We start from the raw sequence: 67037 nt of genomic DNA on the forward strand, positions 1-67037 counted from the left end.
AGCTGTGTGTGCATATTGCGGAGGTGAACAGAAACCATAAAATAAATATCAAACAGTGTTGCAGAGAAGCTTAATTAACTATCAGTCTGTAAGTGGCTTTTAGCATTATTTTTGGATTATCAATTATTAATTGTAACCTAAAAATATGGTAACAGTTTACACATTAAATTAAATAAAAAGAAAACTAAAATTAATCAACTTTTGAAAAGATTTTTATTTATTTATTTATTTTTTATCTTTTGAAAAAAAAAATTGGTGAGGAGCATTTTGAGGGTGGTCGCTTGGTCAGAGTCTCTCTCTCCCTCTGTTTTGAGAAGGCCGCAAATGTCGTCTAGTGGACAAAATCCACGCTCCTCCTTCCGCTCACTCTCACTAGCCTCAGATGAGTCTCTTCTCCCTCTCCATCTATTTTTAGATAAAACAAATTACTCAAAGACTTGAATCAAACAAACAAACAAACACCCAATCACAACTACTCCCATCTCTCTCTCTCTCTCTCTCTCTCTCTCTGCTTCTTCTTTCACTTTTCCTCCATTTGAAAATAAACAAACGAAAGAAAGATTATTGCTTGAACAAAATACTCACCAATCCCCACTTGCCCATTTCCTGTAATCGCGGAGACTTTTAAACCTCTATCTTTCTTCATGTATCCTATTCTTATTATATAACCTTTTTGGCTCTTCCCTCTTGCTTCTTCTTTTCAATTTTTAATATTTCCTCAATCGTGAATTAAAGAAATATGAAAACAAATACGACTTGAAAACACCCTTTTTCGTTATTACTGTTCTGAGGTTGTATTTGAGGTAATACTGCACTGGGGGAGTCAGAAAGATAGAGGTAGAGATAGAGAGAGAGCCTTGGTTGAGATTTTCTTATCAGGTAATAAAAAGCTCTGTCCTTTTAGAAGCCTTTTCTTTCTGTAGAGAAATACAAGTTGCCCATCTGCAGCTGCTGCTGCTGCTGAGTACACTAATCTACATGTTTCCAGTGGGTTTCTCTGCGGATTTATTTGGTTTTAGGCTGTTTCTTTCTGTGTTTTTATGCCAATAAACTTTGGGGGGCAAAAACAAGCAAAGAATAAAAAAGGGAAAAAGAAAGATTCAGACTTCAGTGGAGTTCTCTTTAAGTAGGGTGCTGAGTACCTTATTTTGTTTCTAGCTTCAACTTCTGTTGCTGGAAATAGGTACATTTCTGATTGCATATTCTTCTTTTTTCCTTTCATTTCTTTGATTTTGTTGTTTATGTTTTCGTTATGTACACCATTATGCTCTGATCTTGTAGCTTTGCCTTTCCAGTGTTTGGATCTTGGACTTGCTCTGTGAAATTTGCCTTTTCCTTCTTTCTTTCTGTTTTCACATAATATATTTAAGTTTTATTAAGTGGGGGTGAGGTGGGGTAATGATTATACGTGGGGTTTATGATTTATGAATAAAGATTGAATCTTTACATATTTGACTGATAGAGTGTGATCTTTGATGTTTCGAATAAATTATGAAGTTTTAATTTATGTGGGTTGGGAACTTTTTCCTTTTATTTTTAGATGATTTAAGATAGTTATGAGTGGGACCTGTGATTTGTGAACAAGGCCTGAATTCTTGGCATTTTAATTGATGATAGAGTGTGATCTGAATGCTTTCTTTGAATTAAAACTTTTGCAGAAAGAATAAAATGGCCAGGGACTATACTGGTGGATCACCAAAGCACCACCACCTAGAATCCAAGAAGAAGAGGCTTACTTGGATTTTCGGGGTTAGTGCACTCTGCGTAGTATGCTACATGTTAGGAGCTTGGCAAACCACTTCTTCTCCTGTCAATCGATCTGAGCTCTACCAAAGGGTTGGTTGTGATGAAACGTCTCAAAATCAAGGAGGGAACAATGTTTCCTCCTCTCCCTCAGCAACATCAGCATCATCATCATCACTTCACTTGGACTTTGAAAGTCATCATCAAGTGGAAATCAACAAATCCGACGCAGTCCAAAAGTTCCCAGCATGCGACATGGCCTACAGTGAATACACTCCCTGCCAAGATACGCAAAGGGGGAGGAAATTTGACAGAAAAATGTTGAAATACAGAGAGCGGCATTGCCCCACCAAGGAAGAACAATTGCTTTGCCTTATACCTGCTCCACCGAAGTATAAGACCCCTTTCAAGTGGCCTCAGAGCCGAGATTTTGCTTGGTATGACAACATCCCCCATAGAGAGCTCAGCATTGAGAAAGCTGTTCAGAATTGGATTCAAGTTGAGGGTGACAGGTTTAGATTCCCTGGTGGAGGCACCATGTTTCCACGGGGAGCTGGTGCATATATAGATGACATTGATGCTCTCATTCCTCTTAGTAAGGGCAACATCAGAACTGCAATTGATACTGGCTGTGGTGTAAGTATTATAGATACTGCATAATAGCATTATGTCTCACTATTTAAAATTCCATATTTGAACATATAATTGAATCCACACACCTATGTATGGTGCCAGTAAATGCTAATACACTTTTCTGTTGGGGTATGAAGGTGGCAAGTTGGGGTGCTTACCTGTTGAGGAATGACATCTTGGCGATGTCTTTCGCGCCCAGAGATACACATGCAGCACAGGTCCAGTTTGCATTGGAGCGTGGAGTTCCAGCTATGATTGGTGTATTGGCTTCGAAGAGGCTTCCCTACCCGGCGAGGGCTTTTGATATGGCTCACTGTTCCCGCTGCTTGATCCCTTGGCAGAATTATGGTAATATGTCCATGTATCTCTGTTAGTTTGCTTCGACATGTTAGTGTCTCACATTAGTTGAGTTAAAGTGTTTTTGGGTTGAATACTTCAGTATGGTATTAGGTGTGAGCAATGGTCGTACATTGGTTGGGATATTACTAGGTGATTAATAATTTAACCCAGACATATACCTATTCAACCAACTTTTGGGTTTGATTTGATACTATTGAGGCTGTTGCCAAGCGTTTGTGCCCAACAAAATGTACAAGTTGAAGCGTTCTTAGGCTTAAAATGCAAGTTGCCCAAAAAAAAAAGAAGTAAAATTCACCATTAATTTCATATGATCTGGTTTTGAATACATGTGGATTTTCCTTTGCACTTTTGGCCAGATGGTTTGTATCTAATTGAAGTGGACAGAGTTCTAAGGCCTGGTGGTTATTGGATTCTTTCTGGGCCCCCTATTCACTGGAAAAAACACTGGAGGGGATGGGAGAGAACCCAAGAGGATTTGAAGCAAGAGCAAGATTCTATTGAGGCTGTTGCCAAGCGTCTGTGCTGGAAGAAAGTGATTGAGAAGAATGACCTTGCAATCTGGCAAAAGCCCATCAATCACATTGAATGCATTAAAAGCAGGAGGGTATATAAGACACCACATATATGCAAATCAGACAATCCAGATATGGCTTGGTACTCCCTGAGCTTCATTCATAATATCATTTATTTGATTTGGAACACAAGTTCTCCTACTGTTAACTCTGTTTGTTGTGACATTTTTTGTGCTTAAAAGGGAAAGAGACATGGAAAATTGCATTACTCCTCTACCAGAGACAAGCAATCCCGATGATGTTGCTGGTGGGGCATTGGAGAAATGGCCTGACCGTGCATTTGCCGTCCCACCTAGAATTAGCAGTGGTTCAATACCAGGCGTCACCGCTGAGATACTCCGAGCGGATGATCAACTGTGGAAGGAAAGGGTGGAACATTACAAGCGGATTATACCAATCTCTAAAGGACGATATCGGAATGTAATGGACATGAATGCTTACCTTGGTGGATTTGCTGCAGCAATATCAAAATATCCTGTGTGGGTTATGAATACTGTCCCTGCCAATTCAAACCAGGATACTCTTGGTGTGATTTATGAACGGGGCTTCATCGGTACATACCAGGATTGGTGTGAGGCATTCTCAACTTATCCTAGAACATATGATCTCATCCATGCTGGCGGTGTCTTCAGTATATATCAGGACAGGTAAATCTCATTCCATGATAATTTTCCTTTGGTATTTTAATTTGTGATTTGGAGACCTCATGTGCTTTGTATATTGTTGCAGGTGTGACATAACATACATTTTGCTGGAGATGGATAGAATTCTGAGACCAGAAGGAACAGTTGTATTTAGGGATACTGTAGAGCTCCTTGTGAAAATAAAGGGCATTACAGACGGCATGAAGTGGAAAAGCCAAATTATGGACCATGAAAGCGGACCCTTTAATCCAGAGAAAATTCTTGTTGCTGTCAAAACTTACTGGACTGGTGAAGCCAAAAAAGAAAGCTAGTAGTAGTGTATTCTTTTCTCTTTGCTTGCAATTCTCTTTTTCTTTTTTTCTTTTTTTCTTTTTCCCCCCTTTTCCTTTTATCCTTTCTTCTCTTGGTGCATCGTCATGTTATGCTCTGGGATTTTGTAAAAGAATATATCTGCGTCTAAGTGGCAAATTGGGTAGTTTTGCTCTGTGATATTGCTTCATTGAGATAGTGAACTGGAAAATCTCCTTTCATGATTGACCCCTTGCTGATGATAGGAATGGTTAGGAGAGTGCTGATGCTCTAATTTTTTTTTTTTTTATGGATGGCAATATGTTACAAGAAGCATTGTTATACACATGATGCGAATCTGATGATGAATTTCACCCGAGAAATGTACGGATTTAGTTTTTGGCAAGGTATCTCAAGTGGTTGAGAGAAGTTACTTCACATGCTTAATTCTTCCATCTCTCAATATCACCTGTATAGAAAATTGACAGGAAAAAACCGGTAAGCTAAGGGGTTAGCCCGTTAGGTCATCCACACTCTTGAAAATTTCATAGACCAAATTAATTTGGTTAATAGAAGGCATTCCTAATATTTGTGAAGATTGACTTTTGGTTCTTGGTTTATTATCAAAAATATAATTATGATGGCCGAGTAGGTAGAATTGGGAGAGTTGGACAGGATAATTAGGCATAGTGAATGGTAGTTCCTGCAGCCGCAGTATTAACTTATGGGACCTAAGGAAACTCTTAAGTAAAGCTGAAGTCGGCGATTAGTGGCCCCATTGATTGTATTTGTCCCTAATACCTGGATTAAGACCCTTATCCGTAACCTCAAATTGTTGCTTAGGAGGCTAGAGGCCATCAGCAAAAGCCCCAACCAAACAAAGAGAAAAGAATCAAATTGAACAGAAATTCAAAAGTTTTTTACCCTGAATTTTAAAAAAAAAGGAACAGAAATTCAAAAGGGTGGTGGAGTGGAGGCCCAGGTTGTGAAAGGCCTTTGGTCAGCCTGATTTTGTTTTGTTTTGGTCCTACTGGAACCACCGGGGAGGCCACTTGAATATGACAGTGACACTTCATGTCACTAGGATTAAAATTCCAGCAACCTAAACCTAATAAAAGAGGATAAAGAAATCAAGCAAATAATCCAATCACAAAATGATGAGTATGAATCAAGCAAATAGGAGCGGAATAAAAAAAAGAAAAAGAAAATTGAAAACTGAAAACACTTCAAGTTATTTTCATAATTAAGGATGATTTTGAAAACTAGATTTCACTTTTTTTGAAAAATGAAAACGAAATATGTTACCAAATATGTTTTCAATTTTCAGTTTTCAGTTTTCAAAAAAAGTGAAAAGTGAAAATGAAAACTAAAAACGAAATGGTTATCAAACAGCTCATAAAAAAATCTTAAATTTGAAACTCTTATCAAGATAAGCCCACTCCGAATTATTTTACGTATGATTTACGAATAATTACATATAAATACATTCAGTTAACAAGATAATAAGTAAGAACGTGAATTCACAATTTATTCCGTACTTTCGAGTTTTATCTTGAGACCTTTTACCAAAGAATATTTTTTATTTTTTATTTTGGGTCTCTCATTGCTTGAATAGGAGAGGAAGAAAGTGAAAATAAGAATAAGAACAATATGGTTAAGAAAAAGAATATAAAAGTAGGACCTTTGAGTGCAAAAACTAACTGGGCTACGCTACTAGTTGTTCGCTACCAGTCAGTTTGTGAGAGGGGGCTTGTCTTCGAGGGTTATGTATGCTTCCCAAAAACAAAAACCAAAACACAAAAAATATAAAGGCATTTTGGGTGGACCGTGGAAGCTAGAGCTTTGAATCCTCGAGATTGAAACAATCCAACCAAACAAATAAGCGAGCTTTGAGGGACGAAAGCAATCAAACAATCGATTGAGCAAAAGATAGGATGGGAGAAGCGAAGAGGAACTCTTCTTCTTCTTCTTCGAACAGTGACGAGGACATACAAGCACAAGTGGCCAAAGCGGTGGAGGGTGTGAAGGAGCTTCAGGAGTCAGCTGCTTCCTTCATCTCCAAAACCTCCACTGATGAGCAAGCCCTTCGCCAGAGATCCCAATCTCTCGATTCCTCCATTCGCCTCCTAAGGTCCCAGCTTTATTCTCTGCTCTCCAGCAAGGCCTTGGATCCCAAGTTAGCAGAAAAGGCGAGTTCTTTCATCCCCTTTCTCGTTTTCATTTGCTCCTGCTGCTTGTGCATGTCTATGCATGCAAACCCAACATCAGAATTTGCTCAATTAGCTTCTTTCATGGATCCACTGATCACCCTTTTTGTAATTTATTTTCTGGGATTCTAATTACGCATGAAGTTGAAATTGGATTGAAATTGATTGGTGTTTTTGGTGAATATGTTAATGGCAGCTGGAAGAAGATTTGCAGAGGGCTACATGTGTGTTGGCGGATGGTGATGCCGCTTCATTTCTTCCTGGCAAAGCTCAGGGTACCCTTTTTATTAATTACCTCATTGATCATTAATTTTGAGATTTTTGCTTTAATTTTGTGTTGATTAAAAAGATTGGGGTCCGTTAGATGTATGTTAACGGGTTAACATTTATGCAGGAGGGAGGTTTCTGAGGATGTTTCTTGGTCCTATAACCGTGCGTTCCTCCAGCAAAGACATCCAACTCAAGGTTAAAGAGGAATACAATGCTTACAGAGTACGTGATATGTTCTTAATTGCTTTATGCTTTTGCCCATTTTTAATTTTGGCTTAAGGTATATTTCCTTTTGGGTAAGCTTCATATACACTGAAGTTTTTGGAAACTGAAGGAATATGCTCACTTCACATTGGAGGTACCAGTAATATATTTGACTTTAAATATGTGAAGTAAAGAATCAGCGCTTAGGATCATGCCTATAGTTATGAACTAATTAGAATCATTGAAGACTAAAAAGATAATTCAAAACTTATCCTAAGGTCGTTTAAATACAAAAACTTCACTTATTCAGGCCACTTGATCTCTTGTTTGGATCATTTTTCAGCGAAAGCTTCTGTTTTTTTTTCCTTTTCCTTCTCTTTTTATAGCCCTTTGCATGACACAACTGACACCTAGAGGTTCAAACTTTCTCCTCTGCACAGACAAGTGATCTCTATGAATTTGGAATAAGTGGGATTTATTCCTTCTTTGAATTTTTCTTTTCTTCTTTTTAGTCTCTTTTCTTACCAAGCTATCTTGAATTACGAAGGTAGGTGTAATGTTCCGATACAAATATAAGGCCCTTGAGATTGAATTGACTAGTAATTCTTCTAGTTGATTGAGCAGATGCTTCCATCCCAGATAAAGTAGGTTAGCTTGTAAATTCTCATTTTTCGTGTTAGTGGGTCATCCTAGTCTTTGGGTCCAGCATGACAACTCAACATATCCCCAACAGGAAGCATATCTCATAAATGTTTTATTTCCCCCTTATTTTAATTATTCCGTTTGATTTTCATTAAAATCTGATCCCTTCTAGTATAATTTACCTATATAGTATGCTTTCCCTCATGCTGCTTGGTTACTGTTTGTTTTGTATAGTTACCTTGTCCATCTTCTGTTACTACAAAGAATGTCAAGTGAAAATAGCTTGAGCAGCTTTACTTACAATGATATATTACTTTGGAGCAGGATAGAACTGCCCTGCTATTCCTTCTTTTTCCAGCAACACTACTTATTCTGAGATCTTGGCTTTGGGATGGATGCTTGCCAACATTCCCAGTTCAGGCTTACCAGGTACATGATAATGACTTGTCCCATCTGATTTGAAGAATGTACTGATATTTCTTTCTAAATGCGTGATTTCATAATAGATTTGGCTTTTGAATTTATGCTTATTAGGCATGGCTGTTATTCCTCTACACTGGTTTGGCATTGCGAGAAAACATACTAAGAGTAAATGGAAGTGATATTCGTCCATGGTAAATGCGCACCTTCCCTACATCTTTTTTTCCTTTGTATTGGCTGTTATTCCTCTGCACTGCTTTACAAGATAAAAGGACCAAGTGTGATTGACCTTTTATGCTCAACTTGGTTGATCACAACCATAGTTTATTTTCAATAATGAAGCTGAATTAAGTTTAGCTCTGTGTGTGTTTATTTTTAACCAGAAAAAATTTTCATGGCATGCGGGTTTGTTTCATTTATCTTGGTTAGTTAATTGGCATTGTGATGACTGAACATACAAATTTCTGCAGAAAGATACTGATATGCTTTTGCAGGTGGATATACCATCATTATTGTGCTATGTTTATGGCCCTTGTTAGTCTCACATGGGAGATTAAAGGACAACCAGATTGTTCCCAAAAGCAGGTAAATTTTTGTTTTATTGTGTGTTAAATTTTAATGGCTTTGGAACCATTAATGATTCATTAAATCTTGTGCAGAGAGGCGTCCAACTTTTCCTACAATGGGCTATGATGCAAGGAGTTGCTATGCTTTTACAGAATAGATATCAACGCCAGAGACTCTATACTCGAATTGCATTGGGAAAGGTGCCATTATAAAGATTAATTGTTTACTTAAAAAATTTAAGCCTGCTTCTTTCACTGTTTATATATTTGTTTTGCAATTTTCAGGCCAAAAGAATGGATGTTGTCTGGGGAGAAACAGCTGGTGTAGATGGTCAACTGTGGCTTCTATGTCCAATACTGTTTATATTGCAGGTGATTAGGCAACATGTTGCCATCTTTCCTAAAAGAGATTAGTGGACATGATTATGTTTACATACAGCAGAATTGAACTACCCCAATGCCGCTTGAGCTAGAGCTCACGGACAAGTAGATATATGAGTTAACTCGTGCTAAATGCAACCTGATTAACTGATGGTTTGTCTGCATCAAATTCATTTTATGCCTTTTAGAAGTTTTGAGAGACATCCAGCTGAATGAATTGGTGAAGAAAAATCTTAGGCCATAGAAATTCTTGTGAGAATTTTCTTTTAAGGTAATACAAAATGATAGGTTGCATGACCTATCCATGCCTTCATACAAGGTTGGGGTTGGACTGCTACAACTCAGATAAACTGAAATAGGCTGACCTGTGTTGCAAGTGCATCTATGTATGTTTTAAAAGTGGGTGGGTGGGAAGCAGTGATTCTTTCTTGCATTGAAATGCAATCCAGACCAAGCTTGGTCTGCTCCAGATCTTTATTCTATATCAAACCCAATGACTTGAATGCAATTATAGCTGAATAATTGTTTGTGCTTACGTTGTTTTAGGGTTTTGAGGCATATGTCGGACTACAATTGCTTAAGACTGCTTTGGTTGGCGTTGCTTCTGAATGGCAGGTAATTTGTGCTAGAAGGTTTCTCTGATTTATGTGAACAAGAATAAAAATGAAAGATTACACATAGCCCCTTCATTCTACTTTTGATGATTCTCTGCCAACTGTCCTGTTTCTGTTCTACCTGATTTTTTTTTAAACCAAAACATAAGTGATTTTTTAAAGAACTGGGTTTTGAAAGATTATCAGATGCTTCAATATTTTATTTTTTTTTTTCTTCTCTCCCGTTGCTGTGACTGCCGAAGTTTAACCAAATGAAAATGTAACTTTGTTCCTAATCTGAAAAATATTATAAAGCTTTTCTTGGACTTAACAACGAGCAGACGTGCAATATAAAAGGTTTTCCTGAAATCCACTAAAAGTGGGGAGCTCTGTGATTTCCGGGAGGGCTAATATGACATTTTCACTAAAGATCAAGAGAACTTGGTGTAGTTTACTTAGAAGGAGAATCATATCTATCATTGCATATGTAATGGGAAATATATTTTATGCAGGTAAGTTTTTGCGGCGTACTGCTAGTTTTGATGGCAGTTGGGAACTTTGTAAATACGGTACAGACGCTTATGGTGAAGTCAAGGTTTAAGGCAAAGATGAAAAGAACTAAGAGCAAGCAGGATTTGTAGTTGGAAAGGGCGACCCTGAATACTAGGATTAATCTCCCTGAAGCTTCATAGGAACTCATTTTTGTAACGTTGTTTCTGTTTATCAAAAGAAGATGTTTTAACACTGAGGCAGTGGAAATTGCCTTTCATTTTGAGCTTTTTATGAATGTAGAATTGGTCTTTTTTTATTTATCAATTTATGAGTCTGGCCGTGAATCATTTGGAAGAGAAGCATGAAACTTTGATACGTTTTTGACTTAGTTTGATACTTCTCCTGCATTCCCTTGTACAAATAAATTTTCATCTGTTGGCTGCAGACGGATATAGATTGTAAAGCACCCCTCCATTTAAAGAGACAATCACCATTGTGGGATCAAGATGCATCTACAGTTGAAAGTCATTACGATCATCAACTATCGATGCATATGGAATGCATCTGGCTTCTAGCCATGTATGTGGGATTTGCATGTCCACACTGAGACTCACATGCATCTTCGCATTAAAGTCATTAGCATAGTCCATAATTCATAATCCTAATCCCTATAGGGTTGCTAACACCTATGGTGATATTGAGAGGAGACCCGAGACATATATGCGTATGATAAATCATTGTACATAAGAGTAAAGTTACATAAATGAATTAAGATTTCTTATATTTTTATTATTTTTTTAATCAAAGTATTTCTTATAACATTTTTGTGCTGAATAAACGTATGAATATAATACAAACAAGCATGTATCACCATGTTTCCATAAAAGGTTCTTTCTGTTTTTGGTTTCCTTCAATAGTTCTTGGTTACCAATCGGCAGCTATGACACTTACCCTGCAAGCTAGTAATTTTAGCCCTGAATAATAATAAAAAAAACGAATTGGAGCAGTAAAAAGGAAAATAAAGTGACTGAAAAAACAGGGTACAAATCTTTTGTTACCGATGACGACGTTGATGAGTTTGATGAAAGCTGAAAAGTGATAGGGCAGACAGACAGACAGTACACGTGCGTGGTGCAAAAGGAAGGAATCTCATCACACCGCTTTCACTTCATTCATAGACTTCATCTTCAAATTGGAACTTAGAAAGGACGCCATGCCATCATCAAATATTGAATAAAATAACCTATTATTTATGAACTTTTTCGATACAAGTTTTATTTTTTAAATTTAATCAAATTTATGTAGAGACGGATTCGAAAATTTACAGAAAGTGGGATTTGAATTCAGACGTAAGGAATGTAAATTCATTATCGTAACTAATTGGTACAACTCACTCACGTATCTAATTATTTATTTATTAAAGCATCATTTTGATCCAACAATGTAGTGTGTAGAATGACTTACCATGTAATCAACTTGGAAAAGAAGAAAGAATCAATTCAGTTCTTATTTTTATTTTTGGATACGAGAATCAATTCAATTTATACACTGCTCTGTCATGTTAAATTGTTTATTTATTTGTTATAATAATAATGTATACACCTAAATTAAGATGCATGTATTCTTCAAACTTTATTACATCCTTGTTCCCTGGTTCCTTCAACCTTTATTACTTGATGGATGCAGAACGAGAAAAGAATACAGCCTGTGGACCTTCATTAATTCAGTGTTAATAATTCATCCTTCCACCCACACCAACCAAGCACACCTCTTTGCCCCCATGTGCTGTGTATGTATTTAGTGAACTTCTTTTATGTATTTATACTTTGAGATTATGAGGTATGTTCTTATATAATTATTTATTTAGCGTAGCTCCGTATAAATAAACACTCATTACTACAAACGATATTATACTTTAATCTAATATAAATTATCGAGAGAAGAATTCGAACTCAAATGTAGAGTGAGAAATACATCCATTTTAACCAACGTGACTAAGCTCATATCAACAAACACACGAGTCAATTATTAATGTTGAGTCCGATGCAATGAATGACTTATTTTGTGAAGAGGTTGCTGTATGATTTCAAACTCATTATTACCCGAACACTTGAAAAGTGAAAGAGAAATGGCATGTGGCATGTGGGATACAATGAATCATGAGATTTGAAAACTGTAGCAGGTGGTGCAAGTTGTTTAAGAATAATTATGAGATAAATTAGTTTTGTTAAAGAAGAGAAGGTGATTAAGAAGTTGATGAGAACAAGTAATCAAAATGATGGCCTCAAGTCATCCTTGCATTCAGATAATTAACAATAACAAGAAGCAAAACTAATCAAAGATTTACAAATATTAAACAAGATTGTTATCAAATTACAGGTAATTAAGTGATTATATTAAGATAAGCAAGTCAACCCTTTGGAATACAACAACAGCATCAAAACAACTGGGCTATAATGGGAGATTGAGAGTGCAGACAAAGCTATGTGTAAATCCTGTTATCAGCTGACGTGGCGATCAGCAGCCAAATGCCTAACACTCCCACCACCACATGTTCGGCCAAAGCAGAAAGCTGAAAGCTGAAAGCTGAAAGCCCCATATTTCTCAAAAAGTCCTGCTTGAAAGTGAAAAACCTCTCTCTCTCTCTCTCTCTCTCTCTCACCGTTTAGCTGGCATCAGTGACGCAAGTTGTCGATAAAAATAAATAAGCCCATTTGTCTGTCTACCATAAATGAATTATCTGGTTGTTTTTATCACCATGCTCATCTTTATCTGCAACTTTTTTCAGTTTCACATCACACCAGAGAATAGATAAAAGATAAAGATAAAAGATAAAAGATAATATACATTTTATGGAAAGTTTATGAAAAATAGGAAGATTACAAAAAGAAAATATAAATAAAGGGGTTTTTGCAGAATTTGAATAGGGAAGATGAATTCTAGAGAGCCCAGCTTGTTCATTCATTCATTCAAATAAACCAAGCAAGTTACAGAAGAAGTAAAACGAAAGCTTAATTAACAAGAACAAAAATAAATAAATAAAAGTAAAAAAAGAATACTGCTGAATCATCTGCTTCTGCTTCTGATGAGACTGTCACTTCTTCTCCCTCTCTTTTCCGGGCTTTGTTTTGTTTTTCTTATGAAGATGCTGCTGCTTGAAATTTTAGAGCAAGCAGCTTATTTTGCTTGTGTCTTAATCCAATCCCCCTTCCGTTTTTTTTTCCCTTGAAACGGTTCTTTATTCACCAATAAATCAATAAATTGGAAGAAAACTGATCCAAGATATTAATTCATCTCAGAAAAGCTATCCTACCCAAGAAGTAGAAAAAGAAGAAGAAGAAGAAGAAGATCAAGAGGAACAACAAAAATCAGAAGAAGATGATGAATTGGGTGATGAGCAAAGGAGAATGAAAGAAATTTAAGAAAACAAATTATAAAAAGAAAAGAAATTGGAAGAAATATATGCTATCAGGATTTCCAACTGCTCAGGTAGATGTGATCATGTGAGGTATAATCTTACTTGAGCTGCTTCTGATTTTTCTGAACAGGAAGTAGATACGTACATATGGTACAGTAAATTTTGGCCATGCAATGCATATTCTTTTCTCTTTCTCATGCACTCATTGAACCATGGCCAAGAATGAGGCAGCCCCATTGCCTCCCCCATTAGAGGACGGGCCTGTTGTGTTCGGTTTCTGAAACTCTATCTTATAAGCCATCTTCCTCTCTTCTTCCATTTCCTCATCGTCTTCTTCATCGATATCATCGTCTTCCATGTCCTCCTCTTGATCCATAATATTGTCGCTATTGGCTTCCTCAATCCTATCATAGTCATCTACCGCTAATTGTTGAAGATGATCATGCACCTCCTGCTGCATCAACTCCTTCACAATGTCTTCTGGCTTCAAATATAAACACAATAATCAGCATATATAAGAGCTAAGTGATAAATATAAACCCATCAAAATTGTTTATAAATTTCTGTTCGCCAAAATAATGTGCACCCAGTTTAATTAAATCTCATTTATTTCTAACAAAGAAAATGAATACATCATTTTGTCACATCAAATTTTGTTCAACAAATTTGGTGCTTCCTATAACAAATTAATGTTCTTGGCTAAGCATTATATGGAATAACTTTACCTTCTTGGCTGCCTCATCTGTTGCCTCTCCAAAGAGATTTTCCACATTTGCGCTTTGATCTCCGTTCTTGTTTTCTGACTGATCAGTAGCTACCACTGCCTCTTGTGTTTGTGGCATTACAGGCACACTTGGTTGGGCCTCTAAGCTCCTATCTTGCGGCTGCGTTGCCGAATCTGATTTCGGGTTCTCCAGCTGCAGTTGATGTTGCTGTGGTTGTTCCAGCCTGTTCTGGTTACCCAATGAGCTGCTGCTGCCGCCTCCACCGCCGCCGCCGAGTATCCTTTTCCGGTAAAGAGCATCAAGTTCATGAAAATATGGACATGTTTTCGCGTCCTCGGGCCGCTTCTTATTGCTCTCCTTCACCTTCTTGAAGTACTTGTTGATGTTCTCCCATTTCTCTTTGCATCTCTTGGAACTCCTCTTGTACCCCATCCGCCCCATCCCAGCCGAAATCTCCTCCCAAAGTGGACCCTTCGGCCCCGCCTCTTGGTACCTCGACTCGAGCCCACTTCTCAACTTTATCAGTGCAAGCACCTCCGCCTTGGGCCATCTCGAAGACGACGCAGGTTCTAAGCTCCCTCCTGCTCCTCCTCCGCTAGCAATATTCTCTTGCGGAGGCTGCACCTGCTGCTCCGGTACAGCCATCACCACCTGAAGATTCTGCGACTGCTGCTGATGGTGACGAACCTGTTGCCCGTGTTGTTGCTGCGGAGGCTGTTGCTGCTGCGGCGTCGTTTGATGATACGATGTCTGTATCGGCGGCTGTACCGATTGCTGAGCCAACGGCGTGACAACCGGCACCGACGGAGGGACAGGTGGCGGCGGAGCGGAGTGGACGTTGACGGGCGGAGGTAGTTGGATGGTCTGACCAGTAATTTTCTGCAGAAAAGAGATGATGGCGGCGTCTCTGGACGCGGAGATGGCTCGCTCTTGGCTCATGAGCTCGTGCTCCCGAGTCAGCCGAGCCATCTCCTGACGCTTCCACGCCTCTTCCCTTATGGTCCTGTCCTGCTCCCTCTTCTCTATTACTTCTAGAAACCTCTGCTGCATGGTCTCTTGCTTCTGCATCACCTGCTTCATCAGGACCTCGAAAAACTCCATCATTTTTCTGGTGCTGCCGCTGCCGCTAGTACTAGCACCCCCTCTCTTCCGTTTTCGACTCGAAGGCTCTCCTTCCACGTCATCATCGTCGTCCTCGTCGTCGGTCCCCGGGGACGAAGACGAGCTGTTGGAAGAAAAGTTTATGTCCATTGGAGTGGCCGTTGTTGCTGCTGTCTGTGGCGGTTGGGAGGAGGGCATTACTGGAAATGTAGCGGGAGGTTGTTGGGAGGGCATTACGGGAATTGTGGGTGACATTCTGAAGGATGAGATGGGCATGGGGTTGCTGAACCCGATAGAAACCGGGTTAGGGGAAGCGTGGGTGACGTGGATAGAGGGAGAGGCTGACACGTTGACTGAGGACGTGGCGGCGGTGGTGCCGTGTAGAGCCTCTAGCTCACTGAAGAACTTGTAGCTCTTGCCGTCTTGACGACCCGCGCGGCCTTCTTTGGTCCGCTTGTAATACTTGTGCACGTTCTCGAATTTCTCCTTGCATTTCTTGGCACTTCTTTTGTACCCCAACTCCGCTAGCTTCCTGCACAATGTGTACGAAACCATGCACTCACTCTCACTACTACAATATTATAAAATCTTTATAAAAAAAAATGTAATGTATTTTATATTCGAGGTCTTGCATCCGAAGTCTTGTGTTCAAATTCCCGATAGCGAATACCGCATGTATAAAAAAATTAAAAAAATTAAATCTTGATCCTGATCATATTCCCAACTAGGACCTGAGTTGGAAGAAGACAAAAGAGGAAGAAGAAAAATGAGAGGGGAGAGAACAATCCAGGCTCCCCCCCCCCTCTCTCCCAATGGCCCCTCACTTGGTCTCTATCTCTCCTATAGAATAATGTAATATTACCTGTCCATAGTGGGAAATTAGAAGCATTAAAATAAGGGGTTAAGAGAGAAAAGAGTGGGAAAAAATTACTATATTATAATTATGATGTGGGGAAATCTTATCGGGATTTTCAAATTTTTGGGCAATAAAATTATATTTTGAAGGAGAGAAAAAACAAAAAAGAGAGGGGAGCGAGGGATAGGGGGGATTGGTTACAAGTCATGCAGTGGATCTGAGCCGCTCTATATTCCAAGAAAGAAAAGAAAGAAAGAAAGAAAGATGCCCGACTCGTGAATCGTGATGGAAAGAGATAGAAGCCCCCATGTCCCATGTGCGGCTGGCTGGCTGTGTATGTATATTTGCAGAAATCAAATCATTTCTTCCCCTTTTTTTTTCTTTTCCTTTTTTTTTTTCTTTTTTTTTTCTTTTTTTTTTTTTTGTTTTCAAGAAAGGAATTTTGCAAAAACCCATCAATAATCAATATTGGGAATGCCAAAAATGCTGAAAATCAGAAGAAAAAGAAAAATATAATTTTTGATTAGTAATTATTACCTGGAAACATCTTCCCACAAGGGGCCTTTGAGGGTCGCGTCGCGGAAGGACACATCCATCTCTGACCTGATTTTGAGAAGGGCCAAGGTTTCTTGGCGCGGCCACCTGTTGCCGCTCGACCCAACGCCACCGCCACCGCGATCTGCTTCGTCTCTCGAAGCAGCGAGAGCGTCTTCAGCTGCAGCAGCTGCTCCAGAGAGAGTCATGAGCTCGTCCAGATTGACAGAAGCGGAAGCAGGAGGCCTGCTGCTGATTGGCGAGGCTGCTTCTACTAGCTGGGCTTGGTCTCCAGCTTCTGCTGCTGCGGCTGCCATGGAAGAAGAAGGACCAGCAGCAGCAGCAGCAGCAGAAGCTCCCATGTCTTCAGCTGCCCCAACTCCATAATGGGTTTGGGCCCCTCCAGCTCCTTGCTGCATATTTGATATTGGGAATTGAGAAAATTGAGAAAATGGGTTTCTCAATTCTCAAAAAAGCACAAGTGGGTCTTCAAAATTGTGGGTAATTCATGTGCCCAATTGGGCAATGAAGTGTTTGCTGTAAGTCCTTGTACTGGGGGGTGGGGTTGCATTAAGTGGTAGATCTTCTTCTTCTTCTACTTCTTTCTCCTTGTTGGGTGAAAGAGGAGAGAGAGAAAATGGAGAGAGAGAGAGAGAGAGAGAGAGAGAGAAGAGGAGGGTAATGAGTGATATTGAGGGAAATTTAAGTGGGAGCAAAAGGGGAGGTTTGGTGAAAGAGAAGGAGGAAGCAAAAGGGAAGAGATTAGACAACTGGAAAGATGAAAGGCAGAAAGTGAATTCCTATGAGTTAGTGCTGGCCTTCACCTCCAGTCTTTCATTCAGATTTGATTTTTATTCCTTTGTTTTTGTTTACTTAAACCAACAGAAAAATAAAAAGGAAAAAGAATATAAAAAACAGAAAACAAAAATGATAATAATTAAGGAAAAAGAGGAAGCAGTAAAGAAGAAAGAAATAAGGTTGATGAGGAGCAGGAGGGCATCATCATCATCATCATCATCATCATCCCCATCTCAACTGCACTCTTTCCTGCTGCGCTCTGCCTGCAAAATATGACAGACAGAGAAGAAAAGAAAAGACAGAAAGAGTGGATGGGCTGTGGGGGGCGAGAGATAAATGAAGAAAGAGAAAGAGAGAGAAAGAAATGAATGAATGGAGAGATGACGATTATGAGGGAGATGATGATGATTAAGAGAGAGAGAGAGAGAGAGAGAAGAGAGATAAAACTTGAAGAGATGCTATGTTGTCAGCGGCTCTCACTTTGCTGCTAATAATTGTCAAAACCATTTACCACCATATTTTACTCTCTTTTTTTCCTTAAAATATTATTTTAAAATAATATTTTTTTAATAATATTATCTAATACAGTGACATCCCAAAAAAAAAAAAAAAAAAAAACTCAAAATGAAATGACCAAGGGGGCAGCAGGCAGAGCTAGGCAACTCTCACATCCATCTATAGGAATAAAAATCCAGTCCAGGGCGATCTTTTATTTGCCATTCCAATAATGTCATATTGAATTGACCCAACAATCCCTCTCTGTGCTTGTGGCCATGTACAGTTGGACTTTGCTTTAACTTTACTATAACCCTTGGCACCACCAAAATTTTGCCCCCTTCCCCTCAATTCACTCACTCTCCAGTTTCTACCGTTCGAGTTGTGTTATCAACAGTCGTTCACGCGTGCATAAATAGTAGTGTATGAAATTAACTGTCAAATTTCGCATACATACGACTAAGAGGGCAGTAGCATATTCCTTTTGGTAATTTGCTTTGCTCACATTCAAATTGATGACACCCTTTTAGTACAAAATTTTTGAGCTGGAACAAACCCAAATTGTCGAGGCACACTAATTAGCACAGGAATCAGAATATGATCTGCACACTCTCATCAAACATAACCCTAGTTTAAATCCAACCCAACCACACAAATACTCTAAGATCTGCGGCTTTATTAATCTTTAATCTTTATCTTTAGCTTACCAATTAAATTATACAAGACGCTCCTCCTCTTCCTCAATCCTCGTATATATATATATATATATATTATATGAAAGGATTAAAAATGAATAAAGTGACTATTTGCTAATGATAGAAAGAAAGAGAAAGAGGTAGGAAATTTTAATCCCACATCGAAAGTTTGAATTAGCCTGGAGGGAGGAGGGCTTGGAGTACCAGTGATGTTGTCAGATGACTTTAGTTTAAACAAAGCTTTGTCGGCCCCATCTCCCATCTGACATGCTCAATAAGTCCCATGTGATTGGAGCCCGTAGGGAGGCCGATGGAATTCATCATAAATACATTTTAATTTAATTTAAACACAAATAATTTTTTAAATTTATTTAATGAGGCCTATTTTACACCAGCAATGCCAGCAGCAATTAATTATATATGCTTAAAATTTACAGGAATTGACAGCGCACAACTCCTGTTGCAGCTTATTCTTTCCTTTTTTAAACCCTTTTTCCATTCACACAAACAAAAGCCTCAACTGGTAACCCATTTTCCCCATTTGTATATACATCCAGCTTTTAATCGCATTAACACTTTGTGGGCCACATCACACGCTCTCACTCTCATTCTTCAACGCTCTTTCATCATCCTGTAAAACCCTAATATCCATATATCATTGTACCAATCATATATATACAATTATTCTCTTATTCAGATATTCGCACGTTATTATCGTGTGAATACTATTATAAATAGACAGGTAGGAAAATAGGGAAAGACAATACAAAATACATGAGGTTCGCATGATAATAACGTCTAAATGTTTGCACTGGAAAATTTCTGTATATATATATGCATGCATGATGTAGTATTTGCTTATATGTTAATTAAAACAAATTAAAGGTATTAGAGTTAATGAGACAGCTAGAGAGTTTTAAATTAGAACTCTCCCCAAATTAATTTGGTGACTTTTATATAAATGGTCATTAATTAAGGGATCTTATTCTGTGATATTATTTGTCCAACAAGTTTTCGATTCGCTGCATGTGATTCTTTTTAGTAAATATATATATATAACAACAAGTTAGAAGTGGACCTTTTTATTTTTTTTCTTTCTTTTGTTTTGCCCTAACGAATAGGTAAGGAACAATTGGCTACTCTCACATGGTAACCATTATGTTGCTAACATGAAAATGTTATTAGATTTAGACCACCGGATTGTAACATGGATGGATGCCCATGTAAGAAAAGGGTAGCGGCACTTATATTAAAATGGAGTATTTGCATTGTTTAGTTTGTTCCATACCATAGAATCACCAAATCATGCAATACAAAAACAAGAAAAAGTACAAAGAAATGTGGGTGAAAGAAACCCATGTGGGATAAAGCATTAGGTTGAAGTTTTGGGGCCGGCAATAAGAGGGGCCGGCAATAAGAGAGGTCGTAAATAATCATCTGGTTATAGTCTTACATGTTATGTTATCAAAATATTAATTGTGTTCAAATGTTGAATCAACTAATATAATCATCAAATTATGCCATGGAAGAAAAAGAATATGTGGGCGAAAGAAACCCACATGGGTAAAGCACTAGGTTGAAGTTTTGAGGCAGACAAAAAGAGAGACTACGAATAATCATGTAGTTAGTCTAATATGTTATGTTATCAATCTATCAATTGAATGTTCAATAACCACGTGTACTTAGTCTAACATGTTATGTTATCAATTTATCAATGGTGTCCGAGCATTCAATCAACTAAAAAAAGTAGAAATTTAAAAATTCAAAAAAGTAGAGGTGGATGGGTAAGTGAGTGAAAGAATGATGAGATAGGAGTTTGGGGAAAGAGAGAGGGAGAGAGAGAAGGGAGGGTAAGGAAGAGAAGAGAAGAGCATTAAGCATTTTAGGTTGAGGGGGAGACAAGAACAGATTGGCACAGCTGTAGAAAGGGGCCCAATACATGAGAGGATGAGGGAAGGGAGGGAGGGGTGGAACGTGCGTGGCGTTTCTCCCGGATTTGAGAAACCCCTAACTGCCTGGCATCTACCCCATGCCCCCCCGATCACTGCACATGCCACTTGCTCCTCTTCTCTTTTCTTTTTTTCTTTCTCATTTTTATTTTTAACCACTTATATATATCTATATTATTAATTTCCTTTTTTTAAAAAAAAAAATGCCCCCTCTATATCTTTCTTCTCACCTCTGAGCTGGACCCTAACATGCTCTCTCCTATCCTATCTTGGCTTGTTTTTACACTGACCTACTCTCAGACACACAATAGTGTGTTGTGTTTGCTTTATTCTTGGATAAAAAAGAAAAAATGAATGTGACAAAGCTTTAGAATTCACTTGTTTCCCTTTCTACATGATAATAAGGGCAACAAAAAACCAACTCATTATTTTCTGGCACGAATCAATGAATTCGATGTCAATCGAACTCAAGACCTACTAACCTTTAGTTGTACCACAAATCCGGCAACTTGCAACTCAAATTTTTACTCCCATGAGTCCCTGTAACGTCTTTCGTTTCTTTCCGCAAAATAGGCATTTGGAAAGAAAAGGTATATTACTAGAAATAGGAATTACCATAGCATCCCTAGGGAACTTCCCTTATTACTAAAAATGAAAATTACTCTACTATCTCTAGGGACCTTTATATATACAATAAATTGCTCTTTTACAATTATTATGATTTATTTATTTTTTCGCTAGCAAACGAAACAAAACCTAGGGTTCCTACATTGAGAGGTACCCAACAAAATTGATATGTATTTCTGGTTTCCACATCTGCAGCTATGAAGGTGAAAAATATAAAACATTAGGCCACTTCAAAAAACCAATTTGGGCCTACTATACCAACTAGTCTAAATCTAGGCCTACTGTTATAACTCACCTCAACATGGGCCCCACAACCTGAATCGTGGACCATGACCAACTAGCCAGCGAGGCACCATAGGCCATGCGACACCAAAAAGGTCAAAAATATTGAGGTGCCTCGGCGCAATCCAGTCCAAGATGAAGTCTACCTCAACTGTAAGTTTCTGAATATTTACGAGTCTTGGCGGTCAATCGACAAGAAAGTCCTACCGTCCCTCAATCTAATGGCCTGTAAATTCAATCATTACATCATTTTCAAAGCAGCAGGCATAACTTTTGACTTAATTTTCCTCACTCAAACAGCTCCATGAACACAGTAACAAATGCTTAGCAGCTCACAACTTTTTGGAATTTGGTCACATCAAATCCATTCAACCGTTAGCCTTGAGTTACAAAAACGAGTAAAAGATTAGAAGAAGCTCAGCACACAGGCATTAGGGTTTACTAATTTGCATATCAAAGTTTTGAACAACTACTGTTTGTCTCACTTAATCAGCTAGCAGATGTTCGATCTCAATTTATGATTTGATACCTTCTGAACAAAATCGAAGGCAAAGAATGTAATACCCGAGCCGTAGGTTGGCATGCTTGTCTTCAACTTTTCCGTTTACAATGAAGCATTCTCATATCTGCAAGCACATGTCATATAGCAGCGATGTTCATGTCCAAAATCCAAATTGATTGAGAGAATACCCCGCTGCTAACATAGTCATTTAGAATCAGTAATAGAGCCAAAATCTCCCTTAGCACACTGCCCCACTGTTAGTCTAAGGACTTCCTCACTTGTTTGGTTCAGTTTGCAACATAAACGTCGTGGTACCTGTGCAAAGGAAAATCAATATATCACTAATCACTAAAACTAGAACAGACATGTCAAGAAATCAATCTCTCTGCATACGGCAAAAACAGCTGAGTGAAGAAACACACCAGATGCCATTTCTTGGTGAGTGGATAGCCCAAAACCTGAATTTTCCGCAGATTGCGCAAAACTCTGAACCGGGGAAAGCAGAGAACTTTTCTCTTGAAATCATCTTTTGCTCGAGGCCGGACATATGAGCCCAATGTAGCATTCTCCTGCTGTGTAACATCTTTCAAGAAGAACAGAATAGGCTTCTTACAGACAGACCTATAAGGGTCTTTGGTATCGAAATCGAATTCATTCCTGTGACTTATCCCATTCCAAGCAGAGTAAGTCTGCTCCGAGCGCTCAAGGTCACGAGGGAGAACAATGCTTGGGAATACTTGAACCACATAACCAACCGAGACTGAGAATGTGAGACGGCGTCTACGATCATAGCAAATAGACCGCTGCAAAAAGCTGGTGGGTTGGAGTCTCATTGCCTGTGTAAAAAGCTCCAAGCTTTGTAGAGAGGTGAAGCCAGGATAGAAAGGGTCAACAGCTTCAACATGGTGAATGGACACAAATGGTGCAATTGGGTGTGAAGATAACAGACCATGAGCATTACCCCTAATATCACACTGCCACAACAAGACAAACCCAGTTCACAATTAAGCAATGCTCTCTAAAACAGAAAGATTTATGAATACATAACAAACCCATTTCCCCAATTAAGCAATGTTCTCTAAAACAGAAAGATTTATGACTACATGGCAAACCAATTTCACCAATTATGGAATGTTCAGTAAAATAGAAATATTTATGGGTAAATTTAAATATATATAATTACCTGGTGGAAACCAGGTTCTCTGGTTAAGGGAACCCCAAGTTCAGTAATGCAGGCATGGAGACGATCGTCACTTCCATAGAGCTTTGGGTATCTCTCGAGACACTCATCTTGCATTTCAGAGAGGGCTTCAGCCAAAGGGTGGCTAATGGCGATTCCCCCACCACCAAAAGCCATGGAGTGACTGAAATAAGTGTTGGCAGAGTGACTCTCAGATGGGCTCCCCACATAAACCATCTCCGACGAGTCGTACTTGCTCAGAACGGCGACGAGGTTATCGACATTGATAATCGTGTCGTCGTCGGCGAGGAGAAACCACCGAACGTTGGGGAGGCCGAGGCGGAAGCACTCGGAGACTATTCGGGAGATTCGGAGCCCCGACGGGTGACCCGTCGGGTTGGTGTACCGAAACCGCGATATGTCCTCGGAAACCATGATCGGCGGCAAGGACAAATCGACGTCATTTTTGGGGAGCTTCTCTTCCAACCAGACGTGGCCGCGCATGTCTTTTGGGCGCCACCAAAGCCGCACGTACTCCCTGCGCTGCTTCCAGAGTTGGGCAGACCCGGCAATGCCGAAAACGATGTCGTTTAGAGTGAGCTCCTGGGAGTGTCTGAGTTGTTGTTGCTGTTGGGAGAGTGAGAGGCTGCGATTGCGGGAGGGAGTGAGGGTTTGAGGGGCAGGGAAGGGCTGAGAGGCGCCGGAGAAGACGAGGGAGAGCCAAGCCGCGGTGGAGATCACGAGCGCCGCGACGGCGATGACGGCGGTGGCCACGTGGCTCTGACGGTGACGGCGGTTTTTGGGCGATCGAGTGGCGCTGCTGTCGAGGTCTTTGGGGTTTGTTGACGGCGTCGTCATCATCGTCCCCAACGTTCATGTCTGTGCACTGGTCGCCACCGAATCGAAGCCCCTCTTAATCTCATTGAATTTGATTAATTAGGGGTTCTAATTTGGGACATTTTGTTCTTTGTGATTTTTATTTTTTGAAATTTTGAAGCCTTTTATTGTTTTTTAATTCTGAAACAGCCAATGTTAACGGAGGCACAAAGTATTGGTAAAGAGAGACGTTGCTGCGTGACAGTGGCTGTTGTGAAAAGGCGCAAAATCGTGGGTGTATCTGTACGTCTGTAGCCTGGCCTGAAAATCACGACACGTGTCCGGTGTGCGGTGACGGGCCATAAGCCCTGTTAGAGCCTAAGAATGCCACGTAACGCGACTGTCGCGCTTCAGATCTGTAGCTTTCCCGCTGCCGCAGGGAATTATATTTTCTTTTTCTTCTATTTTCGGTGGGATTGCCGCGGGGAAATTACGTTATTTGAAATTTGAGTTGAGATTGATTCATTTTTGTATTATTTTTTTGATTTAAATATCAAAATGGTCCCCATATTTTATCACGTTGTCCAATTTTCTTCACTCGACCCTCCCCAAAATTCAACAGACACACACGACAAGTTAAAGTCTCCATAGTTGTGCAACTCCAACCTGCAACTTTTATACATTCAAAGCACATATATTTAAGTCTCCAAAATCATATTCCAACTCCTGCAGCTGGGTACGAAGTTGCTTTCGTTTGTGGTTACGTTATCATAATCGAACCGAAACTTCATAATATAAACAATACATATGCAGTAGATGAAACATAAGCATTGCACAAATATTAATATATACACACAACCTCTAACCATCGCAATACATTCATAATATATCATGTTAAAATGAATTTTTGAATAAATATCTTTAAATATATATTAATGTCGAGATGTAATAGATAGCTACATATGATCATGAATACGACGTCGTATTCGCACCTTCACATAATTTAAACCCTAAATATTAAAGTCATAGTAATTAGGATTTTTTATGTGTGTACGTGGTTGGTCTAATTAGCAAGGAAATGGACGTGGATAACAAAATTAATGCAGTTGATACGCAATTGGTTCTGCACGGGCAATGATTTATCTATATATATAAAGCAAAAGGCAGAGAATGGTGAAACATTCAAAATACCAGAAAATATCTTTGGTTAATGCAAACATTAAGAACTAAACTTATTAATTAAATGAGGATAATATGGTAAATTCACACTTTTTATAAAAAATTAAAATTAAATAAAAAATAATGGATCCTATTTTTATGGAACACTTTTTTAAAAAAATGCCTCTTGCAAGCGCGGAAGCGCATGCAGAGAGGCTAGTAATAAGATAATAGCAGCAGGCCACATACAATAATAATAAATAAATAAATAGACACATTTCTCATTCCTATACTTACAAAAATTCAATGGATGTGTCACAAGAATATCACATAAATAATTGGCTTTGCTTTATTGGTTCGTGCTAATTATTTTTCAAATAAAGTCCCCACCTTTTAAAAAGAAATATGGGGAAATGATTTTGATTCTCAATCAATCAACAAGCTTCACTCACCCTGTGATTCGTGTGTTTGCGTAATTGAGAAGGAAAAACAAGAAAATAAAGCCACGTGATATTATAATTACACGTGGCCTCATATTCAATGTGATTATTAATTAATTAGATGCCCTAACCTTTACTTTTGACCTAATCATAATGTGATATAAAAGTGTGATTTCATTTTATGTTAGTGTGTTTTTTGTGCGGAGAAATTATGATAATGAATTATTATCTTCGTATACATCATAAGTTAAACGTTGATAATACTCTTTCTATAAAAAAAATAACTAAAAAAATAATGATAATACTCTTAATATATAAATTTTTGCTTTAAAATTTACCCTTATGCTTAGGTGTGGGCACGATTCGGGTTAAACCGGTTTTTGTTTCAAATTAGAATTGATCTGGCACTATTCATTTAGTTTGGTTCAGTTCGATTTTAATAAAAAAAAAATTCAAAAACTATCTGGTTCGGGTTGAATCGATTCTGGTCCAGTTCCAATTCCGGTTCAATTTTGAATCGGATTATAAAAAGTAATAATAATAATTTTTTAAATACAATTCTCAACTGAAATATTATTATTTTACTTGAAAATTAACAAATTATTCAATTTCATATAAAAATAAATATTAAAGTTAGAAAAGAGAGATATTTTGAAATTGAACTTGGATAAATATTAGTTTTTTTTTGGGTAAAATTAAAAATATAACATTAAATATAAATATATATTTAAATTATATATATTTTTAATTTGACTGGTTTGGTTCGGCCAGGTCTGATTTTTAAAGACATGAAACCGGATCCAAAATCGGTCTAAACCGGTTCAATTTGGTTTTTAACCGGTTGTTGACTTTTTAGTCAACTCGGTTTTTTTTGAGTTTGGTTCAGTATAGTTCGGCTCGGATTTCCGATTCGCCGATTTGAGTGCCCACCCCTACTTATGCTGAAAAAAGTTTTTTTAGAAGCATTTTTATTAACGTTATTAATAGAGAAAAATAACTTGAAAGTATTCACAGAAAAAATATATCCATAAAACACTTTTACGGGCCTATAAGTATTTTTAAATTTTTTCTATTTTGGTTGTTAGAAAATATTTTTAGTTTTTTTATATTTTTGAGGCCCTTCTCCATTGAGAGTGTGACAATAACATATTAAATTTACAAATACTACACGAATACTACAACTCAAACCCATACTATAAAGAGAATATTTGTTTCAAATCGCTACATTTATAGGACCTTTTGAAAAATGAAGTTGAGATGGATGATATTTTTTTGGGGTAGATAAAACACATTAAATGTTAGCTTTAAATTGAGCAAAAATTCACCGACTGGTGGTGGTGGTGGATATATATGATGCAGAAGTCTTCACAAAACAATACCTTGTTCAAACTGCAAAAGCTTATTTTGACTGGTCTGGACTCTGGACCACAGTATTAAATTCTGATAAGAAAAATAAAAGACCATAGAATTAAACAATCCCTAATAATTATAGTAGAATATAAATATATTTTTTGTTGGTGGGAGCTGGGGAAATGGGGACAGAGACCTGCTCTTTTTCTCTTTTTTCTTTTTCATTTTATGAAACAAATAAAAAAACAGAGACTAAGATCTTGATTTTGATTGGGTGAGAGTTAAATATACTCTCTTTTTCCTTTTATTCATTTTCTTCTGTGGAGAAAGTGGGAAGGAAGCTTGCCATTTGTTTCCTTTATGTCTAGATCGAGATCAAGGCTGTCAGATTGTGCCTCCATCCATGGCCAAATCTAAGGTCAGAGAAAGAGAAAAAGAAGAAGCAGAAGCAGAGGAGGTTGGTGGTGTTATATCAAGCCCAGCCAAAATCCCACACGCTTGCCATTTTGTCTGTGGGTCTAACAGCACCTACTATTTCTTCACCACCTCCATCTCTTTCTTGTTTTTCTCTTTCTTCTCCTTCTCCGAGGCTTCTCGCTCCATCCCAACACCCACTCTCTCTTCCTCTTCTTCTGCTACTACTTATACCACTGCTTCTACTTCAAAAACCCACCACGTTGACTACACCATTATCATAATTCTCAGTGTCTCCTCTGCTGCCTTCCTCGCATTTCTCCTTGTTTCAGCCATGGCTGTGCTCAGGTGCTTCGGCTTCAAACTAAAACGCAAGCAAACCCGCGTCACTTCTAACAGTCTTAGCAGTCTTGAAGGCATCAGCCACGAGCCTCTTGATCAGAAGGATGATATGGCGGGTGAAAGTGGGAATTTTTCTGTGAGGAAGTTGAGTTGGGATGAGATTGAAAGATCCACCAACAATTTTTGTAAGGTGATCGGATCTGGAGGGTACAGCAATGTCTACTTGGCTCGTAAACCATCTGGGTTTTGGGCAATTAAGATTAACAATGGCAGCGAACGCCTCAATCAAGTTTTCAAGCAAGAACTCGATATCCTCCTCCACCTTCAGCATCCCCACATCGTCAAGCTTCTCGGCTACTGCGATAAACAAGGTCAGTATTGTGTACCAAATTAACCCCTTAAAGATTTCAGTGTTAAAAATGCCATCTTGTTTTCTGGGTTCGATTCAATTTGATCAAATAATTAATGTATATATATCTCTGTTTTTGTGTGGAACAGAGGAGGGTGCTCTGGTTTTTGAGTACGTTGCCAATGGAAACCTACAAGACAAGCTTCACGGCGGAGAATCAAGCCCCGTGCTGCCATGGAGGAACCGCATGGCGATCGCCTTCCAAATCGCACAGGCATTAGAGTACCTCCACGAGAAATGCCCTCTTCAGATCGTTCACATGGACATCAAAGCCTCCAACATCTTGCTCGACCAAGATCTCAATTGCAAGCTCTGCGATTTCGGGTCGGCGAAGATGGGGTTTTCCTCGACGGTCCGGCCGCCGTCGTCGTCGATGAAAAGTCACGTGTTGACGATGATGGGCTCGCCCGGGTACACCGACCCGCACTACCTCCGAACCGGGATCGCCTCCAAGAAAAACGATGTCTACAGCTTCGGCGTTTTGGTTCTGGAACTTGTGACGGGCATGGAAGCCTTCTGCTCGGAAAAGGGCCAGTTTTTGACGTCGATGGTGGGGCCCAGGCTGAAGGACGGCGGAGGTAACGTGGCGGAGGCGGCGAGGATGGTGGACCCGCGGCTGGGCGCGGCGGGGTTTGACGTTGAAGAAGCCAAGACTATGCTTTCGGTTTCGGCCATGTGCTTGCGGCAGTCACCGACACTGAGGCCTTCGGCTGCTCAGATATTGCAGACAATTCATGAGAAAATTCCATCTGTTTCGTTTCTACAGTCGCACCAGAAACAAATCATATACTAATTGAGTGATTTGATTGATTGATGGATTGATGGATTGATGGATCGATCCCAACCGTCGATTTGGACGACCTTGGTGAATTGGTTGTATAGAAATGTAGAAATTGGTGTCTGGTTTTATTTTGTTTTAGTGTAAAAGAAAGTTTTAATAATGATTCTGATGTAAATTTGCATTCACCAAATTTGTAAGGGAAAATGAAAGATTATATACACAAGATCATATGTTTATTTTGCTGCTTTTTCTTTTTTGGCTCTTTTTTCTTTGGAGTTAATGTGTTCATATTCTTTGCAAAATTTTGTAATTATTTTCTTATTTATTCAGTAATTAAATTTGAACTCATGGCCCCTCATTCAATGAAGGGTACAATATCTCCAATCATATACGTCTGTTCTATACAATTTTGGGGTGGAATGATTAAAATGAGGAAGATAATGCTAAAATTAACAATGTAATTAGAAATTAAATGAATAATTCCTCAATAATTATTGTAAGTGAGCAAGGAAATAATATTACCTTAGATTTTTATTTCAATCGGATAATATTAGTTTCATTCATTTTTTGTCAATACCAAACTAAACCGAATTGTATAAATTTTTTTTATTATTTTGATTGTAAAGAAAAATCGGACCGCACCTACCGCTAATTGCCACATAAGAAAAGAAACAAAGTGGTGTGGGCTTGTGATATGATTGGGCTTATCTCAAGCGCAAGTACAATTGGCGCCATCCTTTTGCGCGCCCTCTTCTGCAACGTCCCGTCTCAGTTGCCTTATCATTTTCACAAACACATGGAGTGCACCCCCACAAGTATATAACACAATTCAGAAACTAAATTAACGGACTATGTCGTCGTCTACTTTGCATTTGGCTTCAGCGGTAACCAGGGGATGCCTGTATGAGCGCAATCCCAGAATTCCCAGTTTCAAATCTCCTGCGTTTTCCAATTCTCATCCTTGTCGCTGCAATTACAATGCGGGAAATGGCAAATTGGCAATGAACAATGCAAGCTTCAAAACCAAACCCAAAACGCAGCGTCGTCGACTCTTGTGCACTTCTCAGCTAGCAGAGTATGCCCCAACTACTTCTGCAGTCTACGGGTTCCTGCTCCTCAGCGGTGGTCTATTTGCTTGTAAGCTATTCATTTATTTTTATAAAACAAAGATATCTTCTTTTTTATTTACTTTTGCTTAATTTTCAATCAAAGGGGTTTTTGGCTTGCAGATGCGAGATCAGGAAGCAAGGGGTCAATTCTCGGCGGGGTTTCAGGAGCAGCTCTGATGGGCACTGTAAGACTCTTGCTTTCATAGTGACAAGTTAACAACACTGAATTGTGTTTTAGTTCCAAGTTTTCACATGCTGGAGATTTTTATTTTTTATTTTTTTGTGTGGTTAATTTCTTGTTCATAATGGGCCAAAGAGCATCTAATCTTTAGGAACTTTGAGAAACAAATGTTGGGGTGCCTCCATGTTTCAATGCTAGCAACCTTTATTGCAGCACTGATTGGCAGCCTTCATTTATGATGCATTTGGGAACATTGCATTTCCTGTTTCAAACCATAATGGCTATACTGGTATTACACTAGACAAGCCACAGAAGTTACAGATTTCTGTAAAGGAGCAGCCGCCTGAAAAGAGGGCCATATGTTTGCTGTATGAATGGTACAGTTAGTCCTCAGAATAGCAGAAGAGATAACTTTGTTTCCGGTTTTCCGCAGATGAGCTTCCTTACACCAAATGAACTACACCAGGGAAACATACTCTTGCTTTTCATTTCACTTATAAATGTGGAAGAATGCCTATCAAAATAAGCACAATTCATCGTTTTAGTGCCACATTCTGTTTTTGTTCATCTAAATGAGCTTCCTGTTCCTTTCAATTTCCTTACCTTTTTGAGATGGCTGTAATTTTGTGGCATGCTTGTAGGCTTACTATCTGATGCAAACACCAGAGACAAAAGCTATTGGTGATGCCCTTGGGTTCGGATCAGCATTCCTTTTCGCTTCGGTATTTGGTATGCATATGCTATGCTTTTTGTTCAAGATTTTTGCCTGGCCATCTTTGTATTTAGTAACAAGTGTTTGCATAGTGACTTGAATATCTGCTATGATCTTATACATAGAAAGGAACCTCAACTCCCTCTAGACTTCTTCTTTATTTTCCAATTTTCTCTAAATGGTTTCAGGTATACGATTAGCCGCTACCCGGAAACTGGCTCCTGCAGGCCCTCTGTTAGCTCTTTCTCTTAGTGCGTTGGCTGTGTTTATATCAGCATATCTACAAGATAGTCACTAATCCTAATGTTACTTGGAAATGGTGTACCTCGTGTTAATGTGATGAGGACTTGACTTGTAAGCTATCTTTCGAATTCAGTTTTGGTGTTCCAACTCTTTTCTCTGTTTTGGGTTTGAATTCTGACTTGGTGCTAACCTCTTTTTAGTGCGAGGGCTTCTATTATTTTCGGCTCCCACCGCCGTTATACTAACTGCTCCCACCTAATTTTCTACTTACCACAATTTTCTTTTGAAAAGACACCACATTGATTACACACTCCTCAAATAATTTAAACATCACACTTAACCCTAATTTTTCTTTAAGTGCATTATACAATAGTTTAAGCTTAGGATGAAACACAAAGCCAACAAATTACAAGGAACCGACGATAATTGCGAGATTTGAATAACTCAATAATACGATATTAGGAGGATTTAATAACTACAATAATGTGACTAATTGTACGGTTCAACAAAAAAGGCTACATCCCCCCTCCCTCATTTTCTTTTGGTTTCTAACTAAAAATAATAATAATTTGAGATTCGTTTGTCCCATCAAATACATAGTTTTCACAAAATTCCAAATATGAACCGATGCTTACCCATAATACCTTCTTTATGCCTATCCATATCCTTAGTTGACTGATGAGAGATAAAAAGAAACCGATTTTTCATTGTGTACAAGTCAGAAACTTCTGGTGATGCTTGTGAGGAAGTGACCTACTGTTGGTGTTGCTTGGTTCATCATTCTGATTGTGGCTGGCAACAACAAATACCCATAAAGTTCATGTCCACTTCCTTGAAAAGAAGGCAGAAAATAAAAATAATGGACCTTCTTAAGAGTTGAGAATCATTTTGAGTATCTTCTACTCAACAATCACCATCCCAAAGTTTCTTCTGCCACACAAAATAAATTATTAAAACTTTAATGTCACCATGTCTTAGTTGTGACATTAGCTTTCTCACATGCAATCATCATACTTCAAGCTAAAAGGAAGCATCAAGTATGCACTTCACCAGTCCAACCAGTCCAAAGTGATTTTTCATGGGTTTTGTGGGGCATAGAACTATAAATTAGGCTTCCATAGGCTGGCTGCAAGAAAAGTTTCAAATGAATCAGATTGAATGTCTTTTTTTAGTATTAAATTATGCAGCAATGTGAACCCACTATATTGGCCATTAGGAAGGTCTCATTTCACTTTTGGGCTCGTAGATGGGGAAGGTGAGGGTTGGATTTTGTGTGTCTCTTTCGCATTCTGGCACTCCCAAACAAAATCTCTACCTGCAGCTCCTCCTCTAACAATGGTTCTGGGTTAAATTGGGGAACAGAAAAGAAGGGTGGGATTTTGTAACACTTTATTAATATCAAAATTTCCGACTTTCATCATTGAAGAAGGCCCCCCTCTCTCTAAAGGTTACCACCTAACTTTTGTCCGGAAGGGCTACAGATCAATTGGATCATGAGTTTGGAATGGAACATTCACGAATCACAATCAAAACCAAATATTCCTGAAGAGAAGACCAGTGATTGAATTAAAGACATCAAAGTTAAAGAGAGACTGTCCCATCCCATCCTATCCTACCAGTAGTATAGTTAACCAGTTGAAAGTTATGTCCTTATAATCTACCAAACATAAAAATCTGTAATAGTAAAATCCCTGGACAGTATTTGATTAATTCAAATCCGAATCTACTTTAAACCTAATTTATTACCGATCAAAAAAGCTGTTCAAGAAGCTAGTGTCTTGTAAACCTTCGTATTACAAGTGAAAGATTCCCCTTCGATTGAGCTCGAAGGGGTTTCGATTGTAGAAATTATAAATTAAATTTGGTGAACACAACTCAAATGGGTGCAATCAGTCACCAAACAAAAGGGAATGAATATGGAAATTCAAAACCTGGGTGGGGGCACAATTTCCATTATACACATGCAGAGCCACAGATATCGTGAGGATAATATATACCTATCTGATGCTACCAAGTTAGCTAACTCGGTAACCAATAAAGAGACTCAGCTAGGAAGGTGATTAGGAACTTATTAATCAAGCATTCTCTGATTATGCTTGCTATGTATGAGGCATGATCAAATACTTAATTAAATTAGTACCAAATAGCCTGGTACACGAATCTTCCCATGAAAATAGGATTTTGTGTGAGCAAAAAGTGCCATCGACTCCACTCAAAAACCTAGGAGCAGAGATAATCAATAATTAAATCAAGGGTTGGCACTCGAGAAATTTCCATGTACCGGTTTCATTGCTCCTCATTTTCTATCTCTCTTTTCAGGATCCCACGATGTTAATCATATAATTAAGAAGTGACACTTAATACTTATTAATCCAAACAGTAATTATTAATGATTATAATGGTTTTTTTTGGGTGCCCCATATATATCATGCACTTTCATTTATATATATACTTGTGATATGAGCATGTTTTTCTGTAAAAATATATGTATTGTTAATTAAAAACTTGGAGAGTTGAAAATAGTTATGATTATTTAAGAATTATCTGTCTGAAGTGTGACAAGGTTAATTAATTAATTAATATAACATCCCATATACATGGTGAGGAGGAATGTATGATGGATCAGTCACTCATAACCACGTCTCGGGGCCAGATTATTTTTTAAATTAGGAGCCAACTATGCAGGGCTCATGATATATAGCTGTCCTATATAATGATTTCTTTGAAAACAATTCATGCATTATGTAAAATTAATGTGAACTAAATTAAACAAGTTTGACTTAAACACATTATCAAACGTTTTATATATGTAGTTGCCATATAGGAGGATGAGGAGGTTATTTTACTTGCACCTTTCCATTACTATGGCTAGCTAGGAACATGGAAGTTTGACAAACTGTTTGATTGGACCAACCCTAGGCTAGGCTGATCTTCTTTATGACCCACAAAGAAAAAAAAGAGGAAGAAAAACTAGGCATCAGTTGGGTTTTCCTAATCTCTCTCTCTCTCTCTCTCTCTCTCTCTCTCTCTCTCTTTCTATATATATATATGAATGAAGGGTGCATTTTTAATATAAATTCGTTTATGTTGTGAGAGAGAATGGTGAACTCATCGTTCTAATGGTTACAGATGTGTTTATATTTAAGTACGGAATTCGAATGCTACAAAAATTGTGGTATGTAATTTACTGCGAGTCTAATCAATCATCTACATAAGCATGCTTGTATGATTGGAATCACATTCCTCTCATGTTATCGGAACAAATTCAGCTAAAAACAAGTTGCACATTAACAATTTTACACCCACAGCTTTACTTGTTCTTTCAATAAAACGGATCAACAAAAGAAAGAGGGAAGCACGAAAATATATATATACCGACAAAGGGAGACAACTTTTGAAGGTGCAGGCTGTAAGAAGAAAAGCAGGGAACGTAGAGGCCTAAAGCCTATAGGCCGCCATGGCAACTTGATTCAATTCAAGAGATGAAGCTCTGCGACTTTTTCTGGAAGTTAGGTTAAATAATGCATGACATGAGGAAACAAGGACATACATATCTGTATTTGGAAATTATTTGTCCAGATATATTTAATAATTCAATTAAACAGTGATTGATTTTGCTTAAATAATGGATTGAAAATGAAAAAATATATATAAAAAACGAAAGTCTATGGTTTGTTTAATACATGATTGGGTGGGTGGTGGGATTATTATACTGGACCAAAAACAGGGGCTTTAAGCAGAGTTTCACAGGGCCAAGTGGGTTATGCTCTGGTTATGAAAGATGCCCATTGGCCAATTGCAATTTGCATTTCTCTCATCAGAGTCAATGAATAAAAGCGTGCACAAAATGTGGCTCATACGCAATTTTAGCCTTAGGGGTCCAAATCCCTCTTTACTATCATCACACGGCAGTGAGGCTTTTATTCTTTATTTTTATCTTTTATTTTTTAATCAATGAGTGACAGGATGACAATAGAGCTGGATATGCCATTACCATCCCTATTCCGTTTCACTTTCATCTTCATTGAGTAATAAGTTCTCCTCCACTAACGAAAAGAAGCATTAGGAGATTAACATACGTATATATCCAATTTTTCGGCAACTGAATATAACTTAGACAAATTAATACATATAAAAACTATGATATTAAGTAATATGTTAAATTTGAAATCGAAAGCCATAACACCAAACAAATTGGATCCACTAAAATATTGTAAACTCTAAACGAGACAGAATTTGGATTGGGATTATTAGAAAAAATTTCCCAAACATGGATTACCGACAAAGTCCCTTAATCCTAACACCGAAGAAAAATTAAAAACTCAAAAAAAAAAAATATCACTAAACTAAAAGTTAATCCATCACGGCAGTGAGTGGGGTTGGCTGTGTTCTTAGCGGGGTTTACGGGTGGTACTGGCAGTGACATTAGCATTGTACAAAAAGTATACGAAGCTGTTAAAAAAATGGATGCCATGGCCCAATGGAGGCATTGACTTTTTTCCTTATTAAAAATAAATTTGAGTGAGGTTGGAGTTTGGACAGCCTCGGTTTTCTCTATATATAAACGCCTCTGCATTTAATCCCAACACTGACTTGGCGACTGCTTCTGAGTTATATTTCAATCCCCACGTCATATATCTCTATCTTCAGCTCACCTCCATTATTGTAATCCCTCTGTTTCTTTGTCTCCTTCCTCTTCTTCTTCTTTTTCATCTCTGGCCTAAGTTTCAGTTTCAGCCTCTTGTTTTCAAATCCTCTGCATTTTGAAAAGACTCTGTTTTTGAACCTGGATTCTTCCATTTCCCCCAATCTTCCTTAACAACACATCAAAAAAATCATTTCCATTATGTAATCCAGTCTTTTCAATCCAATCCCACAAAACCCATTTCTCAAAAAAACCAAAAAAAATTTCAATTTGATTGCTTGTATGAATCTTTGAGTTATCTTTATAGTGGGCACTCTGGCTCTGCTCGTTTCTTCTATCCCTTAGCAACACATTTATAAAAAAACCTCCAAAGTATGTAACTTTCAGCCTTCCCATATCCAAATTCCCCAACCCAAATACCAAAAAAACAAAAAAAATCTTTAGCTAAATTTATTTTCAATATGTACTAGCTGTAGTTCTTGGTGTCACCCGCCCTGGCCAGTATCAAAAAGCTCGTGTAGCAACAATTTTATAAAAATCATCAAATTATGTAACTCCAATCTCTAATTCTCATAACCCAATTCCTCAAAAACCCAAAAAAAAAATAAAAAAAAATCTTGTTTTTCTATCATATTGAGAAAAAACCAAAAAAGAAGAAGAAGAAGCTAGGGATGCCGGAATCGGAACCAGTGACGCCGTCGGCGTCAGCCCCGGCGACGCCTGGGACGCCAGCGCCGCTGTTTTCAGGGCTAAGGGTGGACTCGATGTCTTATGATCGCAAGTCAATGCCGCGGTGCAAGTGCTTGCCTGTGAACGCTCCCACTTGGGGTCAATCTCACACGTGCTTCACCGACTTCCCCACTCCCACTGTCTCTCTCACCCGCAAGGTATGCAACCACTAGCTACAGGCAACATTTGACATTTTTGATCATATGATCGATTGTTGTTTTGAGTTTAGGAGATGTGGTTTTTTTTATTTGTTAATGACAATATAATATGTTTTTGTTAGTCATTATGTGCTTAACAACATAGCTAAATGGTCATTAAGCTTTTTAGGCTTTTAGGCTTTTTAGCTTTTATGCTTTCGCTTAGCTTGGAATGACTAGGACAACCCATAAAGGAGATTCTGTTAGTTTCAGCTCTTGCTTCGTCAGTTCGTTGTGTTGTCAGAGAACATAAACTTGTGAGTATGGAGATTCTTACTCCACCTCATAATTCAGATTAACAGATTAACAGTTTAATAACATAACATGTCGAGTGAAAAGTAATTGCAGTCCATAGAGTTATATATAAGAGATAGACATAAGCCTAAATGTTTGTGTAGCGGATAAACAAAAAATATTGAAGTTATGGATTGTGCCTGGTTTTTTTTTAATACCTGTTTGTTTGTGAAAAATTCTGTTTGTAACTGGTTTTTTGTGTTCATGATGGCTGCACCTGCAAGGGGATGTAAAATCCTCCAACTTCTTGTCAACTTTCGGTTCGTTGTTAATTTACTTTAGATTTTAATACCAATTGATGTGACAAAATTGGTGTTTATAATTTAAGAAAATTTTCCATTCAAGACAAAAAAAACATTTCTTGGTTTTTTGTGTGTGCTAATTGTGCTTGTGGAATGACGTATTTTTTTACTGTTGGATAGAAACGTGGAGTTGCAAAAGTACAAAAAAGATAAAAGATATTATTATTTTGGTAGAAAGATAATTCTTTGTTCAACTCTCTAAACACAAATAAAATAAATAAATATAAGAACATGTATTAAATATTAAATATTTTCACCTAACCCTAAATTAAAAATTAAAAATGATCTCAGAAGCGACTTGGTCAATTCTTAACAAACCCATAATTTGAATAAAAATATGGATATATATACACGCATGCATGTAACTTCGTATATGTGAGGGTTTGTATTATACAGTCTTGATCTCTTTGATTACAGGGGTCTAAGATATTTGTGGTCACTTACCGTTGAATGTAAATTTAACGGTTCACTCACTCTTGCACTCCTTTTAAGAAATTTTTTTGAATTATTATATTAATATCCAATGGTGGGTGACCACAATTTCTTGGACTCCTATGATTCAAGAGATTGAGACTGCTGTATTATAATAGTATTATCAATAAAACATGACAGCCCAATTTTATCAGTCTCCTGCCTTATTCCAACCGCACAATTAAAATATATGCAGGACGGTTCTGCCAAAACGTTTTGTATATATTTTTTAAATGAATTTAAGCGAATATTTCTACTTGTAACCAAATCTGGTAGGGTTTGTTCCACCGGCATTATTTGTTATATTAGCGAATTCAAGAACAAAAAAGACTACATGTCGTAACTCGACCATCACGACGACAATGGAAAATTAATTTCCTTATGGAAAATGTTAGGTTTATCACATTTTTCATATCATATTGTGTACCATCTCTCTAACATAAATGAACTCCATTGTATTGGTGGACTCTACTTCTATTAGAGAGGTAGTGCACAATGTGGTATAAAAATGTGGTAAGTCTAGCATTACCTTTTCGGAGAATATGCTTGCGATGAGGAACACTCAAACATTGCTTTTTTTAATTTTTTTTTCTGTTTTGTTAAGAAGCTAGGACCACTCATTGTGCGAAGCACTTTTTTACTGATGGATGGATGGATGGATGGTGGATATGAGACCTAAGAAATCAAAAGAAGCTAACCCTAGTACATGTTTATTGGTCAAAAGCTTGTTGTCTATGCACCAAGAACATTACATGTTTTTGCACTAAACCCTAAACCCAATTGACAATGGGTACGGGAGAAGCTCATAACGTGTTATATTATTATGCAAGGCTTTACTTTTCCGATGTGGGAAAATACTCTCTCTGATCGGATCTACGATACGTATTATATTCAGCTAGGAGCTGAGTTTGTCGGAACCTTCATCCTCATGTTTGCAGCAAGTGCCGGACCAATTGTGAACCAAAAGTACAACGGCGCAGAGACGCTGATCGGCAATGCGGCATGTGCTGGACTTGGGGTGATGATTGTGATCTTGTCCACAGGCCATATCTCCGGTGCGCATCTAAACCCATCTCTCACCATTGCTTTTGCTGCCTTGCGTCACTTCCCGTGGGTTCAAGTCCCAGCCTACATTGCTGCTCAGGTTTCAGGCTCCATTTGTGCCTCATTTGCTCTCAAAGGAGCTTTCCATCCGTACATGTCGGGCGGCACCACGGTGCCTACTGTGAGCACTGGCCAGGCCTTTGCACTTGAGTTCATCATCACTTTCAATCTCCTGTTTGTTGTCACTGCTGTTGCCACTGATACCCGCGCTGTACGTATATATGCATTGAATGCAATTTGATTGTTCACATAACATATTCTTAGCATTAATCTATCTTTTCTCATGCGGGGGTGAATTTTTGGTGACATGCAGTTGGGAGAGTTGGCTGGTTTAGCAGTTGGAGCTACTGTCATGCTGAATATTCTTATTGCAGGGTTAGTACTTAAATTATTTGCCACCTCTTTCTCTCTCTCTCTCTGAGAATGCTTATTTATATTCTCTAATTACATGGGCCACTACTGAAAAAAGTGAAAAATGCTCGACGAATATGAATTAATATTAGATTCTTATCAACATGTACTTGAAAAAGGGACCCATTATGGAAGCCACATCCGATCTTTACAAACAAACAACAAAAGCTTGTCATATGTTTGTTTTGTTTTGGGGTTTAGGGGTCGGCAAGTTGGCAGTTCATGGGCAATCAGAAGGGTCATGACTCATTCGTTATAATTACAAATAATTTTCATGCATTCTGGCGAAACGTCACATTATTTTGAAGGGAAAAGTTGGGTGTGGTGTGATGTTTGTTTCTGTTATCATTTTATCATTTAGCTGCTTAGCCCTACACTGAAAGTTTGATAGATAAAAGATTCCATACTAATAATAGCGATAACAATAATATTAAATATTTGTTTTTGTTTTATTTTGTCCTGGCAGGCCATCGAGTGGTGGTTCAATGAACCCTGTCCGCACCCTAGGCCCGGCTGTGGCCGCCGGAAACTACACCAAATTGTGGGTATACCTGGTGGCCCCCACCCTTGGAGCCCTTGCCGGGGCAGGTACCTACACGGCAGTGAAGCTCCGTGAAGATGAGGTGGACGAGCCTGTGCGCGAGGCCAGGAGCTTCCGTCGCTAGATGGATATAAGAGGAGTGCATATATAGGAATATAATCTCTTGTCAGATAATTCGACATGTTATGTGATTCGACTGTTAATCTAAGTCACATCTATTGATCAACAGTTTGATAACGTAACATGACGAACATAAGACAAGAGAATATTCCTTTATATGCATGGTCCTTGCAATTATGTATGAATTATAGGAAGATTTGATGATAATGAAGTAATAGCTTAAGACAGATTTTATAAAGAATAAGGGCGGGCTGGGATTATATATATATATATAGAGGATGTGACGCAAAGTCTTGCCCTCCCCTGGCCCGCGGCTTTTTACTGTAAAATAGTGTGCTTGTTTGGTGTGCACGACGGCCATCATCTCACAAGGGTCGTTGTCTTGGAAATGTATGTGATTAGTGTTTGTCCGGGGCCCTTTGAGAAGACTTTGGATTGGCTCTGTTCGTTTGCTTTGTGTGATGCTTTCTTTTTCTTCTTCTTGTTTTGGGTACGGAAAGCAAACTCTGTATATTGCTTTCTCTATTGTATCATCAATAAAACTGCATTATAATACATTGCTTCTTCTTAATATTATTATAATTTGGAAGCACCAGGGCGTGAGTGTGTATATATATATATATACAGAGAGCTTCCATTGAGGAATGAGATTTCTTAAATAAGCTTATTTAAGGAACATCTTTATAGAGCCCATTATGCATTGTATTTCACTAATTCAAACCATTTATTTTGTAGATATTCATTTAAAAATTATCTCTACCAAAAAAAAAAAAAACTTGAATAAGATATCATTTAACTACTCAATTGAAATATTGAAATTTTAGTATTTTCTTGAAGCATCGTGTTCATTAATTTTGTATGATACAACTGGATGTTCAAATAGTTTTCGATTTGTATAATTTTTTGTAAAGATGATTTATGAATGTAGATTTAAAAATATATCGTTTGGATTGTTAAAAAAATCTTCATAGAGGACCCTAAATAATGTCCCTCAAATAAAGGGATCCCTCAATAGAAATGTATTTGTGTATTTCGTTATATATATGAATAATGTAATGAGAAAGATAAACACATTATTGTATACTATTCGTAATAAAAACATTTAATTGAACATGGAGGATGAATTTGTTAGAACTTAGAAGTGAGGTTTTGAAAGCAAAGTAATTTTTTTAAGGGAAATACGTAGGTATACGTATATGTTAAGCACTTTGTTTTGGGAGTGATGATATATGTCATGGTTTGACACATGCACAAAATATAATTTATCAAAAGCACACAAAAACACACAGATCAAACTCTAATTGGCAGAAAATAGGAATTTATACTTCCAAAGGAACGAGTCACATGTTTTCCTGATTATTTTTCATTTTATTTATGTGCGATTTTTATATTAGGTACTGTCATACTATAGGAACTGAACTGATACTATCACTCAAAAAAAGTTCTTGTACACTCATCTATGACAAAAACATAATATAAAGATTGTAATTTGATACGTGTGTGAAAATTATTTGAGAGGGCTAATAACTGCTAAATTTCTATTCTTTTAAGGTAATGGGTTGGCAACGGAGTCTAGCCTAGTAAAAAAAGACCTTAATTTGTAGATTAGTAGTTTCAGGTTCGAACTCCCATGACACCTTGGTTATGTGTGCGTGAGAAACCTATTCCCCTTTGTAGTTTAGATTATAACTTGTATTTAAAAAAGGGTAATGATTTTCCCACTCCAATTTTATCCACTTACACTCTTTTTTTAATTATAAAATAGAGTGTAAGTGGATAAAATTGAAATGAGGAAATCACCACTCTTAAAAAAACAAGAAAAAACATAATGATGTAGCATGCACATCATGCACGACACGGACATAGGTTGGAAAAAAAAGTTGGAAGAATTGGTTGGATGCTGGGCCGAATGTGAGCTTGTCCAATAAATAATGGACTTGGGTGGGATCTCTTAGAAGCAGGCCTGGCCTCCAGTTTCAAAAAATATACAGATCCAGGCGAAAGTTACAACATTTAACCCGCGCTAAAATAAGAAAGAAATTTTGGAGGGAAATGAAAATTTAACGGCCAGAATACAGAGGGCTTCCTCTTCACCCTCTTCATTCCCCCCTGCCCTTTTCTCATCCAGTACCCGCAAATTTATCCATTGCAGATTTCTTTCGATTGATATTCTTGTCATGACAGATTTATCAGAGCACAGTCATGGCCATACCAATAATAACAAGGGAGACGGAGTTGCAATTTCAGAAAATCGTCTCTTTCACCGCAAAAGGCCGAGAAGCGCTTTAGGCTCGACGATTTTGGTCGAAGTTAAGCATCTGGATGTTCCTCTTACGTCTCCGTCCACCGGATCTCCGGTCAATTCCATTCGCCTCCATCCGGATCGCCCTTACACGATCGGCCGCAGCACCAACCGATGCCACTTCGTCTTCGCCGATCGCCGCGTCGGTAAGCAGCATTGTCAGATTATATTTGATTCTCTCAATCGAAAACTGTATATTGTTGACGGCACATTGATTTCGGGTCCTCAATTTAGACCGGAAGAGTGTTGTAGTGTAGTTAAGGCTTCTTTGAATGGGGTTTTTGTGAATGGGATTAGGGTTAGGGCAGACGTGGCGGTGGAGTTGTCAGATGGAGATCAGGTCTCACTTGCTTGTTCAACTGAAAATTCTTGCTGTAATCCGATTCGGATTGGGTTTGTTGTTGATGAGATTGTTTTTGAGGATCAACTTGTTCAAGATTTTAGTGACTCCCAAGGATCTGTCTCCGTATGTGCATCGGGATGTAAAAGGGTTTTTGCTTCCCGGGTAGACGGTTCTTCGTTTTCCCCCATTGCAAGAGCAAATTTTCTCTCGAGGGAGTGCAGGCGCATTTTGCTTAGCGATGATCCTATATCGTACGTTCGAAAATGTGGCACATATTCTTTTAGCAATGGATCCATAACAAGTAATGTGATTGGATCTCCGGGTTTTGATGTTGATAGACTCCCTGTTAAGGGGAAAAAATCATTTTTATGTCACACGTCAGACATAGATTGCAATATGGAAAGTAAAATGCAGTCAACTTCAGTCATGCATCACTGTAAAAGAGTACTGGTTTCAGGGCCAAACGGTGATTTAGCTCATCTCCGTGTTCATGGTGACCCTTTACATCCGCAAGACAATGAAGTCCCAGTTCCATGCGATTCTTCTGAGACCGATGTTGCTGATCGGAGTCCGGAGGCTTCATCTTTCAATTTTATGAGTAGGGATTACCCTCACAGTTTTGATGGTGTTGTCAAGAACAAAAATTGGAGTAGCAATGTTGGTTCACCGCCTGGCAAGAGATTTTACCTGAATCGCCTTGCGTTTATGGGCCACAACTCTTCAAGTCATCATTCCGTTATCTCCTTGCCGGAGCTTCTTTATCCTGTCCAAAGTATTTCACAATTATTTATTGCAACATTCACAAGTGACATTTTGTGGTAGGGTAACCAGAAACTTTTCCATACTTTCTTGTTGGCAGCATGTCCATCTATCATTTGTTTATGCACCATCCTTGTAGTTTTTCCTACCATTTAGAGTTTTTGATCTTATCTTATTATATTTAACTCGTGTGTTTCACCAGTCTAATTGTCTAAGGGTGATGTATCAATAGGTTTTTGTCATCCTGTGAGATTCCTAGCCATCTGCCAGTAACAGTTGCTTGTCATAATACTGAGAGATGTTGGAGTTCAAGCCCTGATAAAAGAACATCTTCACCTTATCCAAAATTTCCTAATTTAATTATAGTGTGAGTAATTTTTTTTCGTATATCTCATTCTTTAATGGGCACTTGTATTGGCGCACACAAGCATTACTTTTATTTAATGATTTTCATTGAAATAGGCATCCCCCGTTTCCCGAGGCCATAGCTTTCGGTAAAGACCGCGAAAGACATGGCATTGCTTGCCATCATCCAAAATTATTGGTTCTAAAAAGGGATGATAGTATTCGTGTCATCATTACCTCTGCAAATTTAGTGGCCACACAGGTGCTTGTTTAGTTGGAATTCCTGTTATTCTCGTTCTATTGATGTGATTACATTTCCTATTTGCAAAATGTCACTGCTTATTTATTTAAGCAGAACTTTGGGAGTGATGTAGTTGCAACTTGCAATTCATGTTTGCTGTGATTTTATCTTTATTAGTAGAAAGCCTTTTGATGATGGATACATACAAACTCCTTTTCCCTTTTACTAATTTAACATTTTGTTATTTTTTCCAGCATGTAATCTTATGCACAGATTACTAATTGCTCGTTATAACTTTGCAGTGGAATGAAGTGACCAATACCATCTGGTGGCAAGATTTCCCTCATAGAAGTGCACCTGATTTTTCGTCCCTTTTTACTCAATTTCACAATGGGGAAACAAATCAAGACACAAAAACTGATTTTGCTTCTCAACTGGCTGGTTTTATGGCATCTCTATTAACTGATGTACCTAGTCAGGCCCAGTGGATTGCCGAGTTAGCAAAATATGATTTTGGAGGGGCAACAGGACACTTGATTGCTTCTGTTCCCGGAGTTCATTCTTATAAGACTCCCTATATATTGGAATCCAGGCACTTCGGACGTGTAAGTGTTTTCATTTGTGTGTGGTCCAACATCTTTTTGTTTGAATGGGAAGCTGATTCGCAAATGTCAACGCCACCTTTACATTTCCTTATCTATAATTACAGACTTACCCAGAAACTTGAGTTCAGCCATTGCCTAAATTGATAGTAATATGTTTCAATGTTTTTCTTGGAACCTCTCCCTTCCATTATTATTATTATTATTATTTTTCTCTTGTGGGTAGGGAATTCAGTAAATGTCAACTTTTCAAGGATACAAGAAAGCTTTCTAGATAGAATTTAACTCACTTTTAGCAGATGCATTTAATAAGTTTCAACAGGGAAGACTTAATATGATTTTTTTTAGTGGCTGCTTAATCAAACTAGGTTTTTGATTTTGTAGCTAATTTTTCATGTCAGGCTGATCATGGTGCACCAGGGTCATTTGGTGCGAAATTCCTTGGATCAGTTGAAGCATCTGTGGTTGGTCTAAGCTACCTCTTTCACAATGCAAAAGACTCAAATGGTGCAAAGCTTAAGAAGCTGGCTTCATTCCTCAGGAAATCATGTGAAAAAGCCAAAGCTTTATCAATTGTTTTAACAAGAAACAGAAATGTACCTGCAGATGCAAATGCAGTGAACATTCTTGTTCCTGACTCCAATAATTTCTATGAGGGAGGTAAATTTCACATTGCTTGGTCCAAAAACACCCTCACTTTGATAAGATTTTTTAAAAAATTACTCTATACTTTTGGTATTGGGTGGTTGCCTAATATAATCATTAAACTGTGTGAATGGGGGTTGTTTTGCTCTTCTTGCATGCAGGACAGTTTAATAAGCATTGCCGAAATGTGTGAATGTGGTTTTAAGTTGTGATATTTCATGCTATTAGCTACCCAAGTTTAATAACTGCGTTTTCCTTGTAGTAGATTGTGTTCAACTTGGCTTCTTGCCTAGAAATGTTGCAAAATGGGTCTCTCCACTTTGGGATATTGGATTATTCAGCTTCTCTGGGTATGTCTGTCCTAAAGAAGCCCTTGCTGCAGCTTTAGGAGGAAACAACAAGAAAGTACAACTGATACTGCATGTGTCGCAGGTATTCAGCATTTATTGCATATACTTTGTGGAGTCATAGATTGGAGCTCACTCTATATAGTAGCATGATGTTTTGGATTCTGAAGTGGGCATATATCAGACACGATGCTGCTTTTTGCAGGGACCTAAGTTCGAGGATATATCAAAGATCATGCAATCTCAGCATGTTATTGCATTGAGCTCTCTGATTGCTGCAATTCAAAGGTGTACAGGCCTCTGGCGACTACAGGAGGTAATCATCAAATTTCTGAACAGTGTATTCGATCATTGATTATCATATACTTCCTCACTAGATCTGTTTTGCATATACAGTCAATGTAATTACGTAGTTACAAGCAAATGATGCTGTTCAGTGGCTTTCTAGTTTATGATGTCATTTCAGTATCTGATGAAATATTTTATTTTTATCAGATTTTAGGTCAATATAAATGGCCTGAATCACTTGACTCTGATTTTGTTTATGGTGAGTGTATCTTGCACAATCCTAATTTGTTTGTAAGAAATTGGAAGATGTATATTCATTAATGAAAAAGGGAACTCCAAAGACATGTTCTGATTATTTTTTGTTGGATGCCTTTTTTTTATAAAATTTAAGGCGCATCTTCTATTGGGTCAATCAATGCAAAATTTGTAGCTGCATTTTCAGCAGCTGCAGGAAAAAGATCCTCGGAATTCGAGTCTGAAGAGTCTGATCCAGAGGTTATTAGACACTCTTGCCTTTTATAGAAATTCTTGAAAAAATTATGCCATGTTTATTCATTGGATCTCTTAACAGTGGGGCTGTTGGAGCGCTAGTCAAGAATCAAAAAGTCCGTCCATTAGAATACTTTTTCCAACCATTGATAGAGTGAAGAATGCATGTAATGGAATCTTTCCTTCAAAACGCATTCTTTGCTTCTCCGAGGTATGGTGATCGTTTTCAGCCTCTTGTAATCTCTAGTCTAGATCTTACTATTTGTTGACCATACAAATATTTTGATTTACGTAGAAAACATGGCAAAGGCTCAGGACTTTAGACATACTTCATGATGCAATTCCTTATCCCTATGATAGAGTAGGGCATCCAATGCACATCAAGGTATGAAAATCTCCATCTTTTTAAATGATTACAGTTTCTTCATGTTTTCCACCTCTAATTTATCGGCATCAAATGAAAACTGTTTCTTTGTCCTAAGTTATTTGCATATATGATATATTTTCACGACTGTAGCTTCTTATCTGCGTTACATTTTTAATATATGCAGGTGGCACGGAGACGCTTCCACTCAAGGACAGATGCATCTTCGTTTGGCTGGGTTTATTGCGGTTCACACAATTTCAGTGCAGCTGCCTGGGGACGACCAATTAATAGTCCATTTGGTTTAAACATGAATGGACTAGGGAATGCCAACTCTTCTTTGGGTCAAATGCTTCATATTTGCAACTATGAACTTGGGATAATTTTCACCTTTCCCCAAACAGAGACAGATGGTAGTGCCCAAAAAAAAAGCACAAACTTGGATGATATTTTTTTGCCATATGTTGTGCCTGCTCCAAAATATGGGCCAGGAGACAGGCCTGCAACAAGGAAGGCTATGAGGGAGGCATTAGCTGAACTTACTGAGCAAGAGAGAGAGAGACTTATAGAAGCAGCTACAACCGAGGAAATTATGGAAGAGAATCCAGAGCCAGACGAAGATGAAGTAGTTGAGGCGACTGATTACGTTGCAGAAGAGAAGGAAGAGGAGAAGGCTTATGCTGAGAAACTTTGGAGCCAAGTAGACTCATCCCAGAGCTGTTGAATCCCTGTCTGGAGCAAAAATGCTTGATTACTCGGAGCAGAAAGAGTTAAGGACCATAGCTGCTTATTTATGCACGATAGAAATCTTTCTGTGCATCTCTCAGCAAGATGTTCATTATTACATCTTCCTGCTTAAACCATTGATCTCATTGACGAGGCAGGAAGTAGGTTATGTGTTGAGTCTTCTGGAGGAAAATATTCAGCAACTTTCAAAGTCACCAGATCATTATAGGCAAAAATAAAAGAATGGGCAAACCCAAAGTGGTAATTACATCGATCCTCTAGTATATTACCTTTGTATAATGAGCTGCTAGCCTGATTGTAACTCTAGTTTCATGTTCTTTGTGTAAGTAGGTCCTGGAAAGTCAGCTGAAAATGGTGCTGCTTCTACAAATAATGGTACAGTTTTCCATTTTTTAAGATCTCCTTTGCCTTCTACATTACGATAGGAATACTTGTGTATGATCTATGGCCCCGAATAAAAGCAGAAGGCCTGCATTTGAATACGTAGTATTCTATAATCACTTCATTAGGGCTCAAATTGATATTTAACAGACATGTGTATATGTATTACGTCTACACACTTTTAAATGCTGGACCAGGATGGAAAGCTAATTAAATGTTGCATACCAAACTTTTAGGGCTGAAACGTGGTATTTAGCAGAACATGTATAAATGCTGGAAGGAAAGTTAGGTAAAAATGTTGCAAGCTTGGACAGACTTAACCCATCGCATGCCCAATTAAACCCAACCCAGCTTTTGACAAAAAAACAAAAAACCAACCCAGCCCAGCACCCCAATAGGCATCTGCCAAGTCAGCCGTCCCAATCTGTTGAAAAGAATAAAAGAAAGATTATTTTTCTTAATGGGACAAATAACTTTTGCGACGTGTACAAAGAGGAAAGGAACAATAAAGGGTTACCGCTAGATTGACTTGGCGGGTTCTTGGCGTTGACGTGCCGCCCCACTCTATTCAATACCTTCCGTCTTTCTTTCTTCTTCCATTGCTTGCAGTCCTAAGTTAAATTTTCGAACCTACTTATTTTGTTCTTTTTTGTTCCTAAGAAGAAAACACAACATGGAAGCAGAAGCAAAAAACGAATTGCTTTTTTCTATTTTGTGTGGTAAAATATTCTTAAGTTTGGGGGCCGCTTGTCACTATTGTCCTTACCCATCTTCCTTGACGTATTCGTTAAATTTACAGGAAGCTTCAAACTTAAAACCAAGTTAATCTGACTTTGCTCTTCCAATCACAAGCTACTTCTTTTGTTTTGGCAGGCAATCATGTGCGACTTTTGTATGAGCTAGATCTGGTCACAATTTTGTCATGTATTCAAGTTTAGTAGACTAGATGTCGATCAAAAGCAAAACACATGAGAAACAACTCTTATTGTATGGGTTCATGCGAGGCTAAAATGTACAAAGAATTTGCACCATATGCCGAAAATAAACTTATGAAAACTCCAATTTTACTCTTGATTCAAACACTCCACTATTCTTACCACTAAATCAAATGATCAATGACAATTATTGAGTTTTTAGCATAAATAATCACAACATAACTATCAAATTAGACAAGTAGAACTTAGTCAAAATTCGATGCTAAAACCCCTTTTAAAAAGTACTCTTTTTTTTTTTTTTGGTCAATACCTTTTAAGCAGTACTTCAATCCTCTTCAAAAATTACATTCTGACTCGAGTTTTTTTTTTCTTCCTATATTAGTATACTAAGGGGATTTTTGACTACTTTGGTTTAAGTGGCATTGATGTGGGTGGACAGGAGAAATGCATTAACTAGAAGCAAAAAACGAGTCTTTGCTTGCAAATGAAGGGATGTCGTCGGACGTGGTTAACAACAGCATCAAACACTTTTCTTCGGCCTTGAGCTCTTAATAACAGATTGATCAATATAAGATATTTAGACGAAAGTTCTCCATTATTCTTTATACTATTTTTGAAAGCAAAGCGAAGCAAAACCTTCCCACCTCAAAGCCCTCTCTCTCTCTGTGGCCCGAGAAAATTTAGAGTTCAGAAGAATGCAAGTTTCATCGTCTTCATCCTCTGTGCTGATACCATCACTTCAATGGAGGGCTCCATCTCACCAGACATCATTTCCTTACTTTCCATTACAATCTGTTAACACTTGTATTAGCAGTTGCTGCTGTGCTCAATTTCATCACCACCATGATCGCAGCAGAAGCAGCAGCAGCCAAGTCTTCTCTATCTACCCAATTCGCCTCATCAACCCATCAACCCCTTTCTCCTCTTCTTTCTTCTCTCAATTTAAAGCTCGTCCCTTTCCCAGCGGCTCAACCGCCAGGAGAAGAAGCAAGCTTCGAATCGTCTCCGAGGTCTTTGAACGATTCACAGAGCGAGCAATCCAAGCCGTCATCTTTTCCCAAAGAGAAGCCAGAGCGCTTGGCAGACACATGGTCTTCACCCAACATCTTCTTCTGGGTTTGATCGCCGAGGAGGAACAGCACCGTCATCTTCATCCTACTTCCAATGGCTTTCTTGGGTCTGGCATCACCATTGACCAGGCTCGCGAAGCTGTTCAGAGCATTTGGCATCACCATGGTCAAAGTCAAACTGCTTCTGCTGACCTTGTTCCTAATGCTAGTCCTGGTCGAGCTGCTTCTGCTACTGATGTCCCCTTTTCAATTAGCACGAAGCGGGTGCTTGAGGCTGCGCTTGAGTATTCAAGAGCCAGAGCTCATAATTTCATTGCACCAGAGCACATTGCCATTGGCTTATTCACTGCTGATGATGGAAGTGCTGGTCAGGTCCTTAAAAGGTATTTTCTTGTGAGTTGTGACCCATTTCTCACTTCCATTTTCCTTTTTCTACTTTTGTTGCTCAGCCACTTTCAGCTTTAATTTCCATTTATGAACTGTATTTGGTTTTTGGGTTGATAAGTATGTTGTTTTCCTTCTTTATCTAATACCCTGCTGTCCTAGAAAGGCAATGAGGATAATCTGATTTCAGATTCTGACAAAAACTTTTTTCCTTGTGGATTTTTCATATTATCTGCCTATGTGTAGGGCTGTAACTACATTAAACATTTTTCATACTTCAATAAATTTGCATGCTATATGACCAAAATCTTCTATCTTGCTAGTGAAATTGTATAACCGAGAGAGAGAGAGAGTACACTGCCATGTGCATGAGCTGCATTTACATGATTTTAGATATGGGGGTTTAAAGTTCAAATTTATACATGCCAATTTTCAATTCTGAAGCCTACTAAATGAATGTGATTTCAGACTGGGGGTAGATGTAAACCAGTTGTTAGCTGAGGCAACCTCCAGACTTCAAGTAGAGCTTGCCAGAGATGGTAGAGAACCATCTGGTGGATTTCAAAAAACTTTTTCCAAAAAATCGTCTGCTAAGATATCCTCTGAGAATACAAAAGGTAAGAAGTAAGTTTGCTCATCTCTGTTTAGTTTTTTTTCTTTTAAAAAAATTACAAAATCAGAGGGGATGCCCTGTAATTCCACTGTCCTTCCAGAGGAAAGTGTTTTGGACCAATTCTGTGTGGATCTTACTGCCCGTGCTAGTGAGGGACTCATCGATCCTGTTATTGGCCGAGATACTGAAGTGCAGAGAATTATTCAGATACTTTGTCGCAGATCCAAAAATAACCCCATTCTTCTTGGTGAAAGTGGGGTCGGAAAGACGGCCATTGTTGAAGGACTGGCGATTAGTATTGCACAGGCAGATGTCCCTGCTTTTCTCCTGGTGTGTTCTCACATATGATCATATTTGTATAGTTCTTCTAGCTCTACACGCTCATCCAAATGCAGTTACATATTATTGAATTTAATAAAGCTGTATATTACATATTTGATTAGCCTTATTGTTCCACAGACAAAACGTGTGATGTCCTTGGATATAGCTCTATTAATGGCTGGTTCAAAGGAGAGGGGAGAATTGGAGGCGCGTGTTACCACATTGTTAAGTGACATACAAAAATCAGGTGAATACACTTTATTTGTGTTTTCATACAGCAAAAGAGTCGGTTCCCTTGTGCTCATTCATGATGTGCTTACATTGCAGGAAACATTATTCTTTTTATTGATGAAGTACATACCCTTATTGAGTCTGGAACAGTTGGACGAGGAAATAAGGGGTCTGGTCTTGGCATTGCTAATCTAATAAAACCGTCACTTGGGAGGGGTCAATTACAGGTTATCTGTTTATTTCCCGGTTCATATAATCTTACTTGATATGTTATCTTAGTGACCATTACAGTCCTCCTATACTGACATGCCATCTGTAATTTTCATTGCAAGTGTGCCTCTAGTAGTTAATAGTAAATCTAGTTAGTGAAGGCACACCTAACACTTAAATGGCACCCATTAATAATCGACATGACTGGTCATAGACTTGTCCTTCTAAATAAAAGGCATACTGTTGTATGCTTGGCCTATGGCATATTGCTTAGCACTTAATCTATGGGGTTATGCTTAGTGTTTGACCCAGAGATCCTATGAAGAAAGGGCCTCATACAATGAATTGAGGGGAAGTCAAAGAGGATGCTAGAGAAACATCTCCTTCTTCTGTGTTTAAGATATCTGCTTGTTTTCTAAGTTCTTTAAGCGTAGTATAAGTTGCATTAACATTCCACTGTTTGCAGTGTATTGCAGCCACCACTATAGATGAATACAGGATGCATCTTGAAAAGGATAAAGCATTTGTTCGAAGATTACAACCTGTGTGGATTAATGAACCAAGCCAGGTCTTTTTCAATATATATTTTCATCTTATCATAAGTAGAGTGGTTAGTCATTGTATAATTCATAACTAGATATTATATGAAATTTTTTAGGATGATGCGGTTAGGATTCTATTAGGTCTGCGTGAGAAATATGAGGCCCATCACAATTGCAGATACGAACCAGAAGCCATTGATGCCGCTGTGTATCTGGCAGCAAGATATATAGCTGATAGATATCTACCTGATAAAGCTATTGATCTCATTGATGAGGCGGGAAGTAGAGCTCGAATGGAAGCTTTTAAGAGGAAAAGAGAACAGCAAATTGGTATACTTTCAAAGTCACCGGATGATTATTGGCAAGAAATTCGAACTGTTCAGGCTATGCATGAAGTGGTAATGACATTACTCCTGAGTTCTATCATATACTTACCTCGTTAAATGATCCTCTAATAATGTTAGTGTTATGAATTTAATATAAGCAGGTCCTAGCGAGTGAATTGAAAAATGGCACTGCCCCTAGTGTGGATGATACGAAAGAACCTATTCTAGACTCCTTTTCATCTTCCACAGCAGACAATGAGTACGGTTTTTGGCCCTGAAAGTATGTATGGAGGGCAGTGGGCCTTTCCCCTAGGTCTCAGAATGATATTTAACTGGATTTCTTGCTAATATATTTTTCAGACCTACAGTGGTGAGATCAGATGATATAGCAGCAGTTGCCTCACTGTGGTCAGGAATCCCTCTTCAGCAGCTCACTGCTGATGACAGAATGCTTCTGGTGGGTCTTGATGAGAAGCTTAGGAAGCGGATTGTTGGTCAAGAAGAGGCTGTTGATGCCATTTCTCGAGCTGTTAAGAGATCCCGCGTTGGACTGAAGGATCCTAACAGACCCATCGCAGCACTGCTCTTTTGTGGTCCTACTGGGGTTGGCAAAACTGAATTAACAAAAGCTTTGGCTGCATGTTATTTTGGATCGGTAAGTCTTCAGTCTTTATTTAGAAGGTATTCTATCTACATTGGATAATTGTTTCGACTAAAAATGCAATGGAACCTTGATGGAGTCAAGAGTGAGATGAGGTGTAGGCATACATTCAATCTAAATCAATTTTTGTGTTATCCTTGATGTTATTGTTACAGGAAGAAGCCATGCTACGGTTTGACATGAGTGAATATATGGAGCGGCATTCTGTCAGCAAATTAATAGGGTCACCCCCAGGTTATGTTGGCTATGGAGAGGGAGGCACTCTGACTGAAGCTATTAGAAGGCGGCCTTTTACAGTGGTTGTGCTTGATGAAATAGAGAAAGCCCATCCAGATATCTTCAACATCCTTCTCCAAATGTTTGAAGATGGCCACCTCACTGATGCTCAGGTTTGTGGCCTTTGTCATTTAGTTAGTTAGATTCTTAGCTGAATGCAAGGAAAATTATTACTTGGTTGCTCCATAATTTTTTTTTGGGTCGGGCTGGGGGGAGGGAGATTCTTCAAGTAAGTTTTGTGTTTACTTTCTTCCTTACTACGGTCTTTGATCATTGTCTCATTTGGTTTAAAATTTGGGTTTGATAGGGTCGGAGAGTATCATTTAAAAATGCATTGGTAGTGATGACGTCCAATGTGGGATCTACTATCATTGCAAAGGGTAGACAGAGTTCCATTGGCTTCGTGCTTGCAGATGATGAGGTAACTTCTTATGCTGGAATAAAAGCAACAGTAATGGAAGAACTCAAGACATATTTTCGTCCAGAGTTGCTGAACAGGATAGATGAAGTAGTTGTATTCCATCCCCTTCAAAAGGCTCAGGTTTGTCATCTTCCGTTGATTTGAAGGAATCAATGTAAACTATAGATGAGTGTTGAATTAATATGGCTTGATGTTTGAGTTACACGATTGATTTACATAATTTGTTTATCGTAGATGCTCGAGATTGTAAATTTGATGCTACAAGAGGTGAAGAAAAGGCTAATGTCTCTGGGAATGGGATTGGAGGTGTCTCAATCAGTGAAGGACCTCATATGTGAGCAAGGCTATGACCGGTTTTATGGTGCCCGTCCTCTTAGGAGGGCAATTACATCAATAATTGAAGATCCGTTGAGCGAAGCGCTTCTTGCCGGAGGTTACAAGCCTGGTGAGACTGTCATTATCGATTTAGATGCTACCGGAAACCCTTTTGTAAGAAATGGATCAGATCAGAGTGTCCACATATCTAATACCAGTATACAACATCCATCTTGTAGTTAATCCATATAATCTTATGATCTTTTCGTAATAGGCATGCGCACAAGTTTTGTTGAAGTGCATAGGTGATTTATTAATTGTATATAAGAATCAATGAAGCATTTGTTACAAGTCATTTATAGAAACAAACAATTGGTACACTACCGCTTTTTCTTCCATTTGTCTGTGCTTTAGTTACAACATTGGAGGAGGTAGATTGAAATATGGTACCTCTGAAAAAAAAGAGGTATCAACAGTTGCTTAGTTACCAATAAAAAGACCGGTGTTGCGATTAAATCATTGTTCTATGAAGTTAAAACCGCAAAAATTGAAACTAAAGAGACCAAAGTAGAATTTCGTCCACATTACGAGGACCAACACTATTATTCGGCCTAGTTCGTATACTCAGTACAATCCATTTTACAACCATTACTTATGGCCCTTTAAAGCTCACGTTTAAATCTGCTCTTTCATTTTCATCTTCATGATTCTTATAAAAGAAAAGAAAATAGCAATCGATTCTTTTTCATCTACAGATACAAGATTCTTTTTCATTTTGTTTTTTTCTTTGTGATAAAAAAAAAAAAACATGGCAGGCTTCCTGTATATGTTGTGATTGATTCTTTCTTTATTCAATAATGTGCACCCCACTGCTTCTACTTGGTTCCAGCGATGCATCTGAAATTCCATTCACAAAGTCTCTGGTTATATACCAAACCAAACTGGTGTTACTAATCTGCCATCTCAATTTTCAAACCAAATTAACCACCGACACATTGCTCCTAAATATATAATCTTCCTTCCAATCAAGTCAACTAATTCTGTTAAAACTCATCTGTTAATTTATGATTTAGAAGAAGGTAAATTTGTTTGATTAGATCTTTTACCATCTTTGAGGTACAACTGGTGAATCGTTATCTTTTTTATTTTATTTTTTTTAATCCCTATGATCACGCCAAAAAAAAATAAAAATATATCAGGAAACATAGTTGATTTAAATATAAGAAAAAAATTATGTGGGTTTGAATTTTGTAACCTGTCCTGTTCTTTATTTATGCAACTACTTTAATGTTGACTCCGTATTAATTAATTTGTGTTAATCATCTTTTTTGGGTAATATTTTTATCAGGCATCTGCACAACGCATACAATGTTTGTTTTATTAGACAAGCTGCCTCAGAGTGGTTGGGGGTTTGTCTTTGATTTCTTGTTTGGATCATGGGGAAAGTGAAAGGACAATACATTGCATCTATACATTTAATTATTTCTGAAAAAAGAAAAAGAAAACCCATCTTCATCTTCCAAATAGGAATGTTAGGTCCTTTTTGGTAAGCATGAAGCAATCAAGTTGTGTGTTTGTTTTTCCTGGAACCCTACTTACGATATTTTTGCTGCAATCTCTACTTATACTTTTGTAATGTTTTTTTTCTTGTGTCTCAAGAAAAATGGAAAAATGAAATTGGGACATCATTTCATTTGCTTTCTTGTTTTCACTGTTGTTGAAATGAGGACGAGTGGTTTTCTCTGTTTGCTTTGATTTGGTCTTTAAAAATTCCATAATTAAGAAGAGCAAACCACGTGAAACAACAGATGATATTTGTAGAACATTTTTCTTACGCGACAAGGGAAAAGTTAAAAAGAGTGATTAACAAGTGTAACTTTCGTAGTACCAACCAGAATACTATTATGATGTAGAATTAATGACATAATGAACGGCACGTCATATTCTCGAAAAAAAGTTAGCTTTAGTCATTCACATGCGCATGAATAATTTACAACCGTTGATTGGTATGAGATTGCCCAAAACTCATAATTGGATAGATAGCATATACTTTCTTTGCAGTGGAAAATGGTCTCAAAAGGTCTATAAATAATAGTTGATGATGCAAGACACCTTACACTCATACACTCCCAGCACTAAGACACAGAAAGGAATGAAAGAAAACAGAACATATCTAACAACCCTCCCTTGCACTCATTTTTGAATTGCCAGCCTTTCTTCTCTGTTAGAGAGAACATACACAATTCTGAGAGACTTATTTACCTTACAAGCCACAGCAGCTTAAATCTCTGCTTCACAGAAGCTTGTTTGGTCCCTGAGAAAATGGGAACAAATGAGGTTGGAGGAGTTCATTATCACTCGGATACAGAGATCCTTGGCAGCGAAAGAATGGTGAATTACAGCGGTCCTCTAAGTGGACCTCTGAACAAAAGATCAGGCAACAAGAAGACTGCCAAGTTCAACATAGCTGAGCCTGCAGGCTCTGCTGTGAAGCCTGGCATTAGCACAAGCGATGAAGAGCCTTATGTAGAGGTCATTTTGGATGTTCGAGAAGACTCCGTGGCGGTGCACAGCGTTAAGCCTGCTGCTGATGATCATGAAGATCATGTGGAGATGAATTTACTGGGAAAAGGGTTGGAGAAGAATCAATCTCCTAAAGGTTCATCAGTTGTGAGGACGGCTTCAGCTCGTATCAAACAGGTTTCTCAGGAGCTGAAGCGCCTGGCCTCATTTTCAAAACAAGCAGTGGCAGCCCCTCATCCCAGGAGGCGGTTTGATCGAACACAGTCAGCAGCAGCTCCTGCCTTGAAGGGCCTCAAGTTCATCAGCAAGACAGATGGTAATGCTGGGTGGCCTGCAGTTGAGAAGAAGTTCAATCAGCTCACTGCTTCAAGCAATGGCTTGCTTCCTCGTTCGCTTTTCGGTGAATGTATAGGTACTTATGGCTGTTCCTTAATGATGCTTCAGTTCCTGTTTGCATTACAGTATTTGATTTTTTGTTGATTTCTGTGGATGTAACTCATGTAGGAATGAATAAGGAATCGAAAGAGTTTGCCGGGAAGCTGTTTGATGCTCTTGCTAGAAAGCTGGATATTAAGGAAGATTCCATCACCAAGGAACAGTTGAACGAGTTTTGGGCTCAAATCTCTGAGCAGGGATTTGACTCCAGGCTTCAAACTTTCTTTGACATGTAATTTCTTCTCAACCCACTTTTTGTTTTTTTGGAGAGTTTCTAAAGGAATTGCTTAATTTCTCTCTTATTCTCATCTCTATTGATTGATTGGTTGATTGATCATGGAGCAACATGAAATTGAATTGAGTGGTAAATATGTAAAATTCAGGGTTGATAAAGATGCAGATGGAAGAATCACCATAGAGGAGGTCAAAGAGGTATGACATATCTCCCATGTGAATCTCAACCAATCCTGGCTACCATGTGATTTTTGTGTCAGTCTCTCAGACAGAATATATGACATCTTCTAAATCAAATTGTTAAATTACAAAATGCAGATTATTAGCTTCAGTGCTTCTGCCAACAAACTCTCAAACATCCAAAACCAAGCAGATGAATATGCAGCATTGATCATGGAAGAGTTAGATCCAGACAATCTTGGACACATCATGGTAAATAAATGAAAAGATGATAATTAAACTCCTAATTAGAATTTAGAAATTGGAATTCTTGTCTTTAGATTCTTAATTATTGATCATTTGGTGATGACTGTGGGAACAGATAGACAGCCTGGAAACTCTCTTGTTGCAAGGACCAGAAGAGACTGCAGTAAGAGGAAAAGATAGCCGAAACCTAAGCAAAATGCTGAGCCAGAAGCTTAAGCCTACAAGAGAGCACCCATTAAGGATATGGTGTAGCAACATCAAGTACTTCTTGCAAGACAATTGGAAGAGAGTTTGGGTAGTGACACTGTGGGTTGGGATCATGGCTGGCCTATTTGCCTACAAGTACGTGCAGTATCGAAACAAAGCTGCATATAAAGTAATGGGGCATTGTGTGTGCATGGCCAAAGGTGCAGCAGAGACACTCAAATTCAACATGGCTCTTATTCTGCTACCAGTCTGCAGAAACACCATAACTTTGCTCAGGAACAAGACCAAACTAGGTATCGTCGTTCCTTTTGACGACAACCTCAATTTCCACAAGGTCATAGCTATAGGAATTGGGATTGGAGTTGGCATACATGGAATTTCTCATTTAGCATGTGACTTCCCTCGCATCATTCATGCCAGCAGCGATAAATATGAGCTGATGAAGCCTTTTTTCGGGGACGATCAACCTTCAAATTATTGGCACTTTCTTAAGTCACTGGAAGGAGTTAGTGGGATTGTTATGGTAGTGTTAATGGCAATAGCCTTCACATTGGCTGCCCCTTGTTTCAGAAAAGGTCAGCTCAAGCTGCCTGAGCCTCTAAAGAAGCTCACTGAACCTCTAAAGAAGCTCACTGGGTTCAATGCCTTTTGGTATTCACACCACCTCTTCATCATAGTCTATGTCTTGTTGATCATCCATGGCGTTTATCTTTACCTGACCAAGGAATGGTACAAGAAGACGGTACGAAAACTTGTGATTAATTACCTCTAATTACTTTTCACCTGATCTTAATCAACACATTAATCTTTTTACTGTTTGATTTTACAGACCTGGATGTACCTAGCTGTGCCACTCACTCTCTATGCCGGAGAAAGATTGGTTCGAGCACTCAGATCCAGCATCAAGCCGGTTAAGATACTAAAGGTGAACAACTTGATAAGCTTTTACATTCATGTGTTCATGTTGGAGAAAACATCCCTAATCAACATAAAAACCATAATTAAGTATATATGATTAATTTGTTTTCTCTTTAATTATGGTGAAGGTGGCTCTTTATCCTGGAAATGTCTTGGCCCTTCATTTGTCCAAGCCTCAAGGCTTCAGATACCACAGTGGGCAATATATGTTTGTTAAGTGTGCTGCTGTGTCTCCATTTGAATGGTAAGATCCCTACAAACATTATTTTAACATATGTCATGTACTGTAAATCATGACTATGGACAAAGTGCAATTATGTTAAAATGTACTGTTTGGATTGACAGCCTAACAACATAAAGTCACGTCCGTCTCCAAACCTTTTTCTCATTACACCTTTTTTTTTTATTTTATTCGTGTGCTTATCTATTTTACTATGTTAATAAGTACTTGGTGTTTGACATGTACACAGGCACCCATTTTCCATCACCTCAGCCCCTGGAGATAACCACCTTAGTGTTCATATTCGAATCGTCGGAGATTGGACCCGGCAACTTAAAACTGTGTTCTCTCAGGTGTGTTTCCGATTGCAAATTGCTCTGGGAACAGAACAGTCTCATGTACATCAGAAGTTTGTATATCATAAGGAACAACAGACACATAAATAAGATACTGGTTTGGTACATAGAGCTTATAGTTTATCACAAAAGAACATGCCATGTAAATACATTATCCACTAAACATGGGCCGCTAATCTTCTTGTATTGATTTGTTTAGGTATGCCAACCTCCTCCTAGTGGGAAAAGCGGACTTCTCAGAGCTGACCATATGCAAGGAGATGACAACTTAATGTAAGCAACCTTAATTAACTAATGGATTTGTATTAATATTAATATTAGTGGACCACAATGCGTAAAGAGATACATTTCTCTAATGTTGAAATATATGAAGAGTTATAGAAAGTGAAAGTGCCTAGTTACTGGCCAATAACGTTGTGATACGCGTGATAACACTTCTACGTGTCATAGTATTATTGGTTGAAAATTACAAAATGGCACTAATCGATTGCAACTAAAGAAGAAAAAAGTAGGTTATTATGATGGATTAGTACTTCACTTGGGTACGAAAGAAGAAAAAGTAGATTATTATTGGTTGTTCTTAATGATATTATATAGTAATAGATAGACTCTAACAAACATGGTCACTAGGTAAGTGTTATCATTCTCTCTAAAGTAGAAGTTGAGTGGGCTTAGATTTTTTTTCCCCCCTTCCTTTACTGATAAGAAAGTTGCTTTGTGTCTATTAATGATAGCAACCTCATAATGGGTTTTTACTTTTTTTTTTTCTTTTTCTTTTTCTTTTTCCATGTTGGTGGGAAATAATTGATGTGATGATAATGAATTCAAAACCAGATTTCCAAAAGTGTTGATAGATGGGCCCTATGGGGCACCAGCCCAAGACTACAAGAACTATGAAGTGGTGTTGTTGGTAGGGCTAGGGATTGGGGCAACCCCAATGATCAGCATTTTGAAGGACGTAGTGAACAACATAAAGGCCATGGAGGAGGAGGGGGAGGACATGGGTGCCTTAGAAAACGGGGCACCAAGCAGGATATCAAAAGTCGGATCCGGGTCAAGCCAACTGGGGCTCCATAACTTTAAGACCAAGAGGGCCTATTTTTATTGGGTGACAAGAGAGCAAGGCTCTTTTGATTGGTTCAAAGGGGCAATGAATGAGGTGGCTGAATTGGACCACAACAGGGTTATTGAGTTTCACAATTATTGCACCAGTGTTTATGAGGAAGGTGATGCACGTTCTGCCCTCATTCACATGCTTCAGTCTCTCAGTCATGCAAAGAACGGCGTTGATATTGTGTCTGGGACACGTGTCAAGTCGCACTTTGCCAAGCCTAACTGGCGTGAGGTCTACAAGCGCATTGCACTTGATCACGCCAATGCCACAGTTGGTGAGTCCTTTCTTGCCCTCTATCAATAATAATTATTTATTCATCACATGTACTGATTATGTTACTAATTACGTTTTAAATATAAGTTGTATTTATCTGCGTAGCCAATAAAATAGCACCGTGGCTTTTATTTGCGATTTGAATTCTGTTACGTGTTAATTATTCTTTCTGTTGCTGTCGAAACGTGGATGATTAACATTTAAAATATCCATGTCTTAATCATTCATTATTTATCAATCGCCATTGCTATTTAAACTTTTATTCTTTTTAATTTTTAGAGAGATAATTTAAGGTGTTTGTTTGTGTCGTGCAGGGGTGTTCTACTGTGGGCTACCAGCGCTTGCCAATGAGCTGCGCCAGCTATCTCATGATTTCTCTCACAAGACCACCACCCAATTTGATTTCCATAAAGAGAATTTCTGATGATCACAAATCAAGTAAAAAACAAAGCAAAGTCTTTCTGTGCGTCCCCACCATGTACATTATGGTCCATCCATATCCATCCTCCTACTTTCTCCATCAAAATACAAAGAGATTCTGATCTGAGCTGCTGCTTTATGTAAATTATTATTTCAATCTTTTTTATCTTCTTCGCTTTACATAGCAGACAAAAAGATGGTGGTTAGGCCACAGGCCTTTGAGTTGTGATCCTCGTGTATGCCTTGATTGATGTGTCCTAAGCCCATTATGGTCATTTTTAATTATACAAGTTGCAGGGTGGGGAGAGAGAGAGAGATGCAGAGAGTTTGTGCAAAGCATGTTCGTAGAATGAATGATTGACTTATTATATACTATATATTACTACTAGGCAGCCTGTGTTACAATATAAATGTGTATGAGTTGTCAAGTTTGAATGGCTAGTTTGTAATTTTCTTGAACTTCGCTCATGATTTTGATATTTAAACTATGTTATCATGGAATCTAAAGAACCTAACAACGATGATGATAGATTAGGCCGGTCCCAAGTGTTCATTGCTAGTGTTTTTTGTTTTGTTTTTGTTTTTGTTTTTTTTTAGGTTTTCGGGTTCGCCCCGCCTTGTAACCCAAGAAAAAAAACATAACAACAATGAAACTAGGTTTTCCATTCCCACATACCAGGTTCTTCAACTTGTAGGAAATGGCACATACCTGAAGTTAAGTTCATGCTTTACATAGGGCTGCCCACTCTTTATTTATGTTTCCTTTTTAGCCTCTGGAAATTCGGTTTCATTAGTTGGCTGGTGGCCATGGATTGGTGTGGAGCACAATTAGGCTGGGACTCGACCAAAGGCTTCTTTACCTCAACACTAAAATTCTTCACGCAGGTGTTTGCGAGAATTGGAGAAACTGATTCTCTTTTGAACTGTCTTGGCACCTCAAGCCTCTCTAAAATCCTTGAGGTTTTGGCGTCGAGCTGCCGGTTACCATCTGGCGGTGATAGAAGAAGTGATTGGTCTAGCTTGGGTTTGGAAGTGCAAACTGGAGAATGTATCTCAGAGACTTTGACAATAAGCTTCTCCCACTCTTCTGTAATGCAAGCAGATGTTTTGTCTTCTTGGGTTGTCAGGTCTAGTTCTGAGGTTTCCTCTCTGATTAAGGCAACATCTTTTGTTGAATTTGGCTGTACAATCACCTCTGGAAATTTTGGCTGGGTTGCGTTTGGCTCACGGGTTTCCTCTTTCAATATAAGGGATATTGACCTGGAATATTCGCATCAACAAAGCAATTATCAGAGGAAGCTTTCACCCTAAGTTCAGATATAGTTGCTATACCTCTTGATTAACAATAACGAATCTAAACGCAGTCCTAAACATGTGCAAGAACTCGGGGGTTCATCTCATTCAATCAGTTGTGAAGTTCTATACGTAATAGAATTTCTGACCAATTGGTTATTGTTTTGAATAGATGAAAATGAGGCCATCCTTAAACACAAAAACCTACAATTGATGAAATCGTGCCTAAATATCTCAAATGATAATAGAGAAAAATGAAGCATGCACGTCGAGAGTAAGAAGGGCATATTTAACTTGGTAGCTAAAAGTGTGTTTCTCTAGCATTTTCTTTCTAATTTTTTCTTCTCCTGTTCACAGTTGCACTAAAAGCCTGTCGATCTGCATGATTATTTTGACATGTTATGCAGGTTCAAGGTGGATGACGAGAATAATTACCCAAACTGTAAGCTCTCTTTTACAAGCAAGTTTAATTTCTGATGGAAGCCCCTCTCATGCAGCATCGGATTATAGTCTCTTACATCAACCTGCAAAAAGTTCAGAGAAGAAAAGGCTGAATCACCGCCTCATTCAACAATCTAATATGCTTTATCTAATTACTTAAATGCAAAAACTTGAGAATAGAAAACTCAGTTTGTAAATGTTTTGTGATAGAAAAGTCAGTAATCTAAACTCCCATGAATCTGCTACATATATGATCTCTTCACCAACATTCTGGACCAAGAAATTTAAGATAGTAACAACAAATTTGGTTTAAATTGTGGCTTAGCATGCAGCTCTGCATGGCCTAGATCCAATTGGAAAACTTGACAACGTTGTCAAATAGTTACTTAAAGACATTCACATCATTCTCTCTACACAAGGGTTGAAAAGAAAAATTCTCCGAGAAGTGTTCCAGAAGAAGAATACAAGCAGATATATGGGTCTGGTTCATACCTTTGACAAAGAGTCTTTAATGGAGTTCTCAATCTCCTTCCTTACTGAAGAAATAGTTAATTGATTGAGATCAGGAACATGCAAAACTTCCTCTGATCCTGCAACGCGCTGCAAATATTACAGCAATGCTTAACACTGATACAAGATACAACAGAGTCAAGACAATAAACGCAAAAAAGATAAGCCAAAACATATCATGCATACAACTAGACGAAGATGGAATGGAAGTATAGAAACTAAAAGAGAAGTTCAATGTTCACCCTGAGAAGCATTGGCCCGTTGTCTGAAGGTTGAAGAATATAATAACTGTGAAAAGTGGCCTGCCTCATAGTTTCTATATTACAATTTGAAGAACATACCAAACACTGGTCCAGTGAATGTAGAGCACTGCAAAGCCCTTGGAAAACTGCAAAATTTGTAGCCTGGTTAGAGAAAAGAAGAAAGATGGATACAATAAAGAGTCAAGGACACATCCTGAGACTTCATGTAAGGCCTCTTATTAGACATTCACAAAGTCTCTGAATTTGATTGTCCTGGAAAAATGTAGCAGTTAAAAAGAGAATCAGAGGAAGGCCTTGAACACACGTTGAATATTCAATTCTGATTGATCAATCTCATCTGGAGTAGTTTCTATCGCATTACAAGTTGATGGAATCACAACATAGGAAGCACCCATTATAACACCTGTGGAAAAATTGCCAAAAAGGGGTTAGTATTAATTGTCAATGTTGACACCAAGCACTAAAAGGACTAATCAGGCTTTCAATAATTTCCTAGTAAGCTCAGACTTGAACTAATAAATGTTGAGCTTCAAGCTTAACATTTACCTTCACTTAGAGAACCCAAGTTAGTCCTCTCAATGACATTGAAGTCAAGTGGCAAAGAAGCACGCTCGAGCTTCATAGAGCTTGGAAATGAGGGCAGTAAAAGGATTGTTTTTTCTCCAACTTTCACAGAATTTTCAGTCACATTACATGTCTCAAGATTACAGCCTGTGACTGGACAAGAAGGTCCCTCGACTCTATTTCTAACAGCATCTTCCAGCGAAATGCCATGACATCTGCATGCCTATAAGCAGTAAACCTATCATCAAAATCTTAATTTAGAGTTGAGTTGTGATGGTGAAATGAAAACTGAGGGATGGAGGAGTATATCATATAACAAGAAAACCTGTCTGCCATATTTTGCTTCCACTTAGGGAGGATAGAGCAACAGTGAGTCGTGTTAACTATTCATTTTTTAAATTAAGCAGACTGATAACGGCTGTTTGGATTTGGAATAACAAACCACACAGGCTGTCCATCGCACTATTGACACATAATCTTGTTGAAGCAATGATAATCAACCATGATGGCTATTTTAGTTGGCTTTTGGATCTAGAGACTACGAAACCAGATATTACACTTATAAGAAATATCACAGGCTCAGGCAAGATAATGATTTTGTAACATCTCTAAGAGGTTTTCAATTGTAATAACACCAGAGAAAATAACGTGAGATCTTAAAGTGATTTTCAGTTCATAAATTGTGATGGTAAAAAGACCATAAAAATCTACCATCCATGAAGTATTCTTAGCCAACATGGATGATTCAGAAGTAGAAGAGCAATAAAGCTGACAAAGTAGTATTTACATAGTACCTGACAGGGATAGAAACCATCAATATTAGGATTGACTGATATGTACAAGTTGCAGAATATCTGGCTCACAGAGCCCACAAGATTGTTCTTGAAGTTAAAACGAGCTTGTAGTGGTTCTTCCATGTCATCCTTTAAATCCTGCAACCATCGGTTTACCAGGCCATGCAGTACTTTGACATCTGAAAATTTGGTTAATAGTCAACATAAACTGTCCCCAGCTTTCTACCTCGAAAGCCTACTGTGCTTCTAGTCTCCTAGACCGTAACAATAATAACTATCAAAAAACAGGTAACAAATTACGGAAATGAGCAGAGCAATTGAAGGAGGTAATCGCAGTGGTGTGTCCTACTCTCCTACATATAAAGAGGAAGGGAAGGAGTGGAAAACCTGGGAGATATGCTTGAAAGGAGCAATTATCAAGATCAGATATACATGTTTGAAAATTGTTGACCTTCTCTTTGGTATTACTGAGGTGTGATGATTTTTGCTCAAATAGTAGAAAATCCACCGAAACACACTTATCTGCCGCAGCCTGCGGAAAAGAGGCCAACACCAATAGAGAACCATAAAAACAAAGCTGCAGAAGCAAACATGGTGTGAAATTCAAAAATATCGAAAATAAGTAATGAAAGGCTAACCATGAGAGTGTTTTGCATGATCGAGTCCACATCTCGAGGTAAGCAGGAGGTTAGCACAATCACTTTTCTCATGATATCTCTACCCTCCCACTGGTACAAAACTTGATCGTTCAGGACCGTGGAAAGTTTCACATCTGCAACAAATTATGAATCAACAAACACAGTTAACAAAATGAGTATGCCGGAGAAAAAAGTTGAGGCCAGAGAGCACCAGAATCGTCGATCTGAGGCTGAAAGCCATGAGCAGGCAAATTGTTAACGGCATGGTGGAAGTCACGTAGATTGAAGCTTCCGCTTGGACTCGGCGTGTATACGATCTTCAGCTGTCAAACGATATATATTCAATCTTTCACTCTCAGATTCTCAGGGAACATAACGCAAACAGGTTTCGTGCATTTCGAAATATCCTACCTCATCAGACAAGGAAATCGGATTTTGAAAGACGTAGCAAAGGCCTATGCGATCTCTGAGCGACTCCGTTCTGCGCCAAGACGGGGTCGATGAAATGGCGTAGAGATTCGCGAGCTGCAACAGCGACTGATGAAATTTACCAGAAAAAAAAGGTATGCAATTCGTGAGGCTATGGATTGAAGCAGAAATTGTATGGCAAATTTTATTAATGATTTGAAAAACAGTGTTAAATCGAATTGCTTGCTTCTCAATTACCAGCCTTAGGTCTCTGAGAAATGGAGGTGGCAAGCTCCGTAGGTCCAGTACAAAGCACAACTCTACCATTGCGCTTCTTCTTCGTCGTCGTCTTCTTCTTCTTCAACCGCTCTCGAAAAGCTCACTGGTTTGGCGCGAAATTTCTGATAAATGACTGCTGTTGGGATATTTTGGGAACTGGAGAAAATTTGGCCCCTAAAATAATGACACTTTTGAATTGGAATATATTTAATAGTATAGCCGCGCGGCTATAATCTTTAAATATTCCAATATATTTCAATGCTACAGCCGTGCGGCTATAAATTTCAAATTTTCCAATATATTTAATAGTATAGCCGCGCGGCTATACTTTCTAAATATTCCAATATATTTAAACAGTATAGCCGTTAAATATTCCAATATATTTCAAAGTATAGCCGTTCGGCTATACTATTTAAATATTATATTTTAAAAAAGTATAGCCGCTTACTTTTTTAAAAGGAAGATTGGGCCGATGTTGCTTAGGCCGAGCCTTGTTTGCTGCCAAGTTTGTCACCTGGGCTTAAGCCCCGAAAATAATATCAAACTTGCAATTATTTCAATTTCCAGACCCATTTTACATAAAAATAATATTTTCAGACTAAAATATTTTCATTTGT

At 38.2% G+C, this 67037-nt stretch overlaps 11 protein-coding genes across 16 annotated transcripts; 8 read left to right on the forward strand and 3 right to left on the reverse strand.

The window, feature by feature from the left end:
- LOC18777242 (probable methyltransferase PMT18) lies at nt 354-4489 on the forward strand. Of its 2 annotated transcripts, none has more exons than XM_020563768.1 (6): nt 354-879; nt 1659-2379; nt 2514-2724; nt 3093-3390; nt 3491-3955; nt 4038-4489. In XM_020563768.1, the coding sequence occupies exons 2-6, from the start codon at nt 1669-1671 to the stop codon at nt 4261-4263; spliced, it is 1911 nt and encodes a 636-aa protein (XP_020419357.1). In that variant the 5' UTR covers nt 354-879; nt 1659-1668; the 3' UTR covers nt 4264-4489. The 2 variants fall into 2 exon arrangements, with proteins under 2 accessions (XP_020419357.1, XP_007210288.1); XM_007210226.2 differs by having other exon boundaries at nt 355-1183.
- Nucleotides 5945-10371, forward strand: LOC18777109 (transmembrane protein 120 homolog). The gene is made up of 10 exons (XM_007209209.2): nt 5945-6429; nt 6644-6722; nt 6842-6939; nt 7888-7992; nt 8098-8177; nt 8478-8568; nt 8643-8750; nt 8835-8921; nt 9477-9545; nt 10036-10371. Exons 1-10 carry the CDS (start codon nt 6175-6177, stop codon nt 10162-10164), a joined length of 1101 nt encoding a protein of 366 aa, XP_007209271.1. The 5' UTR covers nt 5945-6174; the 3' UTR covers nt 10165-10371.
- On the reverse strand, nt 12841-18062 carry LOC18776137 (trihelix transcription factor GTL1). 2 transcript variants are annotated; one of them, XM_020563769.1, is made up of 3 exons: nt 16653-18062; nt 14159-15791; nt 12841-13913 (listed from the first exon to the last, which is right to left on the reverse strand). In XM_020563769.1, the coding sequence occupies exons 1-3, from the start codon at nt 17066-17068 to the stop codon at nt 13902-13904; spliced, it is 2061 nt and encodes a 686-aa protein (XP_020419358.1). In that variant the 5' UTR covers nt 17069-18062; the 3' UTR covers nt 12841-13901. The 2 variants fall into 2 exon arrangements, with proteins under 2 accessions (XP_020419358.1, XP_007210347.1); XM_007210285.2 differs by having other exon boundaries at nt 12841-13917; nt 16653-18060.
- On the reverse strand, nt 21357-24271 carry LOC18777167. 2 transcript variants are annotated; one of them, XR_002271537.1, is made up of 4 exons: nt 23181-24270; nt 22420-22971; nt 21509-22312; nt 21357-21408 (listed from the first exon to the last, which is right to left on the reverse strand). XR_002271537.1 is itself a non-coding variant. In XM_007209864.2 (3 exons), the coding sequence occupies exons 1-3, from the start codon at nt 24036-24038 to the stop codon at nt 22202-22204; spliced, it is 1521 nt and encodes a 506-aa protein (XP_007209926.2). In that variant the 5' UTR covers nt 24039-24271; the 3' UTR covers nt 21817-22201. The 2 variants fall into 2 exon arrangements, 1 of the variants encoding a protein (XP_007209926.2); XM_007209864.2 differs by lacking the exon at nt 21357-21408 and having other exon boundaries at nt 21817-22312; nt 23181-24271.
- LOC18776753 (probable receptor-like protein kinase At4g10390) lies at nt 27111-29137 on the forward strand. Its single transcript, XM_007209922.2, has 2 exons — nt 27111-28068; nt 28196-29137. The coding sequence occupies exons 1-2, from the start codon at nt 27345-27347 to the stop codon at nt 28897-28899; spliced, it is 1428 nt and encodes a 475-aa protein (XP_007209984.1). The 5' UTR covers nt 27111-27344; the 3' UTR covers nt 28900-29137.
- LOC18776808 (protein FATTY ACID EXPORT 4, chloroplastic) lies at nt 29584-31328 on the forward strand. The gene is made up of 4 exons (XM_007209600.2): nt 29584-30024; nt 30117-30181; nt 30819-30906; nt 31078-31328. The coding sequence occupies exons 1-4, from the start codon at nt 29739-29741 to the stop codon at nt 31185-31187; spliced, it is 549 nt and encodes a 182-aa protein (XP_007209662.1). The 5' UTR covers nt 29584-29738; the 3' UTR covers nt 31188-31328.
- Nucleotides 35692-40536, forward strand: LOC18776506 (probable aquaporin NIP5-1). Its single transcript, XM_007209410.2, has 4 exons — nt 35692-36664; nt 38666-39085; nt 39188-39249; nt 39752-40536. The coding sequence occupies exons 1-4, from the start codon at nt 36449-36451 to the stop codon at nt 39948-39950; spliced, it is 897 nt and encodes a 298-aa protein (XP_007209472.2). The 5' UTR covers nt 35692-36448; the 3' UTR covers nt 39951-40536.
- On the forward strand, nt 41731-48039 carry LOC18776326. Of its 3 annotated transcripts, none has more exons than XR_002271546.1 (13): nt 41731-43409; nt 43583-43717; nt 43813-43957; nt 44239-44541; nt 44940-45198; nt 45446-45615; nt 45736-45846; nt 46026-46077; nt 46210-46313; nt 46390-46518; nt 46603-46692; nt 46859-47658; nt 47749-48039. XR_002271546.1 is itself a non-coding variant. In XM_020563330.1 (12 exons), the coding sequence occupies exons 1-12, from the start codon at nt 42124-42126 to the stop codon at nt 47393-47395; spliced, it is 3321 nt and encodes a 1106-aa protein (XP_020418919.1). In that variant the 5' UTR covers nt 41731-42123; the 3' UTR covers nt 47396-48039. The 3 variants fall into 3 exon arrangements, 1 of the variants encoding a protein (XP_020418919.1); XR_002271547.1 differs by having other exon boundaries at nt 41732-43409; nt 45449-45615; XM_020563330.1 differs by having other exon boundaries at nt 46859-48039.
- On the forward strand, nt 49430-54502 carry LOC18775769 (chaperone protein ClpD, chloroplastic). The gene is made up of 12 exons (XM_020564130.1): nt 49430-50187; nt 50657-50805; nt 50902-51131; nt 51261-51369; nt 51450-51580; nt 52030-52131; nt 52222-52503; nt 52593-52690; nt 52792-53086; nt 53248-53481; nt 53676-53909; nt 54024-54502. Exons 1-12 carry the CDS (start codon nt 49430-49432, stop codon nt 54345-54347), a joined length of 2946 nt encoding a protein of 981 aa, XP_020419719.1. The 3' UTR covers nt 54348-54502.
- Nucleotides 56145-61617, forward strand: LOC18777219 (respiratory burst oxidase homolog protein C). The gene is made up of 11 exons (XM_007210843.2): nt 56145-57039; nt 57132-57294; nt 57446-57494; nt 57615-57728; nt 57838-58671; nt 58759-58854; nt 58976-59091; nt 59318-59420; nt 59623-59696; nt 60258-60811; nt 61125-61617. The coding sequence occupies exons 1-11, from the start codon at nt 56427-56429 to the stop codon at nt 61232-61234; spliced, it is 2826 nt and encodes a 941-aa protein (XP_007210905.1). The 5' UTR covers nt 56145-56426; the 3' UTR covers nt 61235-61617.
- Nucleotides 61474-66581, reverse strand: LOC18777713. Its single transcript, XM_007211078.2, has 12 exons — nt 66400-66581; nt 66145-66270; nt 65945-66056; nt 65734-65867; nt 65483-65627; nt 65096-65274; nt 64284-64524; nt 64042-64140; nt 63717-63862; nt 63457-63564; nt 62959-63047; nt 61474-62490 (listed from the first exon to the last, which is right to left on the reverse strand). The coding sequence occupies exons 1-12, from the start codon at nt 66466-66468 to the stop codon at nt 61980-61982; spliced, it is 1959 nt and encodes a 652-aa protein (XP_007211140.1). The 5' UTR covers nt 66469-66581; the 3' UTR covers nt 61474-61979.

The sequence above is a fragment of the Prunus persica genome, chromosome G5 (genome assembly GCF_000346465.2).
Source record: "Prunus persica cultivar Lovell chromosome G5, Prunus_persica_NCBIv2, whole genome shotgun sequence".
Lineage (NCBI taxonomy): Eukaryota > Viridiplantae > Streptophyta > Magnoliopsida > Rosales > Rosaceae > Prunus > Prunus persica.

Bases quoted from the DNA above. Each gene is read 5' to 3' on its own strand.
- LOC18777242 (XM_020563768.1), top strand. From the start codon at position 1,669: ATGGCCAGGGACTATACTGGTGGATCACCAAAGCACCACCACCTAGAA. The intron at 2,380-2,513 runs GTAAGTATTATA...TGGGGTATGAAG, and splicing joins CAATTGATACTGGCTGTGGT to GTGGCAAGTTGGGGTGCTTA. The intron at 3,391-3,490 runs GTACTCCCTGAG...TGTGCTTAAAAG, and splicing joins GACAATCCAGATATGGCTTG to GGAAAGAGACATGGAAAATT.
- LOC18777109 (XM_007209209.2), top strand. From the start codon at position 6,175: ATGGGAGAAGCGAAGAGGAACTCTTCTTCTTCTTCTTCGAACAGTGAC. The intron at 6,940-7,887 runs GTACGTGATATG...ACTTTGGAGCAG, and splicing joins AGGAATACAATGCTTACAGA to GATAGAACTGCCCTGCTATT. The intron at 9,546-10,035 runs GTAATTTGTGCT...TATTTTATGCAG, and splicing joins GCGTTGCTTCTGAATGGCAG to GTAAGTTTTTGCGGCGTACT.
- LOC18776137 (XM_007210285.2), bottom strand. From the start codon at position 17,068: ATGCAGCAAGGAGCTGGAGGGGCCCAAACCCATTATGGAGTTGGGGCA. The intron at 15,792-16,652 runs GTAATAATTACT...CACATTGTGCAG, and splicing joins TTGTGGGAAGATGTTTCCAG to GAAGCTAGCGGAGTTGGGGT. The intron at 13,918-14,158 runs GTAAAGTTATTC...TTATATTTGAAG, and splicing joins CAGATGAGGCAGCCAAGAAG to CCAGAAGACATTGTGAAGGA.
- LOC18777167 (XM_007209864.2), bottom strand. From the start codon at position 24,038: ATGATGACGACGCCGTCAACAAACCCCAAAGACCTCGACAGCAGCGCC. The intron at 22,972-23,180 runs GTAATTATATAT...TTGTTGTGGCAG, and splicing joins GAGAACCTGGTTTCCACCAG to TGTGATATTAGGGGTAATGC. The intron at 22,313-22,419 runs GTGTGTTTCTTC...TCCTTTGCACAG, and splicing joins TCACCAAGAAATGGCATCTG to GTACCACGACGTTTATGTTG.
- LOC18776753 (XM_007209922.2), top strand. From the start codon at position 27,345: ATGGCCAAATCTAAGGTCAGAGAAAGAGAAAAAGAAGAAGCAGAAGCA. The intron at 28,069-28,195 runs GTCAGTATTGTG...TGTGTGGAACAG, and splicing joins CGGCTACTGCGATAAACAAG to AGGAGGGTGCTCTGGTTTTT.
- LOC18776808 (XM_007209600.2), top strand. From the start codon at position 29,739: ATGTCGTCGTCTACTTTGCATTTGGCTTCAGCGGTAACCAGGGGATGC. The intron at 30,025-30,116 runs GTAAGCTATTCA...TTTGGCTTGCAG, and splicing joins CAGCGGTGGTCTATTTGCTT to ATGCGAGATCAGGAAGCAAG. The intron at 30,907-31,077 runs GTATGCATATGC...AAATGGTTTCAG, and splicing joins CCTTTTCGCTTCGGTATTTG to GTATACGATTAGCCGCTACC.
- LOC18776506 (XM_007209410.2), top strand. From the start codon at position 36,449: ATGCCGGAATCGGAACCAGTGACGCCGTCGGCGTCAGCCCCGGCGACG. The intron at 36,665-38,665 runs GTATGCAACCAC...TATTATATTCAG, and splicing joins CTGTCTCTCTCACCCGCAAG to CTAGGAGCTGAGTTTGTCGG. The intron at 39,086-39,187 runs GTACGTATATAT...GGTGACATGCAG, and splicing joins TTGCCACTGATACCCGCGCT to TTGGGAGAGTTGGCTGGTTT.
- LOC18776326 (XM_020563330.1), top strand. From the start codon at position 42,124: ATGACAGATTTATCAGAGCACAGTCATGGCCATACCAATAATAACAAG. The intron at 45,616-45,735 runs GTATTCAGCATT...TGCTTTTTGCAG, and splicing joins TGATACTGCATGTGTCGCAG to GGACCTAAGTTCGAGGATAT. The intron at 45,847-46,025 runs GTAATCATCAAA...TATTTTTATCAG, and splicing joins GCCTCTGGCGACTACAGGAG to ATTTTAGGTCAATATAAATG.
- LOC18775769 (XM_020564130.1), top strand. From the start codon at position 49,430: ATGCAAGTTTCATCGTCTTCATCCTCTGTGCTGATACCATCACTTCAA. The intron at 50,188-50,656 runs GTATTTTCTTGT...ATGTGATTTCAG, and splicing joins GCTGGTCAGGTCCTTAAAAG to ACTGGGGGTAGATGTAAACC. The intron at 51,132-51,260 runs GTGTGTTCTCAC...ATTGTTCCACAG, and splicing joins ATGTCCCTGCTTTTCTCCTG to ACAAAACGTGTGATGTCCTT.
- LOC18777219 (XM_007210843.2), top strand. From the start codon at position 56,427: ATGGGAACAAATGAGGTTGGAGGAGTTCATTATCACTCGGATACAGAG. The intron at 58,855-58,975 runs GTGAACAACTTG...ATTATGGTGAAG, and splicing joins AGCCGGTTAAGATACTAAAG to GTGGCTCTTTATCCTGGAAA. The intron at 59,421-59,622 runs GTGTGTTTCCGA...TGATTTGTTTAG, and splicing joins TTAAAACTGTGTTCTCTCAG to GTATGCCAACCTCCTCCTAG.
- LOC18777713 (XM_007211078.2), bottom strand. From the start codon at position 66,468: ATGGTAGAGTTGTGCTTTGTACTGGACCTACGGAGCTTGCCACCTCCA. The intron at 63,048-63,456 runs GTATGAACCAGA...AACTTTTTGCAG, and splicing joins TTAAAGACTCTTTGTCAAAG to GTTGATGTAAGAGACTATAA. The intron at 62,491-62,958 runs GTAATTATTCTC...CGAATATTCCAG, and splicing joins AAAGAGAGCTTACAGTTTGG to GTCAATATCCCTTATATTGA.